Source organism: Haliotis rubra, unplaced genomic scaffold, assembly GCF_003918875.1.
Source record: "Haliotis rubra isolate DU_JTF1 unplaced genomic scaffold, ASM391887v1 Scf455, whole genome shotgun sequence".
Lineage (NCBI taxonomy): Eukaryota > Metazoa > Mollusca > Gastropoda > Lepetellida > Haliotidae > Haliotis > Haliotis rubra.
In genome coordinates, this window is record NW_025767141.1 from 132,724 (window position 1) to 193,668 (window position 60,945).

The window sequence follows — 60,945 nt, forward strand, 5'->3', positions numbered from 1 at the left end:
CATTCGTTTGTCGCTTTGCGCTTCATCGCTGCTGAGACCACCCTGGATGTTTTTGTTTCGTTTCGTGGGACAGTGTGACATATTCAACATTGCTATCATCTACCGCAAATTCAAAGGATGTGGGCGTAAGCTGCTGGTGAAATTCAAGACCACGACTTACAAAATGGATGGCCAAGTCGTACCATACTTTGTACCGGAGGATAACAGGATTGGATGCCGAATGCAGATAAGTGCTAATTTTCATCAGATCACTTGTTTCAATGATTGATTTATGTTGTGTGGGACGTGACAAGCCATGTTGTACATTGTACTTTAATTTAGCATCAAGCATATCATTTGCAGACTTAAACTGCTTAGTCTTAAAATGTCAATATCTCTCCCGATATCATTTAAGTGTCTTTTCAGGGCAGAACGAACATTTTTTAAAGTGTTCTTGTGATACTCGGCAGCATGTGCAGCCGGCATATTTTCACATCTTGTTTCCTGGTTTTTAGGCTGTGCCTCAGTGTAGAAAAATCTCAACTTTGTGTTAAGTTCCTCTGGTGTAATTGTTGAAAAATCCAGATCTCCCCTCGCTGTCGAACGACCAATCTAAATAAACAGAACGAAAACAATATCTAGAAACCTGACTATGACAGACCCAACTATGTAAACTTTGAACTAGGTAACTTTATAGCAAATCATTTTTCTCGGTTAGATCTACATAATTTAATCTCATTCTGATAATTGTTCCATTTTTAAAAATACAACTTTGTGCTGATGAACTGTCTTTCGTTTTGAGAAAATATACGTAGGATGGAATTTGAAAATAATATTTATATGAATTGTGTATATTTACCTTGGAATAGTTTAACACCCCATTTTGTGTTTCTTTTTGTGGATGTAGATTGTCTGTAGTCGTCCATTCGAAGTAAATCATTATTTGATAAACGTTTGAAACGATGTGTTTGGGATGGCTTATCATCGACTTGCATTGCACACGTCATCTCGTGATTTGCCGATGTTTTTGTAGATCTGGTTGATGCTGTTATCTCTAACAAACTTTCAATTTCTTCCAGGTCTAAATCATCCGGAAAATCAATGTTATCCGTGCTAAGAGTTGCAACGTTTCCGGTAGATTGATCTTCGAAAATCGACTCAAAGTTCCCCAGATCAAAACTTCCGTACTTGGAATCGGCCATCTTGTTGGAATGTAAACAAGACAAGTTGCAGACGACCGTTCGCTGACTGCACGTGGTAACCACAGTAACCAGTCAAATAATGTATTATGACAAACACTTTTTTATTAAATAAACACTTTATTAACGTTCACGGATAATTTTGAGTTGTTTGTTTATATTAACCACAATCTATCACTTCAATGTTTATCCAAAGTTCATTAAGGTACCCGAGTGCAAGGGAATTCCCTCGCTGTGTAAAGGTATTCCCCGACATTCCTCAGGTCCGAAAGTAGTCCGGTTCGGTGGGCGTGGCTTATTTTTTTAGATTCATTGGGAAATGAAATCAAAAGAAATGTTCCCAGTTAACCAATCAGATTGCCAGAATTTTAATGAACACAATAAAAATTTAATTATATTAAAATATATTGAGAGCATCTAAAATGATTTGAAACATTAACAATATAACTGAAGTAATAAAACCGATTATTCGACAGTTGTTTATATGACGAACTAACCAGTCTGTGTTCCCGAGTCTTCCGATGTTGACACCTAGTGGTCAAGATGTTAAAACTGTAATCTATTATAGCTACCTCGTTGTTCTGTTCTCATCATCATTGAATTGGTCAAAAGCATGTCAAACTATCTCCCTGAAAGATAGTAAAGTAATTTTCTCCAAGTATACATTATTTCGTAAGAATAAGCATAATTCCTTCGCAGTTGCTTGTACATATTTTCATAGTAAAGTCATGCCTGTATTACTTACTATATGGTTCAGAAATTTTGGGGGCTAGGTATTATGGATGCATAGAAATGGTACAAACTACATACTTCAAATTATTTCTAAATGTTGGCAAGTATGCATCTAGAATTACTCGACTTTAAAATCATTATTACAGCCTGAACTATACCTTACAGCACTAAGTGACAAGACCTTGATTCGTGCATTCTGTAAATTACGTATTGCATCATAGTTGCATTCGTTTAAAGTTCATATATTGTGACAAAAACAGACTAATGAAAACATTCCGGTATGCACAAGTTGTAACCAAGGAGTTTCGAAGATCAGTGCCGTGTATTTTTGTATGTGAAAGGTATGCGGATCTCCCATCCGCGAACAATTAAAATATTTACATCGTATCAGTTACAAAAGTCTATCTGTTCTCAATACAAAATATATCCATAACTTCTGTCGCAATTTTCATGAAACTGTGTTTTCCTCATGATGAAGATGTGCATATATTTATGTTCTTCCTGTCAAGTGGTACGGCTATGTCGCCACAATCAATTTTACTTTGGGCCACATGGCCAAAATACCGAATTAATGAATTGAATCCAATCAAGTAGTGTGCCTCCGTTTCGAGTGATTCATCTTTTTCATCTTCACTGGAAGTTTGTCTTGCATGATGTAAATTCGGCTCGTATTGGTACGGTCTACAGGTAAAAAATGACATCGGGAACATGTTTTATTGCCTCAGAATCCATGGTCACAGTCAAGATGTCAAATATAACGAAGAGGAAGCCATCGTCAATGGGCACATTTGACGTCATGTCACGTGATATCCTCCTCTGCTCATTAACTGTCGGGTGATTCCGTAATAGGCGGAATATCGAGGGCGTTTTTCGTTTTTATTGCGATTTTACAAACTTTTTGTGAAATTTTAATAACGGAAGATGACTTTTAGGATGCTTTTTTCCATATATTAAAAACGAAATTACGTTAGTATTCTCCTTAAATCGCAATTGTAGCATAATGCTCCGAATCGACAGTCCTCTGGAAGAAACAATTTAGCTGACAAACAATAGGCAAATAGGTTAAATAGATTAGTAGAACACTATGTATAGTGAACTAGACTATGCCCTTTGTTTGCAATACAAGTATACGCTCTATACGGATCAGCCTTTGATCTACCATTGACAATATGTATTCCATAACTGCAACAAAGATTAAAAAGTTCCTTGCCATAATCTCGGAGTCTCTTGAAGAATGTAGACTATCGAATGTATCAATTATGTCATCTAACTCTGGAATATTGTCTGCTTTATCAGGAATGATATAATCTGCTAGGCAACCTGTCCTGGCACTGAGGTCGCCACAAATGATGATATGTGTGTCATTATAATGACCTTTGAGATCTAAGATAGCCCTATCGAGGTATTCAACACCCTTCTTATCTCTAGTATCAGTCACAACAGAGGAGGCCTCAGAATGAATGTAAACAATGTCTTGCATCCAAAGTAAGAAAAATGCAGTCACTGTATGTTGTTATAACCTTCTTCACACCATCATGCAAATCAATCTTAATCATAACACGGACTCCACCTCTATTATTGTAATCTCTCAAGTTTGGAAAATTTGGAAAATTGTTCTGTACGAACTCCTGTTTACATTGCCTCAAACCTCTCGAAATCCAATAATATAACATTGTGGACAGTATTCAACAAGACCAGGCTTGGACAGTTTTGTCTGTAGTACCCGTGTGTTCCATGTGAAAAGGGAAATAACTTCAGCATGGTGAGCCCGGCCCCTATCCTAGGTCAGTGTGGAGACTTCATCGTGACGACTGCTACCTCTCCTAGAGAAAACAGCTTTATCCTCCTGACTGTTCCAGCTCACAACCTCTCCGTCATCAAAGATTAGTTTATCAAATCTAAGTTTTGATCTTCGACCCTTTTCTCTTTCAGAATCCATTATAGTTTTCAGGGTTTATTTCGTATGAGTCGAACTCTAAGGGAAAAGTCCTCTGAGATGTAAATACCTGTATCCTTGAGTGATCGTGCATTTCACAGAATCTCACGTTTCACTTTGTAATCCAGCAACTTAATGATAAAGGATTTACCACGATTAACTCTGTGCGCTCTCTCAATAGTAATAGAAGAGTCGTCAGTGTCCATCTACCAATGTAGTACCTTCCGCACTGAATCTTCACAGTCACTCCAGGTTTCATTAGATTTAGACTAAGTGATACCTTTGAACAGAAGATTGTTTCTCCTACCTTGGTTGTCCAGGTAGTCTCACTTGCCTGAGAGATCTGAAACGTTAGTTTTCAGAGTACAGCTTTCTTCTTCAGGTTTAGCACATTTTGCAGATAAATCGTTCACTGACTTCTTAATTCTACCAAAAGAATCTGAGAGTTCATCAAATCGTCCCGAGAGATCCTTTTGCACATTATCAACTTTAGTATTTATCTTGTGTAGTTCCTCCATGAGTCTCTCGAACTCAGACTTACTACCGGGATCACTATTGCTTGTGTCCGCTAGTTTAAGTTGTTTCTGACGCGTGTCAAGGCCTGGGTTGGGCTCAACACCAGCACGTAACACTAGCTCAGTAATCAAAGTCATCGGCACTGAGTACTTGAAGCCAGTGTTGTTGTTGTTAACTGTTGACATTGTATGAGCGCTTCTTCCGATTAACCCGAACGTGATCGAGTGACGAATTGAGAAACACAACATGTCATGCTCACTTGTCAAATTATGTAGTTGCGTGGGTGTATATTCACTCAAAATGTTCAGTTAATACGTCATGGAATTCAATACATGAGTTTGCGAGACAGTTACCTAGAGTCCCGACCGTCGACATAACCATGAAGCACGCCATACCTGTCATGGTGGTCCATTTTGAGTACGGGTTATATGGACAGACTTTTTCGACTTGTTTTAGGCCTTTAGAGTGGGGGAATACCCCTGTCCTGGCCCTCAACTGTTCTAGGATGTCTCCCATCTTCTTTGAACACAATGAATGATTTATTTTCAGAAGGTAATGGCCAAGTGTCTGAAGCTTTCCAGGGTTTCATGGCCGTGCAGCAAAATATGGAAGAAAAGGCCTATATGCAAGATGTATTTATGACGTTTTGACAATACTTAACCCAGTTGGGAAACTGTAGGTAGGTACTTCTGTGTAGTGACTATCCCGCATTCATTGATCTCCAAGGATTTGTTCCATACACTGCATGGCAAAGTGTACTCAGAGCACACGGAAATTCTCGGTATGGGCGTCGTATAAACTCAGGTAATGAAAACCAGAATAGTGGATTTTGTAGAACTGACGGGATTGACGTCTGAATAACGTCTTACGGCATTCCGATGCTACATTTCTCCTTCAGTGTGTCATGGAGACGCTTATCGCCTTGTTTCGACAGGTACCTCGCCAAAGAATTATAAAAAAGGTAACTAGACACAAACACAGTTTCATGTTTATTGGTCTTATAGAACACTTCAAAGGATGTGTTGGGTGTAAGGTAGGGTGTGGTGTTGGGTGTAGGGTCTAGGGTCTAGGGTGTAGGGTCTAGGGTCTAGGGTGTGGGGTAGGGTGTGAGGTGTTGAGTGTGCGTCGACCTGGCAGAAGAAAGGTTATTTGAGTCATTTTGTAATATTTAAATCCCATGTAAGATTAGATATTGGCAATGAATTAGAAATCAGGGCCTAGATTTTCGAAGTTCCCTTAGCGCTACGATAGTCGTAAGTGCCATACATTAACATTACCTTACGACTGTCTTAGCGCTAACAGAGCTTCGAAAATCTAGGCTCGGGATTTCAACACATTAATACAATCTTACGGTTTTATTGAGGTTATAATCTGATGCGAGGAAAGGCTGCATTATTTGGAATAAAAACATTCTCTATAATTTCTGGGAATATTATATATTATATATCTTTTCAAATCATTTACATCGTTAACATGCTGGCTTTAGTTTGTTATGCACACTGTATTCTGTACACTCGGAGATCATCTGTATCAGTGTTATAAGTATACCATAAAATTAGAATTACTGGATTTGGTAGAACTGAAAATCCAACCTTTGTCTCTTTTCTCAGGTTGCGTATACGGACATCGCCTTTAGTACAAGGAAACGCTCACCCATATATTTCCGTCGGTCTGACTAAACCACCATGTTTGTCCTGGCAAGACAATTGCAAGGGGCAACGAACACCTGACTGCAAGGACGATAATGCTTTGTTAATAAAGTGGTACATGCTGTTTGGAAGAGTCGAATATCACGTTGATGAGTCGAATATTTAATCGGGTGAACCCATTATCGCCTGGTTTGGTCGATTATCATGAAGCGGCGGGGTGACTATCACGCGAATGAATCGAATACCTAAATCGGGTGAAACGAATATGACGTGTATGGTCTTATATGCTGTTGGATGAATGGAAAATCATGTTCCACTCACAGTTACTTTCATTCTTCTGCTTTGAAGGGATAACATGTGTCAATACTCAACAATGGCCTCTTTCTATTTTGCCAGTGTTTGTAGATCATGACGTTATAAGCACAAACTTCTCCTCCCTCTCTCTTCTTTCTCTTCTCCCCTTTTCTTCTTCTCCACTTTCTACTCATCTTTTCTTTCTCTTCCTCCTTCTACCCCTCCTCTTTTCTCCCTCCTCCTCATCTTCTCCACCGCCCTCTCCTTCTTCTATTGAGCAAGTAACCCCGGCTATTGAAACGAGGAAGTAAGGAGCAGTCCTAAAATATGTCTCCTGGACAATCAAAGTCAAGCGAACATGCCAAACTAAAAGCCCAGTCTCACTGGAAAAAGTCGATTGGATTGAACCAAAAAAATTGTAGACTTGATGAAAAAGAATTACCTATTAACACACTGCTCACTCATGAGGTATTGGTGACCTACTCTTCGCTGGATTTCCTATCAGCATTTTTGCAAGTGCTGTAATAAATACGTGCCATCTGCTGAGTACTATAGAAACACATTTTTAAGCTGATAGTAAGACAGTTGCAATCTGTTGGTGTACAATGACAAGCCTAGGTACTAGCAGTAAGGAAACGCCAGGTTTAAAGCTGGTCCACGTTCCAAGGTTGAGATGACAAGGGCATATTCTGAAAAGTTCCGTTACATATCATTTCTAAGAATAGTACTTACATTTACTAAGAGTGTGCTTACCATTGTTGGGACCAGTGGTGTGATGAAGGGTTTATTTATTTATTCTCAGTCGCACAGAAAAGATCAATACTATTACGGATAAATCCAAATATATTTTTCATATGTGTATGTATGTGTGTACATATGTGTATGTATGTTTGTATGTATGTATGTATGTATGTATGTATGTATGTATGTATGTATGTATGTATGTATGTATGTATGTATGTATGTATGTATGTATGTATGTATGTATGTATGTATGTATGTATGTATGTATGTATGTATGTATGTATGTATGTATGTATGTATGTATGTATGTATGTATGTATGTATGTATGTGTATATGTATGTATGTATGTATGTATATATGTATGTGTCTGTCTGTCTGTCAGTATGTCTGTCTGTCTGAATGTATGTATGTATATATGTATGTGTCTGTCGGTCTGTCTGTATGTCAGTATGTCTGTCTGTCTGTCTGTCTCAATGTGTGTATGTATATGTGTGTTAGTAGGCATGTATGTATGTATGTATGTGTATGTGTGTGTATGTATATGTGTGTATGTATATATATATGTAGGCATGTAAACACACAACACAAACAAGAAGATATAGAGGAGGAGGAGGAAGAAGAAGAAGAAGAACAACAACAACAAAACACCCCAAAATCACTGCCAGGAAACTATGGTACGAAGGTAACCACTTACAGCTTCCCCAATGAGAACAAAACTCTTGCTATTACCAACAGTTTTATTGATGTTTCTACATCACAGGTGAATGCAGATTCTGCTTATGCACACTTGATGTCCGCTGGCATCATTTTGTCCACCTCGTCACACTGGCGTTTGTCCACAGGACTCACCCTGTTCTTAGGGTCACCGCAGTAGGTGTTCTTGAAACGCTGTGGACAGGAGAGTGAGTGAGTGAAATGGATATCCAGTGTTATTTGGGTAGTAATCAAATGTATAATACATACATATTATAATGTTATCAAATCTGAAAGTCACACAGGTTATCAGCGTTTAATAAGAGATTCCAACCCACGACTAAAGGGATAAAGCAGAGTGAGTGGATATTGCTTTACGCCACTTTAAGAACAGTCACGTTCACCCGGGACGGGGTAGACGAACAGATGGCTTTTCACAAAGGAAGTGGACCGATGTGGTGAGTGAGCACTTCAACTTTTGGCCCGTGGGAAAGTTTTCGATATGGACGTTTGTGTTCATAAAATTTGTGACAGTATCAGGCATCATGAAAATACAGCTCTAGTACTGGAGAGGGATGTTGACAGGAAGCGTGAGCATCACTCTGGTTTTAATGGACTACATGTAATGACTTCCGATATCAATTCATAATAACTAGATTTGTAAATTAACTGAACTTTGTTTGAAGTATTCACGATATCGAATAGCAAGACTTGTCTGTTTAGATACTTACAGTGTACTGCATCATTAGGAAGTCGGAATCGCTAATATCTGAAAAGAGATACAAATGTAAGAGAATGCTGTTGTACGTTTTAATCCCAGTAATAATTCCATCCTTCCTTTTCTCTACAGAAATGTTATTGTGATTAGCATCCCATGATTCAAATGTCAATGTCCCCCGCTGGATCATCAACATCGTCACGAGGCAAGGAGGTTGACTGAGTGTTAAAGTGGAAACTAGACATTTATAGTCAGTCATCATCTTGTCTCGGGTACATCAAACCACCAACATCTTCCTGAGGCAAGGAGGTTGACTGAGTGTTAAAGTGGAAACTAGACATTTATAGTCAGTCATCATCTTGTCTCGGGTACATCAAACCACCAACATTTGTCTGAGGCAAGGAGGTTGACTGAGTGTTAAAGTGGAAACTAGACATTTATAGTCAGTCATCATCTTGACTCGGGTACATCAAACCACCAACATCTTCCTGAGGCAAGGAGGTTGACTGAGTGTTAAAGTGGAAACTAGACATTTATAGTCAGTCATCATCTTGTCTCGGGTACATCAAACCACCAACATCTTCCTGAGGCAAGGAGGTTGACTGACTGTTAAAGTGGAAACTAGACATTTATAGTCAGTCATCATCTTGTCTCGGGTACATCAAACCACCAACATCTTCCTGAGGCAAGGAGGTTGACTGAGTGTTAAAGTGGAAACTAGACATTTATAGTCAGTCATCATCTTGTCTCGGGTACATCAAACCACCAACATCTTCCTGAGGCAAGGAGGTTGACTGCTGTGTTTAAAGTGGAAACTAGACATTTATAGTCAGTCATCATCTTGTCTCGGATACATCAAACCACCAACATCTTCTGAGGCAAGGAGGTTGACTGAGTGTTAAAGTGGAAACTAGACATTTATAGTCAGTCATCATCTTGTCTCGGATACATCAAACCACCAACATCTGTCTGAGGCAAGGAGGTTGACTGAGTGTTAAAGTGGAAACTAGACATTTATAGTCAGTCATCATCTTGTCTCGGGTACATCAAACCACCAACATCTTCCTGAGGCAAGGAGGTTGACTGAGTGTTAAAGTGGAAACTAGACATTTATAGTCAGTCATCATCTTGTCTCGGGTACATCAAACCACCAACATCTTCCTGAGGCAAGGAGGTTGACTGAGTGTTAAAGTGGAAACTAGACATTTATAGTCAGTCATCATCTTGTCTCGGGTACATCAAACCACCAACATCTGTCTGAGGCAAGGAGGTTGACTGAGTGTTAAAGTGGAAACTAGACATTTATAGTCAGTCATCATCTTGTCTCGGGTACATCAAACCACCAACATCTTCCTGAGGCAAGGAGGTTGACTGAGTGTTAAAGTGGAAACTAGACATTTATAGTCAGTCATCATCTTGTCTCGGGTACATCAAACCACCAACATCTTCCTGAGGCAAGGAGGTTGACTGAGTGTTAAAGTGGAAACTAGACATTTATAGTCAGTCATCATCTTGTCTCGGATACATCAAACCACCAACATCTTCTGAGGCAAGGAGGTTGACTGAGTGTTAAAGTGGAAACTAGACATTTATAGTCAGTCATCATCTTGTCTCGGGTACATCAAACCACCAACATCTTCCTGAGGCAAGGAGGTTGACTGAGTGTTAAAGTGGAAACTAGACATTTATAGTCAGTCATCATCTTGTCTCGGATACATCAAACCACCAACATCTTCCTGAGGCAAGGAGGTTGACTGAGTGTTAAAGTGGAAACTAGACATTTATAGTCAGTCATCATCTTGTCTCGGGTACATCAAACCACCAACATCTTCCTGAGGCAAGGAGGTTGACTGAGTGTTAAAGTGGAAACTAGACATTTATAGTCAGTCATCATCTTGTCTCGGATACATCAAACCACCAACATCTGTCTGAGGCAAGGAGGTTGACTGAGTGTTAAAGTGGAAACTAGACATTTATAGTCAGTCATCATCTTGTCTCGGATACATCAAACCACCAACATCTTCCTGAGGCAAGGAGGTTGACTGAGTGTTAAAGTGGAAACTAGACATTTATAGTCAGTCATCATCTTGTCTCGGGTACATCAAACCACCAACATCTTCTGAGGCAAGGAGGTTGACTGAGTGTTAAAGTGGAAACTAGACATTTATAGTCAGTCATCATCTTGTCTCGGGTACATCAAACCACCAACATCTTCCTGAGGCAAGGAGGTTGACTGAGTGTTAAAGTGGAAACTAGACATTTATAGTCAGTCATCATCTTGTCTCGGGTACATCAAACCACCAACATCTGTCTGAGGCAAGGAGGTTGACTGAGTGTTAAAGTGGAAACTAGACATTTATAGTCAGTCATCATCTTGTCTCGGGTACATCAAACCACCAACATCTTTCTGAGGCAAGGAGGTTGACTGAGTGTTAAAGTGGAAACTAGACATTTATAGTCAGTCATCATCTTGTCTCGGATACATCAAACCACCAACATCTGTCTGAGGCAAGGAGGTTGACTGAGTGTTAAAGTGGAAACTAGACATTTATAGCCAGTCATCATCTTGTCTCGGGTACATCAAACCACCAACATCTGTCTGAGGCAAGGAGGTTGACTGAGTGTTAAAGTGGAAACTAGACATTTATAGTCAGTCATCATCTTGTCTCGGGTACATCAAACCACCAACATCTGTCTGAGGCAAGGAGGTTGACTGAGTGTTAAAGTGGAAACTAGACATTTATAGTCAGTCATCATCTTGTCTCGGATACATCAAACCACCAACATCTTCCTGAGGCAAGGAGGTTGACTGACTGTTAAAGTGGAAACTAGACATTTATAGCCAGTCATCATCTTGTCTCGGGTACATCAAACCACCAACATCTTTCTGAGGCAAGGAGGTTGACTGACTGTTAAAGTGGAAACTAGACATTTATCGTCAGTTATCTCGGGAAGTGAACTACAAACGGAAGGATACACATTTTGAAAATATATCTTACTGAATGAAGTCGCCTGCCACACGCCTTTTGGCTGCCGCCAAAAGATGTGGCCATGTATCTGCCGTACTCTTCGGAGTAGCCGTACCGACACGAGAACCTGGTCACGAACTCCCATTGTTTACTGACACAAAGGTCATCTGTAGGTTAAAACGAAAAATATAATGTTTTTCACAAAAACGTATGCCACAGTTGTTTGGTTCTTCAAGTTCTCTTATCACCATCAAGATCACCGCTGCCATCAGCATTAGCATCAAACCTTACATTCTTAAGATTATCAAATATGAAATAAAGACATGTTATAATAGATACATGAAATACTGATATTAAATCTGTTCTTGAGCTATCAAGATGCGCTAAAAGGTTAATCTTTACAACGCAAGATCTTATGAAAATGAAATGAAACGCAAAATCGAACTCAGTATATTTTGAAAACAGATTCGCAAACGGTACATTATCAAATCGTTTGTTGTATTTGGTCATAGATGAAATACAAATCTTGTCATACCCCTTTTCAGGATGTTATTTTATGTTATGTTATCTTTGAAAATCTCTGGACTGGTCTGATTATTTTCATTTTCTTTGTACAACCTGTTGAGAACCTGAGGAATATGATATTTAAGATGTGACAATATTTTTAGCCGAACTATATAATGAAATACTATGAAAATGCACGTTGTCTGTCTCAACGAAAGACTATATATTGACCAGTAAATCATGTCTTCCTCTAAAGGCGGGATTCATTCACAAGGTCTGTACAATTTGAGAAAGTATAGCGATATCTTTACCAAACACAAAATGTAGAAGTAACGGTAAACATGTTATCAGACTTATTTCAGACGTTTCGAGGAATGTTTTCCTGATTATTTGACATGAGTGAGTGAGTGAGTGAATGAAGTTTTACTCCAGAAATGAACTTCACACATTGTACCCATGTGGGGAGTCGAATCGGACGAGCGACAGCTTTGACTTTGGCTATCCCTGCCTCTATTTAACACGAGCTTTCATAATATATTAGACGGTACAAAGTAAATGTCAACACATCAACATGGTTAGATATCAGCCTCAAATGACTTCACCATTGTTTCATATTTTTGCCATCTTTGGTTCTTGATCACGTCATAAGTCACGTCATATCCGGTAACATTCTCACTTTCCGGAGGGCTAAAAGATACACTGATATACAGTTATTTTACGGAGTGATTTTATTCAAAGGGGTCCCCTTCCCCCCATCCTTTCCCTTTCGGTTTCCGTCGGTGGCTAAACGAAACTTACCGTCGTAGTTGTAATTCAGAAGATCTTTGCCGATGTCACTGCCGTCCACTCTGCCGTCATCGTTGACGTCGTTGTCTTTCACAGCAGCACAGAATTTCCCCAACAGCATATCAGGGGGGTTGCAGGGCACGCTTCAAGAAACGACAGTTAGTGAAAGAATGAATGAGTCAAACTAGGTTTCTGGGGTTCTAACTTGGGGATGTTTAGTACACTCTTCAAAAAAAGAAACGGATATGTGTTTCCAGCAGTTCATTTCGATATATTTTGACAGCAATCCTCATTAAGACAATTCCTGTGTTTGAATCCCGTTACTCATGTCGTGGGTGTATTTCGCGCATGCGTATCCCAAAACGTGTTTGTAAGTGTTGGCCATAAAAAAGGAAAACGATACATGAAAATGCATGCAGAAAACGTTTTCCACGTAATGCACGTGCAACGTGTTGAACAGTAAAGACATCGACTATAAAAGGCCAAACCAAATTCATTATTTCGTCACGAAATTTACGACGTAAACGATGATAACAAATGCCGAGATTGAATGCTACTGACCGAAATATCGCCATTGGACGTTTGGAAGAAGGGAGTCTTAGTCTGCACTTGCAAGATGCTTCAACATCAACAACAGCACCATATCTCGATTATGACATCGGTTTACCCGCTTCAATTTGCCCCAAGATCGTCCATAAAGTGGAAGATCAAGAGTGACCACTCCTGCTCAGGACGCATTCACCCGGGTGTTTCACCTACGTCACCGATTTGAATTTCCGACCAAACCATCAGAAATCGTCTGAGAGAAGTGGGAATTCGAGCCAAATCAAAAGCTGGACCTGTCCTGACACGTCTATGCTGACAACGACGTGTCTAATAACTGGGCATCACATGGAACGCGTTTGGTTCAGCGATGAATTGCGTTTCCATCTGCAATGACGGGATGGGGGACCATGTGTCTATCGACGTCAACACGAACGTTTTGCCCCGAACTGCGTTCGACAGGTGGACAGCTTTGGTGGAGAAAGCGTCCTGGTGTAAGGAGCCATGTCCTACACGGGTAAATCAGAGCTAGTGGTAGTTCATGGCAATCTTACAGCAAATCGCTACATCGACCAAATCCTGCCACCTCATCTCCTCCCTCTTTTTAACAACAAGAGGGGGCTGTTTCAACACAACAACGCTCGACCCCACACAGTTCGTGTGCAAACGTCATTGTCCTTCCCTGGCCTTCCAAATCGCCTGACCTGAACCCGAACGAGCATCTATCAGACGAACTTGACCGACGCGTCCGTAAACGTCACTATCGTCCTCAGACACATGACGAGCGGATACTTTAACCATTAGACTACCCCACCGCTCCCAATAGTGAGTGAGTGAGTGAGTGAGTGAATGAGTGAGTTTTAAGCCGCTTTTAGCAATATTCCAGCAATATCACGGCTTCACTCATTGTACCCATGTGGGTAATCGAACCCGGATCATCGGCGTGACGAGCGAACGCCTTAACCACTAGGCAACCCTACCCCCCTCCCCTACACCTACCCCTACAACCACCACCACCACCACCACCCCATCCATCCCCACCACCCCACCCTACCCCGTAGTAGAGGTAGTAGTAGTAATAGTAGTATAGTTACAACGTATTTACAACAGTTTGCAAATCAGAATTACGGTCCTGGTGAAAGTCTTAATATACCTGGCGGCATCAAAGGTCCCACAGAAGAGAATGGCGAACGCGGCAAGTCGAAGCATTCTGAAAAAGAAAAACAGACTCAGGTGATGACGGTTGAATTTGCCAACAGAATTTCAAAATATCAAATTGTCACTGAGCATGCGATACACGACAAAGTAGTGGATGATGACACGAACACCAGTCAAATCAGTACACACTACATCTATCTGGAAGCTTAATTAGCAGGCAATAGTGAGGGTGGCCCTAAACTTTATATACCCTAAGTCTGAAAACGAAAAGAGTCATTACTCAGCACTGATGAATAAAGACCAAGTTGAATAGTGTAGTAAAATTCGGAAAAGTACGAACCTGTCTCAGTGCACTGGAAAACGACTCTAAATGTGGCCAGATCTGTCCCCGACTATTCAGCAGCAGTGTGTGTCTTAGCTCCGCCCCATGGGGAGGCTGACGCAAGGAGCTTTGGCAAGTGAGGGTGTCGACGAGGGGTACCCATGCTTCGTAAACTGAATTTTATAATCGTCTTCGTTTGTGGATACTGCAAGTGAATGGTACACTATTATCAATCTTAAGTAATTTTTTTCTGATTTGAAATGGAACATTCAAGATGCTCAAGGTAACTGAACAGGTAAAGTGAGTGCACGTGCGTGCATGTGTGTGTGCGTGTGTGTGCGCGTGCGTGCGTGTGCGTGTGTGTGTGTGTGATATCGTCTAAATCCAAAGTTACCAACCAGCAAGACCTTATGAAGCAAGTTCACTTTGAAACAACATTTATCTGTATTGCTGCAGGATTTCCTCTATGACTGTATGGTTGTCTGAATGTGACTGAGTGGTCGTCTGTAGGAGTACACACGTGACTGCATGGTTGTCTTTAGTACTACACATTCAACTGAAACGTTATCTGTGGGAATACACATGTGACTGAATAGTTTTCTGTAGGAGTACACAACTGAATGGTTGTCTGTAGGAGTCTGTAACTGAACGGATACACATGTAACTGACTGAATGTCTTTAGGAGTACACACGTTTGAATGGTTGTCAGTAGGAGTACACATGTGACAGAATGGTTGTCTGAAGGAGTACACATGTGACTGAATGGTTGTGTGTAGGAGTACACATGTGACTGAATGGTTGTCTGTAGGAGTACACATGTGACTGAATGGTTGTCTGTAGGAGTACACTTGTAACTGAATGGTTGTCTGTAGGAATACAGGTGTGACTGAAGGGTCTCTGTAGGAGTACACATGTGACTGAATAGGTCTCTGTAGGAGTACACATGTGACTGTATGATTGTCTATAGGAATACACAGGACACTGTATGGTTGTCTGTAGGAGTACACATGTGACTGAGTGGTTGTGTGTAGGAGTACACATGTGAATGAGTGGTTGTCAGAAGGAGTACACATGTGACTAAATGGTTGTCTGTAGGAGTACACATGTAACTGAGTGGTTGTCTGTAGAAGTACAAATGTCACTGAATGGTTGTCTGTAGGAGTACACATATGACTGAATGGTTGTCTGTAGGAGTACACATGTAACTGAATGGTTGTCTGTAGGAGTACACATGTCACTGAATGGTTGTCTGTAGGAGTACACATGTGACTGAATGGTTGTCTCTAGGAGTACACATGTAACTGAATGGTTGTCTGTAGGAGTACACATGTGACTGAATGGTTGTCTGTAGGAGTACACATGTGACTGAATGGTTGTCTGTAGGAGTACACATGTGACTGAATGGTTGTCTGTAGGAGTACACATGTGACTGAATGGTTGTCTGTAGGAGTACACATGTAACTGAATGGTTGTCTGTAGGAGTACACGTGTAACTGAATGGTTGTCTGTATGAGTACACATGTGACTGAATGGTTGTCTGTAGGAGTACACATGTGACTGAATGGTTGTCTGTAGGAGTACACATGTAACTGAGTAGTTGTCTGTAGAAGTACATATGTGACAAAATGGGAGTCTGTAGGAAGTACACATGTGACAGAATGGTTGTCTGTAGGAGTACACATGTGACTGAATGGTTGTCTGTAGGAGTACACATGTGACTGAATGGTTGTCTGTAGGAGTACACTTGTGACTGAATGGTTGTCTGTAGGAGTACACATGTGACTGAATGGTTGTCTGTAGGAGTACACATGTGACTGAATGGTTGTCTGTAGGAGTACACATGTGACTGAATGGTTATCTCTAGGAGTACACGTGTCACTGAGTGGTTGTCTGTAGGAGTACACATGTGACTGAATGGTTGTCTGTAGGAGTACACATGTGACTGAATGGTTGTCTGTAGGAGTACAATGTAACTGAATGGTTGTCTGTAGAAGTACATATGTGACAAAATGGGAGTCTGTAGGAATACACATGTGACAGAATGGTTGTCTGTAGGAGTACATATGTGACAAAATGGGAGTCTGTAGGAGTACGAGTGTGACTGAATGGTTGTCTGTAGGAGTACACATGTAACTGAGTGGTTGTCTTTAGAAATACAAATGTCACTGAATGGTTGTCTGTAGGAGTACACATGTAACTGAATGGTTGTCTGTAGGAGTACACATGTGACTGAATGGTTGTCTGTAGGAGTACACATGTGACTGAATGGTTGTCTGTAGGAGTACACATGTGACTGAATGGTTGTCTGTAGGAGTACACATGTGACTGAATGGTTGTCTGTAGGAGTACACATGTGACTGAATGGTTGTCTGTAGGAGTACACATGTGACTGAATGGTTGTCTGTAGGAGTACACATGTGACTGAATGGTTGTCTGTAGGAGTACACATGTGACTGAATGGTTGTCTGTAGGAGTACACATGTGACTGAATGGTTGTCTGTAGGAGTACACATGTGACTGAATGGTTGTCTGTAGGAGTACACATGTGACTGAATGGTTTTCTGTAGGAGTACACATGTGACTGAATGGTTGTCTGTAGGAGTACACATGTGACTGAATGGTTGTCTGTAGGAATACACATGTGACTGAATGGTTGTCTGTAGGAGTACACATGTGACTGAATGGTTGTCTGTAGGAGTACACATGTGACTGAATGGTTGTCTGTAGGAGTACACATGTGACTGAATGGTTGTCTGTAGGAGTACACATGTGACTGAATGGTTGTCTGTAGGAGTACACATGTGACTGAATGGTTGTCTGTAGGAGTACACATGTGACTGAATGGTTGTCTGTAGGAGTACACATGTGACTGAATGGTTGTCTGTAGGAGTACACATGTGACTGAATGGTTGTCTGTAGGAGTACACATGTGACTGAATGGTTGTCTGTAGGAGTACACATGTGACTGAATGGTTGTCTGTAGGAGTACACATGTGACTGAATGGTTGTCTGTAGGACTACACATGTGACTGAATGGTTGTCTGTAGGAGTACACATGTGACTGAATGGTTGTCTGTAGGAGTACACATGTGACTGAATGGTTGTCTGTAGGAGTACACATGTGACTGAATGGTTGTCTGTAGGAGTACACATGTGACTGAATGGTTGTCTGTAGGAGTACACATGTGACTGAATGGTTGTCTGTAGGAGTACACATGTGACTGAATGGTTGTCTGTAGGAGTACACATGTGACTGAATGGTTGTCTGTAGGAGTACACATGTGACTGAATGGTTGTCTGTAGGAGTACACATGTGACTGAATGGTTGTCTGTAGGAGTACACATGTGACTGAATGGTTGTCTGTAGGAGTACACATGTGACTGAATGGTTGTCTGTAGGAGTACACATGTGACTGAATGGTTGTCTGTAGGAGTACACATGTGACTGAATGGTTGTCTGTAGGAGTACACATGTGACTGAATGGTTGTCTGTAGGAGTACACATGTGACTGAATGGTTGTCTGTAGGAGTACACATGTGACTGAATGGGTCACTGTAGGTTGTCTGTAGGAGTACACATGTGACTGAATGGTTGTCTGTAGGAGTACACATGACTGACTGAATGGTTGTCTGTAGGAGTACACATGTGACTGAATGGTTGTCTGTAGGAGTACACATGTGACTGAATGGTTGTCTGTAGGAGTACACATGTGACTGAATGGTTGTCTGTAGGAGTACACATGTGACTGAATGGTTGTCTGTAGGAGTACACATGTGACTGAATGGTTGTCTGTAGGAGTACACATGTGACTGAATGGTTGTCTGTAGGAGTACACATGTGACTGAATGGTTGTCTGTAGGAGTACACATGTGACTGAATGGTTGTCTGTAGGAGTACACATGTGACTGAATGGTTGTCTGTAGGAATTACACATGTGACTGAATGGTTGTCTGTAGGAGTACACATGTGACTGAATGGTTGTCTGTAGGAGTACACATGTGACTGAATGGTTGTCTGTAGGAGTACACACATGTGACTGAATGGTTGTCTGTAGGAGTACACATGTGACTGAATGGTTGTCTGTAGGAGTACACATGTGACTGAATGGTTGTCTGTAGGAGTACACATGTGACTGAATGGTTGTCTGTAGGAGTACACATGTGACTGAATGGTTGTCTGTAGGAGTACACATGTGACTGAATGGTTGTCTGTAGGAATACACATGTGACTGAATGGTTGTCTGTAGGAGTACACATGTGACTGAATGGTTGTCTGTAGGAGTACACATGTGACATGTCTTTAGGAATACACATGTGACTGAATGGTTGTCTGTAGGAGTACACATGTGACTGAATGGTTGTCTGTAGGAGTACACATGTGACTGAATGGTTGTCTGTAGGAGTACACATGTGACTGAATGGTTGTCTGTAGGAGTACACATGTGACTGAATGGTTGTCTGTAGGAGTACACATGTGACTGAATGGTTGTCTGTAGGAGTACACATGTGACTGAATGGTTGTCTGTAGGAGTACACATGTGACTGAATGGTTGTCTGTAGGAGTACACATGTGACTGAATGGTTGTCTGTAGGAGTACACATGTGACTGAATGGTTGTCTGTAGGAGTACACATGTGACTGAATGGTTGTCTGTAGGAGTACACATGTGACTGAATGGTTGTCTGTAGGAGTAGTACACATGTGACTGAATGGTTGTCTGTAGGAGTACACATGTGACTGAATGGTTGTCTGTAGGAGTACACATGTGACTGACTGAATGGTTGTCTGTAGGAGTACACATGTGACTGAATGGTTGTCTGTAGGAGTGTGACTGAATGGTTGTCTGTAGGAAGTACACACATGTGACTGAATGGTTGTCTGTAGGAGTACACATGTGACTGAATGGTTGTCTGTAGGAGTACACTGTGACTGAATGGTTGTCTGTAGGAGTACACATGTGACTGAATGGTTGTCTGTAGGAGTACACATGTGACTGAATGGTTGTCTGTAGGAGTACACATGTGACTGAATGGTTGTCTGTAGGAGTACACATGTGACTGAATGGTTGTCTGTAGGAGTACACATGTGACTGAATGGTTGTCTGTAGGAGTACACATGTGACTGAATGGTTGTCTGTAGGAGTACACATGTGACTGAATGGTTGTCTGTAGGAGTACACATGTGACTGAATGGTTGTCTGTAGGAGTACACATGTGACTGAATGGTTGTCTGTAGGAGTACACATGTGACTGAATGGTTGTCTGTAGGAGTACACATGTGACTGAATGGTTGTCTGTAGGAGTACACATGTGACTGAATGGTTGTCTGTAGGAGTACACATGTGACTGAATGGTTGTCTGTAGGAGTACACATGTGACTGAATGGTTGTCTGTGTAGGAGTACACATGTGACTGAATGGTTGTCTGTAGGAGTACACATGTGACTGAATGGTTGTCTGTAGGAGTACACAATGTGACTGAATGGTTGTCTGTAGGAGTACACATGTGACTGAATGGTTGTCTGTAGGAGTACACATGTGACTGAATGGTTGTCTGTAGGAGTACACATGTGACTGAATGGTTGTCTGTAGGAGTACACATGTGACTGAATGGTTGTCTGTAGGAGTACACATGTGACTGAATGGTTGTCTGTAGGAGTACACATGTGACTGAATGGTTGTCTGTAGGAGTACACATGTGACTGAATGGTTGTCTGTAGGAGTACACATGTGACTGAATGGTTGTCTGTAGGAGTACACATGTGACTGAATGGTTGTCTGTAGGAGTACACATGTGACTGAATGGTTGTCTGTAGGAGTACACATGTGACTGAATGGTTGTCTGTAGGAGTACACATGTGACTGAATGGTTGTCTGTAGGAGTACACATGTGACTGAATGGTTGTCTGTAGGAGTACACATGTGACTGAATGGTTGTCTGTAGGAGTACACATGTGACTGAATGGTTGTCTGTAGGAGTACACATGTGACTGAATGGTTGTCTGTAGGAGTACACATGTGACTGAATGGTTGTCTGTAGGAGTACACATGTGACTGAATGGTTGTCTGTAGGAGTACACATGTGACTGAATGGTTGTCTGTAGGAGTACACATGTGACTGAATGGTTGTCTGTAGGAGTACACATGTGACTGAATGGTTGTCTGTAGGAGTACACATGTGACTGAATGGTTGTCTGTAGGAGTACACATGTGACTGAATGGTTGTCTGTAGGAGTACACATGTGACTGAATGGTTGTCTGTAGGAGTACACATGTGACTGAATGGTTGTCTGTAGGACACATGTACACATGTGACTGAATGGTTGTCTGTAGGAGGACACACATGTGACTGAATGGTTGTCTGTAGGAGTACATGTGACTGAATGGTTGTCTGTAGGATACACATTGTGGTTGTCTGTAGGAGTACACATGTGACTGAATGGTTGTCTGTAGGAGTACACATGTGACTGAATGGTTGTCTGTAGGAGTACACATGTGACTGAATGGTTGTCTGTAGGAGTACACATGTGACTGAATGGTTGTCTGTAGGAGTACATGTGACTGACTGAATGGTTGAATGGTTGTCTGTAGGAGTACACATGTGACTGAATGTGGTTGAATGGTTGTCTGTAGGAGTACACATGTGACTGAATGGTTGTCTGTAGGAGTACACATGTGACTGAATGGTTGTCTGTAGGAGTACACATGTGACTGAATGGTTGTCTGTAGGAGTACACATGTGACTGAATGGTTGTCTGTAGGAGTACACATGTGACTGAATGGTTGTCTGTAGGAGTACACATGTGACTGAATGGTTGTCTGTAGGAGTACACATGTGACTGAATGGTTGTCTGTAGGAGTACACATGTGACTGAATGGTTGTCTGTAGGAGTACACATCTGACAATGGTTGTCTCTGTAGGAGTACACATGTGACTGAATGGTTGTCTGTAGGAGTACACATGTGACTGAATGGTTGTCTGTAGGAGTACACATGTGACTGAATGGTTGTCTGTAGGAGTACACATGTGACTGAATGGTTGTTTCTGTAGGAGTACACATGTGACTGAATGGTTGTCTGTAGGAGTACACATGTGACTGAATGGTTGTCTGTAGGAGTACACATGTGACTGAATGGTTGTCTGTAGGAGTACACATGTGACTGAATGGTTGTCTGTAGGAGTACACATGTGACTGAATGGTTGTCTGTAGGAGTACACATGTGACTGAATGGTTGTCTGTAGTAGGAGTACACATGTGACTGAATGGTTGTCTGTAGGAGTACACATGTGACTGAATGGTTGTCTGTAGGAGTACACATGTGACTGAATGGTTGTCTGTAGGAGTACACATGTGACTGAATGGTTGTAGGAGTACACATGTGACTGAATGGTTGTCTGTAGGAGTACTGACATGTGACTGAATGGTTGTCTGTAGGAGTACACATGTGACTGAATGGTTGTCTGTAGGAGTACACATGTGACTGAATGGTTGTCTGTAGGAGTACACATGTGACTGAATGGTTGTCTGTAGGAGTACACATGTGACTGAATGGTTGTCTGTAGGAGTACACATGTGACTGAATGGTTGTCTGTAGGAGTACACATGTGACTGAATGGTTGTCTGTAGGAGTACACATGTGACTGAATGGTTGTCTGTAGGAGTACACATGTGACTGAATGGTTGTCTGTAGGAGTACACATGTGACTGAATGGTTGTCTGTAGGAGTACACATGTGACTGAATGGTTGTCTGTAGGAGTACACATGTGACTGAATGGTTGTCTGTAGGAGTACACATGTGACTGAATGGTTGTCTGTAGGAGTACACATGTGACTGAATGGTTGTCTGTAGGAGTACACATGTGACTGAATGGTTGTCTGTAGGAGTACACATGTGACTGAATGGTTGTCTGTAGGAGTACACATGTGACTGAATGGTTGTCTGTAGGAGTACACATGTGACTGACTCTGAACACATGGAATTTGTCTGTAGGAGTACACATGTGACTGAATGGTTGTCTGTAGGAGTACACATGTGACTGAATGGTTGTCTGTTGTGAATGGTTGTCTGTAGGGTTGTACACATGTGACTGAATGGTTGTCTGTAGGAGTACACATGTGACTGAATGGTTGTCTGTAGGAGTACACATGTGACTGAATGGTTGTCTGTAGGAGTACACATGTGACTGAATGGTTGTCTGTAGGAGTACACATGTGACTGAATGGTTGTCTGTAGGAGTACACATGTGACTGAATGGTTGTCTGTAGGAGTACACATGTGACTGAATGGTTGTCTGTAGGAGTCTGTGACTGAATGGTTGTCTGTAGGAGTACACATGTGACTGAATGGTTGTCTGTAGGAGTACACATGTGACTGAATGGTTGTCTGAATGGTTGGTTGTCTGTAGGAGTACACATGTGACTGAATGGTTGTCTGTAGGAGTACACATGTGACTGAATGGTTGTCTGTAGGAGTACACATGTGACTGAATGGTTGTCTGTAGGAGTACACATGTGACTGAATGGTTGTCTGTAGGAGTACACATGTGACTGAATGGTTGTCTGTAGGAGTACACATGTGACTGAATGGTTGTCTGTAGGAGTACACATGTGACTGAATGGTTGTCTGTAGGAGTACACATGTGACTGAATGGTTGTCTGTAGGAGTACACATGTGACTGAATGGTTGTCTGTAGGAGTACACATGTGACTGAATGGTTGTCTGTAGGAGTACACATGTGACTGAATGGTTGTCTGTAGGAGTACACATGTGACTGAATGGTTGTCTGTAGGAGTACACATGTGACTGAATGGTTGTCTGTAGGAGTACACACACATGTGACTGAATGGAATGGTTGTCTGTAGGAGTACACATGTGACTGAATGGTTGTCTGTAGGAGTACACATGTGACTGAATGGTTGTCTGTAGGAGTACACATGTGACTGAATGGTTGTCTGTAGGAGTACACATGTGACTGAATGGTTGTCTGTAGGAGTACACATGTGACTGAATGGTTGTCTGTAGGAATACACATGTGACTGAATGGTTGTCTGTAGGAGTACACATGTGACTGAATGGTTGTCTGTAGGAGTACACATGTGACTGAATGGTTGTCTGTAGGAGTACACATGTGACTGAATGGTTGTCTGTGTAGGAGTACATGTGACTGAATGGTTGTCTGTAGGAGTACACATGTGACTGAATGGTTGTCTGTAGGAGTACACATGTGACTGAATGGTTGTCTGTAGGAGTACACATGTGACTGAATGGTTGTCTGTAGGAGTACACATGTGACTGAATGGTTGTCTGTAGGAGTACACATGTGACTGAATGGTTGTCTGTAGGAGTACACATGTGACTGAATGGTTGTCTGTAGGAGTACACATGTGACTGAATGGTTGTCTGTAGGAGTACACATGTGACTGAATGGTTGTCTGTAGGAGTACACATGTGACTGAATGGTTGTCTGTAGGAGTACACATGTGACTGAATGGTTGTCTGTAGGAGTACACATGTGACTGAATGGTTGTCTGTAGGAGTACACATGTGACTGAATGGTTGTCTGTAGGAGTACACATGTGACTGAATGGTTGTCTGTAGGAGTACACATGTGACTGAATGGTTGTCTGTAGGAGTACACATGTGACTGAATGGTTGTCTGTAGGAGTACACATGTGACTGAATGGTTGTCTGTAGGAGTACACATGTGACTGAATGGTTGTCTGTAGGAGTACACATGAGTGATTGTCTTTAGGAGTACACATGTGACTGAATGGTTGTCTGTAGGAGTACACATGTGACTGAATGGTTGTCTGTAGGAGTACACATGTGACTGAATGGTTGTCTGTAGGAGTACACATGTGACTGAATGGTTGTCTGTAGGAGTACACATGTGACTGAATGGTTGTCTGTAGGAGTACACATGTGACTGAATGGTTGTCTGTAGGAGTACACATGTGACTGAATGGTTGTCTGTAGGAGTACACATGTGACTGAATGGTTGTCTGTATGGAGTAGGAGTACATGTGACTGAATGGTTGTCTGTAGGAGTACATGTGACTGAATGGTTGTCTGTAGGAGTACACATGTGACTGAATGGTTGTCTGTAGGAGTACACATGTGACTGAATGGTTGTCTGTAGGAGTACACATGTGACTGAATGGTTGTCTGTAGGAGTACACATGTGACTGAATGGTTGTCTGTGTAGGAGTACACATGTGACTGAATGGTTGTCTGTAGGAGCACACATGTAGACTGAATGGTTGTCTGTAGGAGTACACATGTGACTGAATGGTTGTCTGTAGGAGTACACATGTGACTGAATGGTTGTCTGTAGGAGTACACATGTGACTGAATGGTTGTCTGTAGGAGTACACATGTGACTGAATGGTTGTCTGTAGGAGTACACATGTGACTGAATGGTTGTCTGTAGGAGTACACATGTGACTGAATGGTTGTCTGTAGGAGTACACATGTGACTGAATGGTTGTCTGTAGGAGTACACATGTGACTGAATGGTTGTCTGTAGGAGTACACATGTGACTGAATGGTTGTCTGTAGGAGTACACATGTGACTGAATGGTTGTCTGTAGGAGTACACATGTGACTGAATGGTTGTCTGTAGGAGTACACATGTGACTGAATGGTTGTCTCTGTAGGAGCACACATGTGACTGAATGGTTGTCTGTAGGAGTACACATGTGACTGAATGGTTGTCTGTAGGAGTACACATGTGACTGAATGGTTGTCTGTAGGAGTACACATGTGACTGAATGGTTGTCTGTAGGAGTACACATGTGACTGAATGGTTGTCTGTAGGAGTACACATGTGACTGAATGGTTGTCTGTAGGAGTACACATGTGACTGAATGGTTGTCTGTAGGAGTACACACATGTAACTGAATGGTTGTCTGTAGGAGTACACATGTGACTGAATGGTTGTCTGTAGGAGTACACATGTGACTGAATGGTTGTCTGTAGGAGTACACATGTGACTGAATGGTTGTCTGTAGGAGTACACATGTGACTGAATGGTTGTCTGTAGGAGTACACATGTGACTGAATGGTTGTCTGTAGGAGTACACATGTGACTGAATGGTTGTCTGTAGGAGTACACATGTGACTGAATGGTTGTCTGTAGGAGTACACATGTGACTGAATGGTTGTCTGTAGGAGTACACATGTGACTGAATGGTTGTCTGTAGGAGTACACATGTGACTGAATGGTTGTCTGTAGGAGTACACATGTGACTGAATGGTTGTCTGTAGGAGTACACATGTGACTGAATGGTTGTCTGTAGGAGTACACATGTGACTGAATGGTTGTCTGTAGGAGTACACATGTGACTGAATGGTTGTCTGTAGGAGTACACATGTGACTGAATGGTTGTCTGTAGGAGTACACATGTGACTGAATGGTTGTCTGTAGGAGTACACATGTGACTGAATGGTTGTCTGTAGGAGTACACATGTGACTGAATGGTTGTCTGTAGGAGTACACATGTGACTGAATGGTTGTCTGTAGGAGTACACATGTGACTGAATGGTTGTCTGTAGGAGTACACATGTGACTGAATGGTTGTCTGTAGGAGTACACATGTGACTGAATGGTTGTCTGTAGGAGTACACATGTGACTGAATGGTTGTCTGTAGGAGTACACATGTGACTGAATGGTTGTCTGTAGAAGTACACATGTGACTGAATGGTTGTCTGTAGGAGTACACATGTGACTGAATGGTTGTCTGTAGGAGTACACATGTGACTGAATGGTTGTCTGTAGGAGTACACATGTGACTGAATGGTTGTCTGTAGGAGTACACATGTGACTGAATGGTTGTCTGTAGGAGTACACATGTGACTGAATGGTTGTCTGTAGGAGTACACATGTGACTGAATGGTTGTCTGTAGGAGTACACATGTGACTGAATGGTTGTCTGTAGAAGTACACATGTGACTGAATGGTTGTCTGTAGGAGTACACATGTGACTGAATGGTTGTCTGTAGGAGTACACATGTGACTGAATGGTTGTCTGTAGGAGTACACATGTGACTGAATGGTTGTATGTAGGATTACACATGTGACTGAATGGTTGTCTGTAGGAGTACACATGTGACTGAATGGTTGTCTGTAGGAGTACACATGTGACTGAATGGTTGTCTGTAGGAGTACACATGTCACTGAATGGTTGTCTGTAGGAGTACACATGTGACTGAATGGTTGTCTGTAGGAGTGCACATGTGACTGAATGGTTGTCTGTAGGAGTACACATGTGACTGAATGGTTGTCTGTAGGAGTACACATGTGACTGAATGGTTGTCTGTAGGAGTACACATGTGACTGAATGGTTGTCTGTAGGAGTACACATGTGACTGAATGGTTGTCTGTAGGAGTACACATGTGACTGAATGGTTGTCTGTAGAAGTACACATGTAACTGAATGGTTGTCTGTAGGAGAACACATGTGACTGAATGGTTGTCTGTAGGAGTACACATGTGACTGAATGGTTGTCTGTAGGAGTACACATGTGACTGAATGGTTGTCTGTAGGAGTACACATGTGACTGAATGGTTGTTTGTAGGAGTACACATGTGACTGAATGGTTGTCTGTAGGAGTACACATGTGACTGAATGGTTGTCTGTAGGAGTACACATGTGACTGAATGGTTGTCTGTAGGAGTACACATGTGACTGAATGGTTGTCTGTAGGAGTACACATGTGACTGAATGGTTGTCTGTAGGAGTACACATGTGACTGAATGGTTGTCTGTAGAAGTACATATGCATCTGAATAATTCTATGTAGGAATACACATGTGACTGAATGGTTGTCTGTAGGAGTACACATGTAACTGAATGGTTGTCTGTAGGAGTACACATGTGACTGAATGGTTGTCTGTAGGAGTACACATGTGACTGAATGGTTGTCTGTAGGAGTACACATGTATCTGAATGGTTGTATGTAGGAGTACACATGTGACTGAATGGTTGTCTGTAGGAGTACACATGTAACTGAATGGTTGTCTGTAGGAGTACACATGTGACTGAATGGGTCTCTGTAGGAGTACACATGTGACTGAAATGGACTCTGTAGGAGTACACATGTAGGTCAATGGGTCTCTGTAGAAGTACACATGTGACTGAATGGTTGTCTGTAGGAGTACACATGTAACTGAATGGTTGTCTGTAGGAGTACACATGTGACTGAATGGTTGTCTGTATGAGTACACATGTGACTGAATGGTTGTTTGTAGGAGTACACTTGTGACTGAATGGTTGTCTGTAGGAGTACACATGTGACTGAATGGTTGTCTGTAGGAGTACACATGTGACTGAATGGTTGTCTGTAGGAGTACACATGTGACTGAATGGTTGTCTGTAGGAGTACACATGTGACTGAATGGTTGTCTGTAGGAGTACACATGTGACTGAATGGTTGTCTGTAGGAGTACACATGTAGCTGAATGGTTGTCTGTAGGAGTACACATGTGACTGAATGGTTGTCTGTAGGAGTACACATGTGACTGAATGGTTGTCTGTAGGAGTACACAAGTAACTGAATGGTTGTCTGTAGGAGTACACATGTGACTGAATGGGTCTCTGTATGAGTACACATGTAGCTCAATGGGTATCTGTAGGAGTACACATGTGACTGAGTGGTTCTCTGTAGGAGTACACATGTAACTGAATGGTTGTGTGTAGAAGTACATATGTAACTGAATGGTTGTCTGTAGAAGTACATATGTAACTGACTGGTTGTCTGTAGGAGTACACATGTGACTGAATGGGTCTCTGTAGGAGTACACATGTAACTGAATGGTTGTCTGTAGGAATACACATGTGACTGAATGGTTGTCTGTAGGAGTACACATATGGCTGAATGGTTATCTGTATGAATACACGTGTGACTGAATGGGTCTCTGTAGGAGTACACATGTGACTGAAATGGACTCTGTAGGAGTACACATGTAGCTCAATGGGTCTCTGTAGAAGTATACATGTGACTGCATGGTTGTCTGTAGGAGTAAAATGTAACTGAATGGTTGTATGTAGGAGTACACATGTTACTGAATGGTTGTCTGTAGAAATACACATGTAACTGAATAGTTGTCTGTAGGAATACACGTGTGACTGACTGGTTGTCTGTAGGAGTGCACATGTGACTGAATGGTTGTCTGTAGGAGTACACATGTAACTGAATGGTTGTTTGTAGGAGTACACATGTAACTGAATGGTTGTCTGTATGTAGGAGTACACATGTAACTGACTGAATGGTTGTCTGTAGGAGTACACATGTAACTGAATGGTTGTCTGTAGGAGTACACATGTGACTGAATGGTTGTCTGTAGGAGTACACATGTAACTGAATGGTTGTCTGTAGGAGTACACATGTAACTGAATGGTTGTCTGTAGAAGTACACATGTGACTGAATGGTTGTCTGTAGGAGTACACATGTGACTGAATGGTTGTCTGTAGGAGTACACATGTGACTGAATGGTTGTCTGTAGGAGTACACATGTGACTGAATGGTTGTCTGTAGGAGTACACATGTGACTGAATGGTTGTCTGTAGGAGTACACATGTGACTGAATGGTTGTCTGTAGGAGTACACATGTGACTGAATGGTTGTCTGTAGGAGTACACATGTGACTGAATGGTTGTCTGTAGGAGTACACATGTGACTGAATGGTTGTCTGTAGGAGTACACATGTGACTGAATGGTTGTCTGTAGGAGTACACATGTGACTGAATGGTTGTCTGTAGGAGTACACATGTGACTGAATGGTTGTCTGTAGAAGGGTCTCTGTAGGAGTACACATGTGAACTGAATGGTTGTCTGTAGGAGTACACATGTAACTGAATGGTTGTCTGTAGGAGTACACATGTGACTGAATGGTTGTCTGTAGGAGTACACATGTAACTGAATGGTTGTCTGTAGGAGTACACATGTGACTGAATGGTTGTCTGTAGGAGTACACATGTGACTGAATGGTTGTCTGTAGGAATACACATGTGACTGAATGGGTCTCTGTATGAGTACACATGTACCTCAATGGGTGTCTGTAGGAGTACACATGTCTCTGCATGGTTGTCTTTAGGAGTAAATGTAACTCAATGGTTGTCTGTAGGAGTGCACATGTGACAGAATGGGTGTCTGTATGAGTACACATGTGACTTAATGGGTCTCTGTAGGAGTACTCAAGTAACTGAATTGTTGTCTGTAGGAGTACACATGTGACTGAATGGATCTCTGTAGGAGTACACATGTGACTGAATGGTTGTCTGTAGGTGTACACAAGTGACTGAATGGTTGTCTGAAGAAGTACATATGTAACTGAATGGTTGTCTGTAGAAGAACATATGTAACTGAATGGTTGTCTGTAGGAGTACACATGTGACTGAATGGGTCTCTGTAGGAGTACACATGTAAGTGAATGGTTGTCTGTAGAAGTACATATGTATCTGAATGGTTGTCTGTAGGAGTACACATGTGACTGAATGGTTGTCTGTAGGAGTACATGTGACTGAATGGTTGTCTGTAGGAGTACACATGTGACTGAATGGTTGTCTGTATGAGTACACTTGTGACTGCATGGTTGTCTGTAGGAGTACACACGTGACTGAATGGTTGTTTGTAGGAGTACACGTGTAACTAAGTGGTTGTCGGTATGAGTACACATGTAAATGATTGGGTCTCTGTATGAGTAAACATGTAAATGGTTGGGTCTCTGTATGAGTACACATGTAACTGAATGGTTGTGTATTCGAGCACAGATGTAACTGAATGTTTGGATGCATTTTTGAACAACGGGTTTGTCAGTTTGGATATGTGGGTACTGTTATGTGTGCATGTGTGTAAAAGGTGTGAAACGTATGCGTGAAGACAAGTGATGCAATAATGACTAATATTGCATTACAATCGTCTCACAATAAAGCAGTTCAAAATCTAGCATGACTGTCCCTGACTGTTCCAGATAGTGCATATTAACGTGTGTTGCACATAGTGATACCGACGGAAGGTTCTTGACCAATCTGTCGTGTTTTCCACAGGTGACACACCTGTCGCGTCACGACATTCATTCATGCCGCTAAACACGCCATGTTTCATATTAACTCACAGCACGTTAAGTTTATAAATATACGCTGATAGGGAGATGGTTCCAGTTTTCACGTGCTCTGAATATCTTGTAGATTAAAACTAATCAGCGCGGTAAGATCCAGATTAACATCTGCTCATGTTTTCAAGGTTGAGGTGACTTATTAAAAAAGCGCTATGAATAAGATATGCCTTCACAAAAGAGTACATCGTCATATGAGCGAAATATTCTCAAGTACGACGTAAAACCCAATTTCACCTCACAAAGAGTACAAGTAACTTTGCTTAGTACAGTATGTTAATTGACTTTATGATTATGTTACTACACATGGTACACACACGCGTTATGAAAAGTTGAAAAGAGGAATGGTCAATTAGCATGTAATACAAATAGATACCTTCAAAAACAACGAAAGCTAAAACAAATGTATTTTTTCTTTACCGTTGAATAGATGCATGTTGAATACGTACACACTGCTACTGTTCTGTATCGATTATAAACCTTGGACTTTCAACGTCAATACCCGTGAAGGTCAGGGTTAGAATGTACCTTCAGTGAGTGAGTGAATATTTAACGTCAAATCGGCAATATGAATGTACCTTCAGTAACCCATGCTTGTCGGAAGGGCCGACTAAAGGGATCGGGTGGTAAGGTTCGCTGGCTTGGTTGACACATGTCATCAGTTCCCAATTGCGCAGATCGATGTTCATGATGTTGATCACTGGATTGTCTGGTCCAGACTCGATTATTTTCAGACCGCCGCCATATAGCTGGAATATTGCAGAGTGCGGTGTAAAACTCCACTCACTCACTTCCTTCAACGTCAAAATGACCTGATCAAATTTCGGCTGTCTTTTTGGAAATAGAGCTGACATTTCTTGAAATAATAGCCAAATCATTCAACTCACTTTGAACAGAACATGATTAAATAACGTAGATTTTATTAATGACGTGCATAATTTCTCAGAATCGCGTGTCTCCATGCAATATAACAGAAATGTTGCTAAATAGGACAGAAAATCATTCTCACTAAAGATCACCTCTACAGACGGTACACAAATGAATTTCAAGCTATTGCCTGACTAACACGGCAGATAGTTCAGGCATTAAATATTGCAAATACGTACAGGTGTACGTCCTGTCTAGAGCCCCACTTTGATTGACAGGTTGCGTTTGCTGACTCAGCAAACAATTGAAATTAGTGATTTACTCTAAGACACAAAGCCACCCGACGAAACTGTGCAGTTGAGCGGTAGAAGAGACGAGAGTGAACTACAAGGTAAGCTGCGCGCCATAGTGTAAATGTAAAAGGAACATATCTCTAGTAAAATTATTATTGAATATTATCCAACACAAAATACTAATTAATGTGAGTTGTACAGATTCTGAATTTCATATTGATTGTTCATGTCCTGTATATTTAATGCTGGAGTCGATGGTTGCCCTAGATTTGGATGTTCATGTCCTGTATAATTTAAGCTGGAGTCGATGGTTGCCCTACATTTGGTATGGTTTGTCCTGTATAATTAACTGGAGTCGATGGTTGCCCTACATTTGACATGTTCTTGTTTTGTGCAGAACCCGCAGGAGCCTATCGTTGCGATTACGCAAAGCTGTTGAAGACGCGGTATGACATCAGCAGTGGCGTCGCAGGCCGCCTCTTTAGCACTGTAGACGTCAACACAGACTTCAAGGTCACCGCTGCGGACGAGGACGAGGCTGCATTCAAGTCGCTCGATAAGAATGGTTAGTAGTGGAGGAAGGATATACGGTACCTTGCATAGGTTGACTGTGTTGCACAAGATTATACAACCCAAAAGCATTCAGCCCCTGCTTTTGGCAGTCATGTTGTTTAAAGATTTTTGCACTGGATTGTCTCGTCCTTACTCGTTTATCTACACGAAGCTGTTATATTTTGGATTGTCGCATTAATAAAACAAATAAACAAACACAACGATGAGAAGTCACAACATAATGAATGATTTTTATCTGAAGGTAATGGCAAAGTGTCTGTGTGTGAAGTTTTCGAGGGGTTCATGGATGCGCTGCAAGATGCGGAGGAAAAGGCCTACTTGCAAGCGGTATTTATGACGTTTCAACAATATTTAACCCAGTTGGGAAACAGTAGCTATGTATCAGATGTTTGATATGCATTTAGAAGTTGGTAGGGTAATACAAGACACTTGGTATGGATGTGCAACTTCTTTACTATTTACACATGACGTTTTTGGGCTGATACTTGCCCCTTCATCAGGTGAATGACAGTGAATAGTTACAGAGGTATATATATACATTGTGTTCTGGAAGCCACAGAGTTGTTTCTACAAAGGTATGAGTAGTATGTACATGAAGCCACAGGGTTGTTTTTACAATAGATTAGTGAGGGAATTAAGCTGAATTAAGGTATACATAAAGTTTGTACAACGTGTTTACATAGAGTTAATGACCATAGATTGAAGCCAGTTAAGGGTGTACAGTGACAGAATTGGGATGTACAATGATAGAACAAGGATAGAAATTGGAATGTACAATAGTAGGCGACTGTGATGAACAGCATGTTAGGTAAACACCATTGTTGCAAGGAAATCAGTTAATGCACCAGGCATTGGGAAGGAAGACACCCTGGTCCCTCTTCATCTCAGGTTTAGACCGTTTGATGTGGATAGCTTCCATTAATTTCCGTTTATGCCAATTGCTAATGTGGTCAGGATTCAACGGCTAAGGGTGTTCTATGAGGTGAAATTGGTGGGGGGGGTGATGGGGGGGTAGGGTATAAACATACAGGGTCATTCATTTACAACCTCCAAAACATGGGGGGTGGGGTCTGATCGAAAGGGTAAGTAGGGTATTCTCGCCCATGGGCGAGCGAGTTCTGGTAATGCTCCAAAACATGACTTCTGAGCGAAATTAAACATTCTCGCCCATGGGCCAACATATTTTTCGCCCATGGGCGATTTTTAATATCGCCCTAAAGTTACGAATTAAGTCAAAATGAGTTGAAATTTGCCCATGATGCTTATAAACATGCACTCATTCATTTTACAACCTCCAAAACATGACCTCTGATCGAAATTAAACATTCCGCCCCCTGCCCTTAAATTGCCCTTTTCGAATTGTGCCCTGCCCTGCCCTGCCCTGCCCTGCCCTGCCCTGCCCTGCCCTGCCCTGCCCTGCCCTGCCCTGCCCTGCCCTGCCCTGCCCTGCCCTGCCCTGCCCTGCCATACAAACCTTGTGAAGAAACCTGGAAAAAAATAAAGGAACACTTGTCCTTTCTTGTGATCTCTTATTTTTTTCCCTCAGTATATTTGGGAATGAAACATATCAATATTACATTTATATCTTTCTAAATTGTTTATATCGTTAATTTGTCGATATAAGTTGGTTTTGTACACTGTATTCTGTGCACACGGTATCAGTGTTATTAGTCAGTCAAAAAACAGAATTACTGGATTTTGTAGAACTGAAAGCCCAACCTTTGTCTCTATTTTCAGGTAACGTATGCGGACATCCGCTTCAAGTACAGGAAACGTGGACCCATATTTTTCCCTGGGTCCAACTAAACAACCATGTTTGTCCTGGTAGCAAGACATGGGGCAACGATCACCTGACTGCATGGACGATAATACTTTGTTAATAAAATGGTACATGCTGTTTGGAAGAGTCAAATATCATGTTGATGAGTCAAATAATCATTTTTATTGGGCGCATATCATGAAGAGGTGTGCCGAATATTACGTGGATGAATTGAATATCTAAATCGGGTGAAACGAATATGACGTGGATGGTCTTATATACTGTTGGATGAACCGAAATCATGTTCCTCCATTCTTCTACTTTCTCAATTAAGAAAGCCGCAATTAAGTGAAAACCTGGTGTCAGTGAAAAAAGACTCACTTAGACTGAACAAAGAATTTCAAAAGACTTAACAAAAAAGCTACTTGGCTCGCAAGAAAGAAAAGGAATTACTTGACCTGGTTAGGGAAGTTCTGGTTATTCACCGTTATAAAATCTAAAACCTGAGCCAATATAATTAGCTCAATAACACCACTTAGTCAGTACAAGATCAAAACCGCCCATTTAATGCCTGCTACAAGTAAGAGTACGACCCATAACGGTCCAGCAATGGCTGACGATGATTAGGGTTGAGAAAAAACACCAAGGGGAGCTAGCGGCCAGCGCTGACGAGCAGGGGCCCCTAAATGCCAGCTAGGATTAACCAGAATTGTGTTGGCTAAACTAAGGAAAACAGGATTAGAAAACTAACTATTAAACGATAGGGTAACATAAGCTACCCAAAGGTAACTAGAAACATTTACAACCAAATGTGTACATTAAGGTGTCAAGCCCCTTGATACCGGGTCTGCTAACACACAATAAGTCAGGTGAACGCCCACACATGTGGTATTGATGAACAACTCTTCGTAGGAATTCCTGTCACCACTTTTGCACGTTCTGTAATAAATGCGCGCCATCTGCTGAGTACACACATTTTTAAGTTGATAGTAAGACAGTTGCAGTCCCTTGGTGTCCTAAATGACTTACAGTTTCAAGAAGGTACAAGGACAAGCTTAAGTATTAGCAGCAAGGAAAGGCCATCTTGGATCTAAAATTAATCATTTGAGGGCAGATATAGCAACAAACGTTAAACTGCGAGTGTTTTCGACAATTTCTAGCCCTCAAATATACTTCAAACACCAGTAGGTCAGAAACCAACAGTCCGATTTCGAACAAAATGTGCGTGCATTTCACCTACTCACCATTTGCAAAAATACAGCTTCTTCGACAACAGAGGGACAAGTAAAATTATATTTTTCTCACTATAGCTCTTATCTTCATCGGTTCTCTTCGGTGCACAATGACAATTGACAGTGTGTATATATGTGGTTTGCTGATCATTTGTTACTCTATGGGGCACGTTAAAAGCATTACCGTTTGGTGCTTAGATACAGTCCTTTTTCTTATAGATAAGCATTAATTGAGCTCGCTTAAAGAAGCACCATGAAAATCCTCCAACAACGCCTCCACTCGCCGGCTTTCCAAGAGTAAGAAAACAGTGTAATGAATATTGATACGAACTATAGATATACAGCGCACGAGCGCCTGATGTCAACATTACGACTTATATAGCTGCCGTTGAAATATTAATATAAGCTGAAATGGCTCAGTGTCTACTGACAGGTAAATGTTGACCACGATTTGTCAAGTACCTCTATCAGCAAGCAATGCGACACCTTTCAGTCACGAACCTTCTGATTGTTTTACCATTTCAATCTCACGTGACGGGTAATCGGTCTCAATCTCCATAACAGTTATGGAGGCGGACTGTAGTGATGTGTCATCGGTGTCGACTAAAGCTGTTGACAATGGTGGTTGAGTTCGTGCCATTTGTCAACGGGCAAATAGAATTACCTCCCTTAAATTTATCAAACTGGCATCTTAAATGAAGAAACAATAAATAGTTCCTACATTTTGTTAGGCTGTTATTAGGCATTTGAATTACTTCGTTGAAGGATACTTTCAACCACAATTTCTAACCAGAGTTAATATCTCAAACACCTATTTGCTGATGAAATAGCTAAATATTTCATTGAAACAGAAATAGTTGTTATTAATTTTGTTGGTCAATTTTACGCCACTTGAACCACCAAGGAAAATGCAGTGAATGAATATTATTTGCACTGACGTTCTATATCTGATTGGACTGGGTCGATGTTTCTGCTGGTGGACCATCTAGTTTCCTAGATTCATCAGAAGCTCAGTAGAAATTCAAGTATGCTGAGTCAACAAGGTCCTTGGTAATATTTCTATATGTTCTGGAAATTAGATCACTGGAAACGGTTGTTCTGTTGTTTGAGATCGACTTACGTTTCAATTCGTATGATGTGAAGCATAGTGAACCTTGCACCTTTTTCAGCAAAAGGGTACCACATTTTCTGCTTTCCTGACAGTTGAACAGGTTGTTCTGCCTTGAGATTCCTTTTTCCCCGACACACCAAATGCTATTCTTAGATCCAGATCCAAGAATGTAAGCTTTGCCATAAAATGATCTAAACTCACAGGACGCCCAGTACTTCCATTGGAAAAGTTTTCAGATAGCAGCATTGATTTGTCCAAACTAGCGGTGATGCCATCTATTCAGTTAAAACAAATGAAAGAGTTGCAATTAAACGTACAACCATTATTCTTGTTCCACTAAAGTTCCAATAAAAGCAGCATCTGTTTCTTAAGCCACAAGTGCCATTATCAATACCATACTGCACAATATTTTGTATCTAACCTTGGACCATAAGAATTCAAAGTTAACGAATGAAGCATTTCCCATTACTGGCAGTGATTGATCCATATTAACTGTACACATAACTCCTTTCAACAACCACGTGACAGATACAACTGGCTAGATTGTATTTAAGCCAACGACCGAAATCGTTGCTTGCAACAATATTTTTATGTTACCGTTGTGTCGAACTTAAGATTTGTGTGGACGAGAATGTGCCGTATTCTTTTGTTATTCATATATTTTCTGTTTCTCAAACTCTGGATAACTCGAAGTATTTACATTGTTCTCTTCAACTGCGACACAACTGTGTTTGACTGAATGTACAGATGTGGGCTACGAGAGTGTAAAGAAATGCTTATAAAATGTACTGAGGGGGGAAAAATTAGGGATCGTATGAAAGCACAAGTGTTCCTTTCTTTTTTCCCAGGTTTCTTCACAAGCTTTGTATCGCACAACTTGTGAAGAAACCTGGAAAAAATAAAGGAATACTTGTGCTTTCACGCAATCCCTTATTTTTTTCCTCAATATATATCTCATCAGGAAAAACATGCTAAACATGGTAGTTCCCCTAAACCACCACTTTTCACTCCGCTCTGGTCATACTCATCAGGAGGTTTGTGATTCGATTCCCCTCAAACTGTATGGTTCATTCTTGTATTCGATTTTAGAAACACCCACTCCAAACGACTTACCAGGAAAGCATTGCATTAGGGATGAGGTCTTGGTATGAACGACTGTATCTTAGGTCTGAAGTCTATGCAAAGAATCGTGCTGTTCGATGCCCCAGAGGTCATGGAGCGTCAGCGTATTCAATGTAAACAACTACTGAGGTGTTTGCTGTAACCTGTAAACATACTGAGCAGTGGAACACGCCCTAGGTGTATGTCAACCAAACGCTTTAAATAGACTGCATTCTCAATCCTCTAAACGACCTATATTAACTATGGTACAAAATCAATAACTATCTGGCTGAATGTAAAGTCAGTTTACCCTGTCCTAATTTGATTGCGACACTCTTTGAAGATAAAGTTTTCGTGTTTCGTATAGAGGTTTCCCATTACTTGTTTCAAGAATGGTGAGTGAATGTATGTCTGTGTGTCTGTATGTATGTATGTGTGTGTTTGTGTGCATGGATGCATGTGTGTGTCTTTGTGAAAGTTCAATGTGTGTGTGTGTATGTGTGTGTGTGTGCGCGCGCGTGCGTGTGGTGCAACAACCAAGAGAACGTGTTTATCTCTTTCCCCCTTCCTTCTTGACCGCGCATCCGACATTTACATATTTTGTGATGCATGCGCTCGGTCCTGCTTAGCCTTTAAGCACATGTCTACGCTTAAATTGCGAATAACATGAAAACAACTAACTGCTATGTTGTTGCGAATTGTCACAAGAAGCTAATTGCACATTAATTGTTCTTTCGGTTATTCATAATGTCAAGATCAAAGTGTCTTCATACACTCAACAAAATGTCAGTGTGGTTTTTTTTTTTTTTTTTTTTTTTTAGGTGTGTGTGTGTGTTGTTTTTGTAATAAACAGAAATAGCGACACTTCCTTATAAGCCTATATCGCTGCTTGGTATCACACAATTATATGTTACACGATACCGACAAATAACAAATAATGTGTCTTGGAAAATTTTCGCTACTGAATCTCCATTATGTTTAAGCGATACTTTCACGTTCAGTGTGTATGGATGTCAGCATTGTACATCTCTGTACGCCTACTGGTATGTTGTATAAGTGTGACTATCTGATTGACCTTTATTGGAGGAATTATGATCAACCAGGGCGGTCGGGTAGCCTAGTGGTTAATAGGGCTGCGCAATATAACCGGTTTACCGGTATTTACCGGTTCAGACATGAAAACGATACGTATTGCGATACGCTGATCGAAAACCGGTATTTTGACATGCATTCGGAAAACTTCGTAACACTCGGAAATCTTCGGATATTTCCGTTTTTTTAATTGTTCTTTTCCCTGTTTCATTAGTGCCAAATGTTACTTACATTTTTATTTTGTCATGATTAAAAGCTTTTATGAAAGGTTAATCAATCATAGTGAGTTTGTTGTGTTTTTGCTTTATAATCAAGCATTAACTCGATTATAAGTAGTTTTTGTTAAAAAAATAATCCTTGCAATATATTGCAATACATATCGCAATATATGCTTCCGCATCGCAATATATCGCAATATGAAAATTCTCTGCAATACCCACCCCTAGTGGTTAAGGAGTTCGCTTGTCACGCCGAAGACCCGGGTTTGATTCTCCATTTGGCCACAATGTGTCCCCCCGCCGTGACTTTGCGGGAATATTGCTAGAAGCGGTGTAAAACTAAACTCACTTACCAGTGACTATCGTTTTATCCCGGTTTGGGGAATACTGGAATAACCCTACCTCCTGGCTGCCTTATCGCCCGTCAGTCATCACCATACAAAAAGTACCTAAACAAAACAAAAACCAAACAAGAAGAGGAAGAAGAAGAACAACAACAAAACACCCAAAGATCACAGCTGGGAGTCCAGGGTACGATGTTAACCATTTACAGTTTCCCCAATGACAACAAAACTCTTGCTATTACCAACAGTTGTATTGCCGTTTCTACATCACAGGCGAATGTAATTAGGACACTTGATGTCCTCTGGCTTCAGTTTGTCCACCTCGTCACACTGGCGTTTGTCAAGGGGACTCACCCTGTTCTTCGTGTCACCGCAGTAGGGGTTCTTGAAACGCTGTGGACAGGAGAGTGAGTGAAATGGACATCCAGTGTTGTTTGGGTAGCATACACTAAACGCCAAAAGAAACGGACGGGGGTACCTATCTTAAGCTGGCGTTGTGATGCGTGGACGTCCACTGCTTCGTCTGTCTACGGTGATCCCAGTCTGTCTGAAGCCCTGAATAATATGTCTTATAACCGTGATACGGTGGCATCCGTAGGCGTTGGCAACAGCATTGTATGTCGACCCCATCTGCACCATCCCAATGGCTCTTTCTCTCCATTCAGCTGTTAATCGTGGCATATTTCTCGTCATTGTGTATCAGATCATGTCTTCTAGGCTCTCTTTATAATCTATAGAATCATTCTGCATGTGAAATGGATGTAAATACTCTTTGAATATTGCTGCGTTTGGGCGACTGATATTGCTATGTGTAAAATGGAAATGGAAAAATGTTACTTTGCAAGCAAAAATGTTAACAAAGATAATTTTAGATATTCCTAAACATATTTTCACAATATCAAAGACAGGGTTTTTTTTGTTTTCACTAATGCAAATCAGCAAAAAATTGAACTCTTTTGAAAAAGATGCATTTCACCCAAACATGAATACATTTGAGAAATTTTTTTTCGTGATTTGCATAAAGCTGTGTTGTTAAGCTTTCTTGTGAACTAAAACCTTCTAAAATATCTTTGATAGTTTTTCAGTAATTCATAAAGGTAGGAGGGTAACGTTTCTTTTGGCGTCTAGTGTATTGTGTGATATCACTTCGTTCAGTGTTTATTATGTAATTAAATCTGAAAGTTAGAACTCAGGTTTAACGGACCACATGTAATGACTTCCAATATCAGTTCATTATAACTATTCCTGGATTTGTAACTTAACTTGGTTTGTTCGAGATGTATTTACGATATCGACCTTCGTTATGTCAAGACTGTTTTTTTACTTACCGTGTATTGCATCATTAAAAAGTCGGCATTGGTCATATCTGAAAAGAAAGAAAATGTAAGAGAATGTTGGTATACGTTTTTACTCATTTACAATTCCATTCAGCCTTTTCACTATAGAAATGTCATTGTGAGAAGAATTGATTCCATGATTAAGTAATTCTTTAAACGGTACACCAAGTGTCCCCCGCTGGATCCACCAACATCTTCTTGAGGCAAGAAGGTTAACTGACTGTTAAAGTGGAAACTGGACTTTTATGGCCAGTTATCTCCCTTGCCTCGGGAAAGTGAACCATTAACGGGAGGACACAAATTTTGAAAGTTTCTCTTACTGAATGCACCGAAGTCGTCTGCCGTCGCACGGCCATCTCCGTTGACGTCAAAAAATCTGTACATGTATCTGCCGTACTCTTCGGAAAAGCCGTACCGACACGACCACCTTGTCACGACCTCCCACAAGTCCGTGACACAAAGGTCTTCTGTGGGTTAAAATGAAAAATATTATGTTTTTCACAAAAACGTATGTCACAGTTGTGTGGTTCTTCGGCTTTTCTTTATCAGCACCAATATCACCTCCGCGATCATCATGAGCATCAATCTGAGGATTATCAAGTATAAAATGCACACAAATATGTTATAATGGATGGATTATAACCCCTACATTTAATTTACATTTGAAGCATTTCTTGACACGTCTTTCACCGCGAACCGGAAAAGCGAAGAAATCAACCACTTTCCACGTCTTTACAACATTATCAATTGAATTCATTTTACTTATTGTGCATTTTTAGGCTAAATGAGGTTTTGTAGACGTTGTGTCAAGACTGTAGCTTCTGTCAATATATACAAACTGCAAATAAAATATTATGTGTCATAACCAAATGATAAAGGGGTTATAAGCCATGACTATTCAGCTTATAAGACAAATCGATTTCATGAACATTTACGTCTTCATATATCAAAATCTTACAAAGTTTCAGACTCAACCGAGATCTACTGTCTATTACATTTTTACACTAAGTCTTATTTTATGGAGTGATTTCAATCAAAGGAGTTCCCCTACCCCTATATTATCCCTTTTTTCCATATGGGTCGGTGGCTAAATTTACCGTCATAGTTGTAAGGCAGGGTATCGATGGCGACGTCATTGCCGTCTACTATGCCGTCATCGTTGACGTCGTTGTCCAGTAGAGTAGCACAGAATTTCCCCACCAGCTCCTCTGGAGGATTGCAGTGGTTAAACAGGTAAAAAAAGGACCTTCAAGAAGAGACAGATAGTGAATGAATGAGAGAGCCAAAATGGTTTTCTGGGGTTCTAATTTTGGGGATGTTTATTATGAAATAAAATTGTTGAGATTTGTTTTGGTTTTTTGCTTATTTAACACTGCACTCGCAAATATTCCAGCTATATTTCGGTGGTCTGTAAACAATCCAGCACCGATCTACGCACTTGGGATGCGATGACATATGTCTACCATGTCAGCGAGCCTGACCACCCGATGCTGAAGACCAATTCTAACCCAGAGCTACACTGGTGAGTAGTAGTAGTAGTAGTAGTAGTAGTAGTAGTAGTAGTAGTAGTAGTAGTAGTAGTAGTATGGTTGCAAAATACAGATAGTTTACAAATCAGATTTACGGTTTTAGTGAAAGTTTTGATATACCTGGAGAAACCACAGGTCCCATAGAAGAGGAGGATAAACACGGTAAGTTGGAGGGCAAGCATTCTGCAAATGAAAACCAGACTCAGGTGAAGGTTGAATTTGCCTTCAGTATTTCAAAATCTCTCTGGTGTTATTGCGCATGCGATAAACAACAAAGTAGTGGTTTATGACACGAACACCAGTCAAATCCCTCCAACTTCCATTCAAACTCTTAAATGTAGAACGCAAAGATATTCTCAATAATTTTACCGAACGCGATTATGTTGTGGAATTTATTGCACGATGGATCTGTTAATGCTATTTCCCTGAATCAATTTAAAACCATGATAAACCCAACAGAAACTCGCAATTACTTTGATTTAAATTTTGGAACTTAGATTTTGTCAAACCATCCATTGTCGCCTCAAGCTCGGCTTTGGTGATCTAAACGCAGACAGATATAATCGACATATATCGGAAACATCTAAGTGTTCATGTGGTCATTATAATGAAGACGTTATTCACAACCTTTTTACGGAACTATCAAAATTTAAGAACAATTGTGTAACGAAATAAAATATTATACAGCACAATAACTTCTTAATTCACTTACTATGTAGTGTATATGATATATCGTGTAACTCGGTATATGTGCATACTTGAACTCTTCCACAAGAATGAATTATGTAATTAGCTGAATAAATATTGTATGAACCTGGTACAGCTATAATTGTTTATAAGTGTTGGTGGAACAGTCTACCTGCTGGAGGGGAGAGAGCTAGTAATTAAAAAAACACTCGACAGGAACAGGTTGGGTATTGGACGGGTAGCCAAACTGGGAGTAGTCATAATTGGAATGAACCAAATCAGTACACACTACATCTATCAGGAAGCATATTCAGCGGACAGTAAGGGTGGCAACTTTATATGCCCTACGACTGAAGAAGAAAACAGTAATTAATCAGCACTGATGAATAAAGACCTAGTTAAATGTTGTTGTAAAATTCAGAAAAGTACGAACCTGTCTGAATGTGCTGGATAACGACTCGAGATGTGGCCAGATCTGTCTCCGACTGTTCAGTATGTGCTATAGCTCCGCCCCATGGGGAGGCGGACGCAAGGAGCTTTGGCAAGTGAGGGTGCCGACGAGGGGTGTCCAACTGAATTTTATAATCGTCTCCATTTGTGGATACTACAAGGGAATGGTACAGGTAACAATATAATCAATCTATTGTAAGATATTTTTGTGTGACTTGAAATGGAATACGGAAGATGCTCACAAGCGCTCACAATATTAATCCCTGTATGACCTGACCAAACACCCGCTGCACAGCTGGAATATTGCTTAGGGCGACATAAATCCACAATGCAATATAAAACATGAACGGGCTCTTGTCCAGTGAACGTTTGTGGAATCGATTGCAGATGTAGAACTTTTAACCCTTGACAATACATCATAAAACAGAAGTTGACCCGTTGCGCGTAAGTTGAGTTTAATTACTTGTACATCGGTAAATTTCTGCTCGTCGTGGACACATCTGTATATCTGTGTGTAGTAGGCTTTAAGTACATACATAGTCGGAGGAAACGAGATTGAATTTCCTGTCGCTGCCGTGACAGAAACTGTTAATAGAAAAAAATATAGCACGAGCAGCGACGCGGGCTCCTTGGCTTTAATACAATCTAGCCATTTGTACCTGTCACGTAGATATTGAAAGTAGTAATGGCTACAGTAATATCTGTCAGCTATCACTGTCAGTAATGGGAAATGCGTCATTCATTAGCTTTGAATTCTTATGGTCCTGGGTTAGATACAAGGGATTGTGTCCTATGGTTTGGATAATGACACTTGTGGCTTTGGAAAGTGACTACAACCAAATGATGAGAATTGTTTACTGTGATTTACATTATATGGATTAAAACGTAAGTCTATCTCAAACAACAAAACAAACATTTCCAGTAATGTATTTTCAACAACATATAGAAAGATTACCAAGGGCCTTATTGACTCAGCATGCTTACATTGCTACCGAGTTCATGATGAATCTAGAAAACTTCAGTCCACCAGCAGACACATCGAAACGTGTGTTTATATAGAGTTAACTCAGTCCTGCCTCTCTTATGAGGCGGGGTAGCCACTGACTTGTAGTGCAGTAGCTGACTATGACTTCTTATTATCATATAATATGTGCTGGTGGCACTGGCAATACTCATGCTAAATTGAGATGATCTCATGGATCAGTGTCAAAGTCAATGTCAGTGAATCATAACAAGCACTTAACATGTGATGTCACCAATCTATGAATCCTTTGAAGAAGTAATTAGCAAGTAAATAAATGTCAATCCTATTTCGCCTTGGCAGGCCACCTCTCGCCCATGTGTTCACTGATGCAATCTCTTTGGAAATTACATTGTCGGTTTAGAGAGAGTCAATTTGCATCAAAAACATGTTTTTTGACCGGATTTGAGTGTTGGAATTCAGAATAGAGGGATGTCGGATTAGAGGGAGTTTCTTATATGATATTATGTAGGGACAAATTCAAGACTTGAATATACATGTCGGTTTACAGGGAATGTCGGATTAGAGAGAATCCACTGTAACTCTATTTGCCCGCTTGACAACAGGCGCGAACCCAACCGTCACTATCCACAGCTGTTGTCGGGAGAAGCGATGGTGCGAGACAGTCATGACATAACATTACGTCATTACCGAGAACGCCCACCTTCGATCGCATTCTCTGCCGACAGAGGTGCCTGACAAGTCATGATCAACATTAAGGTGTTAGTAGATACTGCTCTTGAGCCATACTAACGCTTCCATCAGCTATCTCAGTTACATCTGACAATCGTGAACATGACCAAACGGTGATACTTTTAACATGCACCATTGAACAGAAAATGATCAGCAAACATTTGAGATACATACTGCAAATTTCCATTGTGCTGTCTAGAGAACCGATGAAGATAGCAACTACAGTGAGGAAAATAAAATTTCACTTGTTCCTCTGTTGTCTTTGGAGATACGTTACTGAATGGGTAGCTATAATCGGCCTTAGCAGCCAACATGCACAGGTATATTTTTGTCGAAATCGGACGGTTGGTCTCATAGTTACGGGTGTTTGAACTGTATTTAAAGGCTAGAAACTGTTGAAAACGGAGCAAGAACACGTTTTTGACACGCGAGCGGACCTTCCAAATACAGCCGGGGTCGCAGGGGTCATGTACATTTTAAAACGTTCCCGAGAAGAAATAGATCCCTCTTTGACAGGCCGTAGTTCCGTTGTCCTTGGGTCTACAGTCAAAACAATTAGTGTTCTGGAATTGCCAGTGCTTCAACTATCAGATGCACACACACATGGCATACGGACCAGCGGAAATGCCTACCCGTCAAAAACGTGAAATTTCCTTCAATCCAATATGGCGGCAAAACGGTGCCTCTTAGCCCCATGGGTCCTGCAGTTGAAATTGAAGGTAATCCAGACCTGCTCCAGAAATTTGGTAGTCATTGGACTTGTAGTTTCGGAGATTATTGCTTTGGAAATTGAATATTTTAAATTAATTTTGAATTATCTGCCCTTTGTTATTGGGCCTAGAGCCTTGAGATTTTTGCAGAAACAACTTCAGCACTGTCGGCACCTTGGTGAATGTTTTCAAGCGATTCTGTCGAGCGGTGTTTTTTGTACGAGTGGTACAAAATACGGCGGAATAATTAATAATAATAAACACATTAACGATTACAATAGGTCTCCTGTTTGGCATGAAGGAGCCCTAAATATCTGTAAAATATAAAAATCGAAAATAGAGATAAACGTATTTTTTACTGTTTGAATAGATGCAGTGTTTAATAATCTAATGCGTCTTAATTTTTACCAACTACTATCACATGGTTCGAATAATATTAATTGTAATATTAATATTAAACCATTATATTACACTCAAAGCAGTTGAACCAAATTAACTCACTACGTGTTAAATTCACGTAGAATTTATTAATGACATGCACAGTGGGGTAGCCTAGTGGTTAAAGCGTTGGCTCGTCACGCCGAAGACCCGGGTTCGATTCCCCACATGGGCACAATGTGTTAAGCCCATTTCTGGTGTCCCCCGCCGTGATATTGCTGGAATATTGCTAAAAGCGGCGTAAAACTAAACTCAGTCAGACAGTCAGTCACTACATGTTAAATTCACGCATAATTTATTAATGACATGCACATTTTCTTATAATCTCATGTCACCTCCAATATATAGGAATGTTGCTTAATAGGACGCAGGAACCACACAAGATCACCACTACAGACGGTACACTTAACGAATGTCACTAGTTAGTCCAGCTGTACAAGGTATTGCCTGACTACCACGGCATTAAATATTGCAAATACGTACAGGAGTGAGTCCTGTCTAGAGCCCCACTTTAAGTGAAAGGGTGACTCGGCAAGTAATTGCAATTAGTTTTTTGCTCCGAGAAACAAAACCACCCGGCGAAGTTGTGTAGCTAGCGGTAGATGAGTCGAGAGTGAATTTCAAGATAAGCTGTTCGCGATAGTCTTAATGTAGAAGGACCACTTCTCGTGTAAACGCCTTATTGAATGTACGAAAGTGTCCTATGACCGAGGATAGTAATGTACGTAACGCCGGGAGCAGGCAATGTGCCTTGATGCGAGCGCCTTAATTAAGCGGACATTGTGAGTTCTACATAATTTCGTATGTTTTGCTGTTGATGTCTGTTGGTTGACTTTTTCTCTTTTCTGGTAAAAGACCCTCTTTATAAATGGTTTGAGACCCCATTTTGTGCATGTACGGGAAAGTTATGTAAAGATTCGTTAAATTATCCATATCATCAACACTTTAACAGTACGAATTTGCTAGTTGCCGAAAACGGGGGTTCCCGTTTTGCCGGACGCTTTTGTTATAGATAAAAATGAACTGATGCGCGATAATCCTTTAATAAAAGGTCACATGCAACCAAAAAATCATACATAATTAAAACACAATTATCACTTATTCATGACATATAATATACATTGCTGGTTATTAAAAAACATTTAAACAAAATTATAAGCGTACAATCGCAAATCAAAAGTGCAATATTGTGTACTTGGGTTTACTTCCCAAGAAACGAAGCAGCCGGGATACCGAACCCAGTGGTGTCCTCCCATTACGCAGACAGCCAGTTCGCAGACACCTTAAAACAACAACATTTACGGTTCAGTGAACAGATTATCTACTACCTGTTACCTACACATTATAATGGAATAGTCCAAATAAAAACACAGGAACAAACTGAAGCTATATTATTTATTTTGAAAGATGGACGAAAAGACAGTAATTTGAATTTTTATTGCTGCAATATAAAAACAATTTATTTTCATAAACATTTCGGTTTAACCTTCTAGTCTAACGGGAGTCGGCATCATCATATTGAAAACACTAGCTTAGCTATTAGAAATTGCGACATTGTTGTATCATATAAATCAAATAAAGACAAATGTGAACCTAAATATTCATATGGAATAAAGAAGTTATATGTTTTGCACACAATATTATGATATATGACGAGTGCACTTAATTACGATTTATTTAGAATAAATATTCAAAATATGACGCATCATGTGATGTGGCCATGGATGTGAGAATGTTTTTCATTACTTCCTTCAACGTCCATTGTATGATATTCAAAGACATAAACTGTTACAATCTTTAGAAAGTATTGTTAAAATCAGAACACTGATTAGTATTAATCTGATCTTACATGGCAATGCAGGTGTCTCATTTACTGCAAATCAGAAATGTTTTCAAATATGTACATATCTATATCTCTCCAACAAAACGTTTTCTCAGTTAACTTCTGTTGTACATATGCTATTATTGGGAGGTTTTTTTTCTATCAATAAACTCAATCAAACCTCTCAGTGACAAACCTGTTTTTATATTCGATAGTAATTGATAGTAAAATCAATTTTGAGAAGAGAAATCATTTATCATTTAATCACAACAAAGTTCTATTTACCCACAATCAAACTTCGCAGTAACGAACCTGTTTCAGGCTCACCCTGCTCTACTCACTAGACAGTGGACTGTTCCATTATACCCGTAGGTGTTACCCTAATTAACCTTCTAGTTCAGTGTCTGTCAATTGGGTGTCTGTCAAATGGGTGTCTGTCAATTGGGAGATAACCAACCCAGTCAGAGCGGATGGGTGTGCACTCAAGTGTAACGGCTTGTTCATTACCAGATGCCATCACGTGTGTATATAGAAATGTTGGGTTTTGTAAATACATGCTCATTTTTTGTGTATAACATTTCGCAATCAACAGACATCATAACATGTCATGTGTTCAAGTACTAGTGTCACACCTGCCTGTCTATGTAATTACATAATGTGACAGAGACCGAACTCGGGCCATAAATCAATGCGTTTTGTTTATGTGTTTATGGTGTATAGCCTGATTGGTGTTAAGTTCAAATTGCATGTGGTAAGTGATAGCAGCTGTGTATTGAATATTGTCATTAGCAGACAGGCAGGCAGACACACAGGTGTCAATAAAACAAGCCATTGAGTTTTGTCTGTGACAACGACATATCTATATCACAGTTAGAAATTCTGTCAACGCTAAGTAATGACATTGCTTTTAAGTATCGAACTGAGAAAGTGACTCGGTAAGAAGAAAGTGTGGTGAAATAGACAAATGAAATTATATAAACAGTTAATTTACTGTCATAACATATAAAAAGCTCGCGCCTGTGAGATATCAACAAAAGCATTAGAAAAATAGCTCACACCAAAGCCTTCACCGAGTATTCACCGGACAACCCGCTTCCAAGCTGCGCGAACCTATTTCGCTGCGCACGTGCTATGAGCGCAGCCCAGCTGTTGAAACCCGTTTTCCCCAGAAAAGTCGGGGGAAAATTAGTGAATCGTTTGAACTCCGATTTCTCGATATTTCATATTTCACCAATTCAACATTTTTGGTACATTTTATCTTCATGATAAAATTCATAAATACATATTTCGTACATTTTCAGAAAACGAGAAAATGGTAACTGAAGACATAAATAAATATGCATAAATATTTTCTGAACTGAACTTGGTCTTGATGGTGGTTATGTGTGTTCCTGGAACTGCTGAGAACATCACTGACGGTGTTGGCCGTTGGAGGACAACCTGTCTTACAACATTTCAAATTAACTCGATCACTTTTTGTGCTCTTAACCCTAAACTTGTGACCTAGATAGATTAAGTGTCTACCTACCTCCCCTCGAATTTGGAATGTTAACTTGAGCGTTTGCCATTTTGCAATGAACGAATCATGTCTACATTCTTTATATACAGGCACAACTTCAGAAATAATCATTGGAATAAGCTTCACTCATTTCAGCTAATATAATTCGATTTAACTAAAATCAGTTACTAGAAATCGAGTTCACTCAAAACAAATTGGAGCCTTGTAATTAATGAGTTCGAACTCAGTCTGCCAAACGCTAATGTCCCCCACATGCCTATGGGTGACAACTAATCACTGAAAACAGACTATAGCCGGCAAACTAGCGGACCGTTACTCTTTATTCGTTATCATCACATCAGCTGTCCGGCAAAGTGGGGTATGACCAAAATGATGTGTCCAAAGTGTTCAATAAATATCTATGTGTTCTTTGGCCATAGATTTTTTGTTAATATTTGTTTCTGTTATTGTGCTGTCGTTTGAAGTATATAACTAGGTTCGTGTAAATCTATTCACACCTAGCTATTGTGAGACCAACTTAAGAATAATGCCGACCTGTCATTTGAACCCGTGAATCTGAATAGCGGTGCAGTCCATTTTACCATGAAGGGGCCGAGGGTATGTACGTAATGTCTTATAATGAGGTAAATATCCGAGTTACATCGAGGCAGTCCACGCAACCTTCACGCGATCGGTTCACGGACGGCATGTGCAGATTTGCACACGTGGCTTATTGCACCAGTTTGTCTCGCTCACTTTGAACGAAACGTACACCATGTCGGACGATGATCAGTGCTTGTTTTATTATTGGAAGTATCACGAATTTTGTCCCTTAGAATAGAGGTTATTTTCCTTAGAACCTGGGACCAGGTTTTACTTTCAAGTAAAGCCCCCTCGACAGGTTTTACTAAAAGTAAAACCCTTCCAGAGGTTTTACTTGGAAGCCAGTAAAACCTCTCAAAAGGTTTAACTTGAAAGTAAAACCTAGTCCCTTGTTTTCATGCTATAGATAAACCCTTGATTGCAATGGACAAAATCCGTCCTAGGTTTATAAATATTAGATCAACGACTGTCACTGAACTATTTCAACAGGGTATCCCAGGTGAAAACAGTTCAGGTATATTTGTTTGCCTCACCCCAAAACACTTCTCAGCAGGGAAACCCAATCTGGATCCATGTTTACCTAGACGCATGTGTAAGCAAACGCTTAGAATAGACTGCATTCAAGCACCGCCTTGAAAGGGGAGTTCAGTGATACGTTGGCAATATCATGATCATGCCGTCATCGTTCAACTTACGACATCAGCGAGCGAATGTTTTTTGTTTTTATACTTAGGAGATATTTCGTTTCTGTGAAAGGAGAAATGTCATGGTGAAACGGTTTCAAACAGTATAGGACAAAATATATTATGGATGCCAACTTCTTCATTGTATACGGGGTCGGTGGGGTAGTCTAGTGGTTAAAGCGTACGCTCGTCACGCCGAATACCCGGGTTCGATTCCCCACATGGGTACAATGTGTGAAGCCCATTTCTGGTGTCCCCCCGCCGTGATATTGCAGGAAAATTTCTAAAAGCGGCGTAAAACCATACTCACTCACTTTATTGTATACACAACGTTTCGGGGCTTTTCCTAGCCCCTTCGCCAGGTGATTGGGCAAGAAAAGCCCAGAAACGTTGTGTATGCAATAAAGAAGTTGACATCCATAATATTTTGTCTTATACAGTACAACCAGAAATTATTGAGAATTTAAAGATTGTAAATTTTTAATTTTTTTCACTCATTACTCACGTACTAAATGTGAATATTAGCAGAACATAACTCCAGATTCAAAGACAGGTGAACAGTTAGTATTTTGTCAAGTCACCATGGGCAGCAATGCAGGCTTCAATGCGGCGGGGCATACTACTGATCAAAGAAGTTAGAAAGTCGTGGTCCATGCTGTCCCAATATCGGAACACCCCTTCTTTCATTTCAGCAATATTTGTCAGCGTTTTCTTATTGACACTTTCCTTCATAAGTCCCCAAACATTTTCTATTGAATTTAGGTCAGGGCTATAGCTTGGCCAATCTAATAATATCATATTTTGGGTCCGAAACCAGGCCTGTGAATGCTTTGAACGATGTTTTGGGTCGTTGTCCTGCTGGAAAATCCAAATATTTCCATAGAACACGTGAGCAGATGGAAGTAAATGTCCCTCGAGAATATCTGTGTACCGCTCACTGTTCACATTCCCTTCAAATACACAGAGGGGCGTTGCCCCTAACACAGATATGCCACCCCACACGTTAAATTTCGGACTGTACTTTGGGCGCTGATACAAAGGTTTTCAGTGTATTAGGAAACAGCCACACAGAACTTTCATCTCAGAAAATCACATTGTCCCAGTTAAAATTTCTATGCTGTAAGCACCAGTTCAACCTTCGCTTCTTTTGTTCAGGTTTCATGATCGGTGATGGAATTCCTCGACTTTTCTGCCAACCCATTGCATGCAGCTCAGTTCTAATTGTCTCCTTACAGACAGCCACAGTTCCTCTATCAATCATATCCAGCCTTAAGTTTTCTTAACTCCTTCGTTTGTTTTTTAGGGGCGGTGGGGTAGTCTAGTGGTTAAAGCGTTGGCTCGTCACGCCGAAGACCCGGGTTCGAATCCCCATATTGGTACAATGAGTGAAGCCCATTTCTGGTGTCCCCCGCCCTGATATTGCTGGAATATTGCTAAAAGCGGCGTAAGACCAAACTCAGTCAGTCAGTCAGTCGTTTGTTTTTTAGAAACAAGAATATCAAGCCCCCTCCTGTCACCGTCAGTCAATTTTCTGGGCCTACCTGCGCCTCCCTGGTGCTCAATGCCATATCCATTTAAAATATTTTTCAAAACACGATAAACAGTGGACAAAGGGATGCCTGTTCTACTTGAAATCACTTTAGCTGATCTGATGTCCTTGTTATAATACTCTAAAATCAACTTCCTCTTCTCTAAATCATCCATGCTGAGGATCACTGAAAATGTCGTCTGCTAGTAAGTAAACAAAGGGGAAACTCTTCACAAACTAATGAAAAAGGATTAACGGAGTTGTCTCTCTTGAATGAAACCAAGCAATTGATAGCTGGACAAGGTTGTTTATACTAGAAATCCAATTAAACATATTCCTAAAATTCTCAATAATTTCTGGTCATACTATACTTGAATGCCAACTTCCATATGCCTCTCAAGAAATCGGTTCATGTGCCCAACGTCATATTCAACGTAAAACTACAAATAACAGAGTATAATCATTATTAATCATTACATCTTATGTGAAAGCGTCAAGGTATTTTCTTGGCTTTTCAGCGAGCTATAATTATTACCGTCAGATTTCCATGATTACTATATGGTATATCCTACCAATTCCTCTTGTGTATTAGGATACAATAGAGGCAGGATATTCGAAGAAATTATCAAACAGCAATTACCAAAGTGTATTGTTCTAAGGATACCACCACTGTTATATGAGGAAGTGATCCCGCGCAAATATGTGGTATGTTTGCATCTAAATGGTGTTGTAACTGGTAAAATGTGACGACTCCAGCACAGGCCCTCGTGTCTTTGCGAGGATTAAAGATTTAAAATTTTTTATTTTGATATGACCCCCGACTCGAAATGCTTCACAGTACAATAAATCAAGATTTATTATACTCTGAAGCATGTCGAAGCATGTCATCTCAAATGGGTATTTTTAATTTTTAATCCTCGCAAAGACACAAGGGCCTGTGGACTCATGCCGTGTTTCCACAGGCTTTTTTGAACGAGGAGCAATTTACCTAACAACTGGTGACAGTGGTCGTCTGAGGAAGCTGTATTTTCGTTTCAGTCTTTGAAATTCATAAACAGGATTAAACTGAAGATAAGCTGTACTTACGCGCCGCTTTCGACATTTTGAATACGATATTTGCTGCATCTGACCATCTATCCTATTTTGCAAAGTTCAACGTACCCATTAAATTTACGCGCCGCTTTCGACATTTTGAATACGATATTTGCTGCCTCTGACCATCTATCCTATTTTGCAAAGTTCAACGTACCCATTAAATTTGCCCTTAAAGTATGTTTAGGATTAGGTGGTGGTGTGTGATCCTGTGCATAGAGCTCAATTCACAAATCTGTTGAAGTAAATCGACGTTGGGCGTGGTGAGTCTTTGGATGTGTGACCGTGATTGGCAGCTTGGATCCTGAGACTTTCTCGTTGCCCCACAACGAAGAACATGTGATACATGTGGTCTCACCTCAGGGAAGTGGATTTGTTCAAACGTACCTCTGTTAACAACGCAGAAAATGGGTACCCGGTGGGATGACTATTATCCTTCTCGCGCCTCACAGGCAGCTTAGCTTACCCGGGGTAATGATAATCTTGCGCTATGGGCATGCTGTCGGTGTAGATTTAGCGCAATATAAATTGACTAATTATTATTATTATAGGATATGAATATAGCATATGCATATGCGTATGAATTTGCTATTTAATCTAATATTTCTCTTTTGTACAGTTCTAAGTTTCAGAAATTAAGATAAGTGTAGTGGGTGAGAGAGTGAATATCGTTTTACCCGACTTAAAGGAGTATTCCAGCTTTTTCACGTGGTTGACACCACGGTGGTCTTCACACATTGTACTCGTGTGGATACTTCGATGTGACGATCTACCCCTACCCCTATGTTACCCCACCCCCATGTTATCCCACCACTCCTCCATCACTCTAACAATGTCACGTCTAAATTGACAGATTCCCCATAAAGTACAAAACACCTGTTTATACACAATGTTTTATTAACGTTTCACATTAGGGACCGACCATTCGATATTCTGTTGGGGTTTTGTAGGAAGACCAGATGTTTTTTGTAATTAAACCAATGAACCTACATATTGTTTGTACCACCACATGTGGCATCAATGCTTTTTTTATACATACAATGTCTTCAGTTGTTCTTCAAGCGTATTTTTCGGATATTTTTTTATATGTATGATTCACTCCCCCAAGAAAAACAGATGGACGGTCCCATAAAGATCAGTGAGGGTCATCCTTATGGACACTTGATGTCCTCTGGCCTCAGGTTGTCGACCTCGTCACACTGGAGTTTGTCAAGGGGGCTCTCCCTGTTTTTCGGGTCACTGCAGTAGAGGTCCTTGAAACGCTGTGGACAGGGGAGTGAGTGAGTGAAATGGATATCCAGCGTATTGGGTTTGGGTAGTATTTGGTGCAATATGAGTGTTTGTTTGTTTCTTGTGTGCTTGTTTGTTGTTTAACGCAACACTCATCAGTATTCCAGCTCTGTAAATATTCGACTCTGGAGCAGACAATCCAGTGACAGACACCATGAATATCGATCAACGCAATTGGGATACGATGACATGTGTCAACCAAGTCAGCAAGTCTGACCACCCGGCCCCGTAAGTTGCCTCTTACGACAAGCATGGGTTACTGAAGATTAATTCACGGGTGTTTCACATGAGCATGACATGGCACAATATAGCCAAATGGTGATCTAAGGCAGGTCAACTAGCCTTGCCGACTCACTTAGTTTGTTATGAATTGATTTAACCTTTTTCATGAAAACCTTTTATGTGACCTTCAAGGAGGCTGATCAGCCGTACCTGTTAGTTTTCTCCTACAACAAGCAAATCAGTTCGGACCTTTCACAGATGGTGTGATCCCATCTAACCCACAACGTTTTAACAACGTTGTGGGAAGTTTGTAGATTGGTAACATCATGACACAACGGCGTCACAACGTTAGTATTACGTCATTTTATTGCGTTATTTCACAACGTTACATATAGATATTATTAACCTCGTGTGTTTCCGTATCATTAATATTATTAGGAATAAAAATTGTATTATGTATAATACATAATACATCATTTAATTCCAAATATATATTATTAATGATACGGAAACACACGAGGTTAATAATCTCTTTATCATATAATGTCACTCTTAAAATTACTCTAAAAAGAAGCAAATCGTACGTGAATTTATATGAAGAGAATCGAACATTCGCGTAAAAATACTTACACCAAGGTGAAGGTCGTTCATGACGGCAGCATATGGTTGTGACTAGTCGCTAATACAGTGCAAACATAACTCATGCTTAAAATAAGATTTTTCTGTCTAAAAAGAACAACAAAATCAGGCAGTATTTTCCTGGCAGTGTTTCTATTTTCATTGCGGGTAATCACCTCATCAATATCAGTTTCTGATACCTGACGGAATCGATTAGTCGTCTGTATTGTGATCGATAGATCGAAATCCTTGGCTGGTACCTTTCTTAGACGATTGCCTTTCATTCGTGCCTCATTATCCGTACCTCATTATCCGTACCTCATTATCCGTACCTTCAATTTGAACGAAGAACTCCGTTTTATGTTTTCCAAAGTCAATTATTGCAGTAACGACTCCAGAACCTCTGTCATCAATTCTTACAGAATCACCAATTTTGAGAATTGGGCCAGCCATGTTTGTTTACAAACAATGTAAACTCGCGACGACGTCATCAGTGAAATGTTAAACGTTTTAGGATTCGCAAGGCGTGTATGGAGTTTTGTGAAAGTAGTTCGTGGATTGACGTAATTTGCATAGTTATCAGATTTGGATACCAAGTTTATCAGATTGCTTTATTGCACCGACAACACACTCCATTTGATGATAAATACATATTTCCGTTGTCAAAACGTTGTGTATCGACTATTACACAACGTTATGTTTCATCGTTTCTGAAACGTTGATGCGACGTAAACTGTCGAAGAGTGACGTCGAATTACTCGTAATTACTCAGGCCTACCATACAAACGGTGAACAAATCCTCAAAACTGAACTCATATACACCAAAACAGAACATAAATCACCAATATAGGAAAATAGACTTCCAAAACAGCAACAATATCCTCTAAAACGGAAACAAACCCATCTGTAATGGAAAACTAATCGTTTGAAATGGAAACACGACTCGCGTATCAGCTACAAAAGCGCTCGAGAACGGTCGCCGAGCGTACAAAACGACAGTCATTGCATCCCAAAACGGCAGTCATATCATCCCGAAACGGCATAAAAATCGTCAAAGATGGCGGCGCGGGGAGACAAACAGGCTTTGATAAATAATGTTTTTCGTCACTATGGTAGGCCTGTTACTGCAGAAAACAAGACCGTGGTGCATTATTTACCTATTGTATTACACTTTATGATTACCATCCCATAAATATACTGAAGCGACAGTAACGTAATTTCCATTCCTACTGACAACGTTATTATAACGTCACTGTGCAACGTCACGTCACAACGTTGTGACAACGTAAATGGGAATCCACAAACTAACGTTGTACGGACGAAACCATAACGTTGTGACAACGTTGTATATTTATGACATAGACTTTCGTTATATCCGGACTAAACTGTGCATTTACTTACAATGTATTGAAACGATAAGAACTGGACGGTGGTAAAATCTGGAAAAAAGATAAACATGTAAGTGAGTTTTCAATTATTCCCAGGTAAATCATGGTTGCCTGTCTATAATGATATCCGATAAACACGGTATCAAAATATCTAGCAGTGACTCTAGCCTTCGTGGTACACCGACACATGACCAGGCAGTCCCCTGTAGTGTACCCACCAGGTCCCCTTCATAAGGCTCTTATAGCATACATGATGTTTCAAGCACCTGTTCTGATTCCAAACTGGGCAATTATATGAAGAAGGAATGGGTAATTCTATCGGTGAGAGACTGAACTGCATCTCACAAACGATAACTGTTACACAGTGAACTGATATCATCCAAAATTCTTCAGATCAAAGTATTCATATGTACTGTCGAAGGTCGGGCACTTTGTATAGACTTTCCACTGGTCTTTGAGGACATGCGATTCTAGGACACAAGGACAATGTGACGCTTTCATTATGTCCTCTTAGTTCGTCATTCCTGGGACATTGCGATCATCTCAGCCTATTTTCTGTTGAGATGCTACTGAAATGGATATTCCTTGATGAATCAGTTCATTCAACCGTGCACCAAATGCTCCCGCTATACCCATTAGTTGATGGGACCGGTGAAGATCCGGGGTAGAATAGGCCTTCAGCAACCCATGTGCTTGCCATAAAAGGCGACTATGCTTTTCGTAAGAGGCGACTAACGGGATCGGGTGGTCAGTTTCGCTGACTTGGTTGACACATGTCATCGGTTCCCAATTGCGCAAATCGATGCTCATACTGTTGATCACTGGAATGTCTGGTCCAGACTCGATTATTTACAGACCGCCGCCATATAGCTGGGATATTGCTGAGTGCGGCGTAAAACTAAACTCACTCACTCACTCATTAGTTGATGGACACGCATCTTAGAAATGCTTACTGAATGTGCTGAAGTCGTCTGCGTTCACAACGCCATTGTCGTCGCTGTCGTAGAGACCGTACATGAATCGGCCGTACTCCTCGGAGTAGCCGTACCGACACGTCCATCTTGTCACAGCCTCCCACTGTTGCATGGTGCAAGGGTCATCTGTAGGATCATCATCATCATCATCATCATCATCATCATCATCATCATCATCATCATCATCATCATCATCGTCATCATCACGACAACCACCAACAACTTCCTATTCGTCCTGTCCCTTGTATGGTGATCTACCTTCTGTTGTTCGCGATCTATAGCCTGTTTTTATATTGTATTGTCCAAATAGTGTTATTAGTTTTAACTTTCCACGCTAGTTTTAATTCTAATTGTGATATTCTAGTTGTTTTACTGTCCTTCGTCGACAGGTTTTTATAATATACATATATTCCATTTCAATGTCAAATATGTTCTCGTCACGATATGGCTGAAATATTGCCGACGTGACGTTAAATATTAACTCACTTACTCACTCACTCCTATTCCTCCTTCCCCCCCCTCCTCCTCCTCCTCCTCATCATCATCATCATCACAATGATCATCATACTTAATTGTATTACCTTAGTGTTTCTTGAGAGTAAATCTTTACAAAGCCAGATTTTTCGGAAATGAAAAACTATAAAATCGTTCTCTGTCAGTGTTTGCAGCCTTTTAAAAGCTTGAAGAAATATATATTTTTAAGTGTGACAAAGATTTTAGCCGAATAATTTAATTAACAGCTATACAGACACACTAAGGAGCCCTTGTGTGTCTTGAACAGGGTGTTTAGAATGGTCATGCTGCGGAAACTGGTACAATTAATTCGTTTCCTCTTGATCATTATCAAGATTTTTAAAAAGCAGACGACATTTGTCCATTTGTCTTCGAAATCTAAGTAACCATAGCAATAATCGGTACCAGTGACAAAATGTGAGGCTAAAATGTGACAGATAACGTTTTCAGGAATGGGTCGATAGCTAAAAGAACTGACCGTCGTAGTTGAAATCTAGGATTTGTTTGTGGACTTCTCTGAAGTCCACCCTGCCGTCTTCGTCGTAGTCGTTGTCCACCACAGCAGCACAGAACTTCCCCAACAACTTCTCAGGAGGGTTGCAGTTGTTAAACATGTTAAACCAGTACCTTCAGGAGAGAGTAAGTGAGTGAATTAGTGAAATACCAACACTGCGCATATAAGCATCACGTGGCAGTTAATTTCATAGCACTAGTATATAATATTTTGTTCGATTTTGTTAACTTTGTTGATGACGTCGCATTCAGTCGTATTCCGTTTAATTCTTTAACTTAGAAAACATCAAACATTATCCCTGTTCCAAAAAGACATTAGACATATATTAACAATGATTACGGCACTATAGCATTAACCTCCATTGCCATGAGGTGTTTTAAATAATTGTTGAAAAGTTACATTTAAATAATGTTGAACATTTATTAGATCCTTTTCTCTGAATAGAAGTTTTAGTCACCGTTTAAGAATAGGAAATTGTCACTACGCTATGACGAAAAATTAAACATCACATCTCAAGTTCTGAATATTTATTAAAACTTGCTAGACCTGCATCATCAACAAATTTAATAGTAAGACAGTTATCATAAACATACACCCACAGTCATTTGTATTGGAAATAAACAAGTTGGGAGAGCTAATACAACCCTGTGGAACTCCAGTGGATGTAACGATAACTGAATGGATCTGTAGACAATTTCCATTTCCGTGCGGTCGCCGTGCGGCGGCAGGCGGTGGCCGAACGATTATCGCACGACTCTATGGGCGCGGCAGCCTCTACGAATTTGTCAAACAGCGAAGTTTGTCAAATTTGAAAATATCGTAATCCCGTAGCCCGTAGGTGGCATCGCACGGGCACTGCACGGGCACCGCATGGAAGCGTGCGGTAAACGCACGATTTTTTAAAACTAAAGCATCGTGGGATATCCGCACGGCCATCGCCCGGCTACCACACGGTCACCGTGCGGCCTCCGTAAGATCCCGTACGATTTCCGTGCAGCCTCCATGTTGGTTTGCCTTGGCCTGTCCCCAAGGAAATCGCACGATGGCCGGAGACAATGTGAACACAAACGTCGTATCCCGCGGTCACCCACGATGCCTAAAGAATCGTACGGAAAATCGTAGGCTACTTTATCTTACGGCGCCCATGGCAAATGTAGTCCATGTCTTACTGTACCTGGAGAAACCACAGGTCCCGCAGTAGAGAAGGGCGAACACGGTAAGTCGGAGGGCAAGCATCCTGCGAACAAGGCATACTTTTTTAATTATATAAGAGCGTTTAAATATTGTCATCAATATTTCAAAATCTGGCCTTCAGAGTGTTACCGTGCATGTGCTAAGCATTAAGTGAGTGGTCGATAACATGAACATCAATCCAAACATTCGCGTGGTGATTGTATCAGTATTTATATTCCTGTTATGATATTGTCACACTGTAAGGGTGATTGCAACAAGACTAACAGTAGAAATTTGTACAGTACAAACTGACAGTATTCATAGTTGCAGTTTAAACTTACTGTCAAATATTCACAGTCTAAACTACTCTGATAAGGGTTACAGTATAAACTGACTGTCGTAATATATAGTTATAAGCGATGTACTAAAGGTAACAGTATAAACTGACTGTCGTAATATATAGTTATAAGCGATGTACTAAAGGTAACAGTATAAACTGACTGTCGTAAAATATGGTTATAAGCGATGTACTAAAGGTAACAGTATAAACTGACTGTCGTAATATATAGTTATAAGCGATGTACTAAAGGTAACAGTATAAACTGACTGTCGTAATATATAGTTATAAGCGATGAACTAAAAGGTAACAGTATAAACTGACTGTCGTAAACGATGTAAAAGGTAACAGTATATACTGACTGTCGTAATATAT

At 40.7% G+C, this 60,945-nt stretch overlaps 5 protein-coding genes and 1 long non-coding RNA gene across 6 annotated transcripts in view; 2 read left to right on the forward strand and 4 right to left on the reverse strand.

Annotated features, from left to right (window-relative positions):
* The window catches only part of LOC124290053, a 10,165-nt gene extending 4,097 nt beyond the window's left edge, over positions 1 to 6,068 (forward strand). The window contains exon 6 of the mRNA XM_046726740.1: positions 5,970 to 6,068. Coding sequence (XP_046582696.1) covers positions 5,970 to 6,041 — 72 coding nt within the window. The 3' untranslated portion in view covers positions 6,042 to 6,068. The remainder of the gene's footprint in view (positions 1 to 5,969) is intronic.
* Positions 6,069 to 7,773: 1,705 nt separating this feature from the next.
* LOC124290030 lies at positions 7,774 to 8,537 on the reverse strand. Its single transcript, XR_006901812.1, has 2 exons — positions 8,475 to 8,537; positions 7,774 to 7,938 (listed from the first exon to the last, which is right to left on the reverse strand). It is a non-coding gene; the product is annotated as an uncharacterized LOC124290030 (long non-coding RNA).
* Positions 8,538 to 8,622: 85 nt separating this feature from the next.
* LOC124290017 lies at positions 8,623 to 14,756 on the reverse strand. The gene is made up of 5 exons (XM_046726700.1): positions 14,702 to 14,756; positions 14,417 to 14,473; positions 12,733 to 12,863; positions 11,461 to 11,597; positions 8,623 to 8,679 (listed from the first exon to the last, which is right to left on the reverse strand). Exons 2-5 carry the CDS (start codon positions 14,470 to 14,472, stop codon positions 8,623 to 8,625), a joined length of 381 nt encoding a protein of 126 aa, XP_046582656.1. The 5' UTR covers position 14,473; positions 14,702 to 14,756.
* A 92-nt stretch (positions 14,757 to 14,848) lies between these two features.
* LOC124290018 lies at positions 14,849 to 34,492 on the forward strand. Its single transcript, XM_046726701.1, has 4 exons — positions 14,849 to 14,879; positions 32,418 to 32,585; positions 32,835 to 32,920; positions 34,331 to 34,492. Exons 1-4 carry the CDS (start codon positions 14,849 to 14,851, stop codon positions 34,397 to 34,399), a joined length of 354 nt encoding a protein of 117 aa, XP_046582657.1. The 3' UTR covers positions 34,400 to 34,492.
* Positions 34,493 to 39,686: 5,194 nt separating this feature from the next.
* Positions 39,687 to 43,535, reverse strand: LOC124290016. Its single transcript, XM_046726698.1, has 6 exons — positions 43,437 to 43,535; positions 42,437 to 42,499; positions 41,885 to 42,033; positions 41,108 to 41,254; positions 40,779 to 40,816; positions 39,687 to 39,843 (listed from the first exon to the last, which is right to left on the reverse strand). Exons 2-6 carry the CDS (start codon positions 42,496 to 42,498, stop codon positions 39,718 to 39,720), a joined length of 522 nt encoding a protein of 173 aa, XP_046582654.1. The 5' UTR covers position 42,499; positions 43,437 to 43,535; the 3' UTR covers positions 39,687 to 39,717.
* Positions 43,536 to 54,420: 10,885 nt separating this feature from the next.
* Positions 54,421 to 60,945, reverse strand: part of LOC124290057 — an 8,743-nt gene continuing 2,218 nt past the window's right edge. The window contains exons 2-6 of the mRNA XM_046726745.1: positions 60,235 to 60,297; positions 59,025 to 59,173; positions 58,013 to 58,159; positions 57,073 to 57,110; positions 54,421 to 54,803 (exon numbers count right to left, since the gene is read on the reverse strand). Of these exons, the coding sequence (XP_046582701.1) occupies positions 54,693 to 54,803; positions 57,073 to 57,110; positions 58,013 to 58,159; positions 59,025 to 59,173; positions 60,235 to 60,296 (507 nt within the window). The 5' untranslated portion in view covers position 60,297 and the 3' untranslated portion in view covers positions 54,421 to 54,692. The remainder of the gene's footprint in view (positions 54,804 to 57,072; positions 57,111 to 58,012; positions 58,160 to 59,024; positions 59,174 to 60,234; positions 60,298 to 60,945) is intronic.

What these genes read in the sequence shown, in the direction of transcription:
- LOC124290017 (XM_046726700.1), bottom strand. Translation starts at nt 14,472, where the DNA reads ATGCTTCGACTTGCCGCGTTCGCCATTCTCTTCTGTGGGACCTTTGAT. An exon ending in GGGACCTTTGATGCCGCCAG is followed by an intron (nt 12,864 to 14,416) that starts GTATATTAAGAC and finishes CGTTTCTTGAAG; the next exon opens with CGTGCCCTGCAACCCCCCTG. An exon ending in TCTGAATTACAACTACGACG is followed by an intron (nt 11,598 to 12,732) that starts GTAAGTTTCGTT and finishes TTTAACCTACAG; the next exon opens with ATGACCTTTGTGTCAGTAAA.
- LOC124290018 (XM_046726701.1), top strand. Translation starts at nt 14,849, where the DNA reads ATGGGGAGGCTGACGCAAGGAGCTTTGGCAA. An exon ending in CAAGTCGCTCGATAAGAATG is followed by an intron (nt 32,586 to 32,834) that starts GTTAGTAGTGGA and finishes TTTTATCTGAAG; the next exon opens with GTAATGGCAAAGTGTCTGTG. An exon ending in AAAAGGCCTACTTGCAAGCG is followed by an intron (nt 32,921 to 34,330) that starts GTATTTATGACG and finishes CTCTATTTTCAG; the next exon opens with GTAACGTATGCGGACATCCG.
- LOC124290016 (XM_046726698.1), bottom strand. Translation starts at nt 42,498, where the DNA reads ATGCTTGCCCTCCAACTTACCGTGTTTATCCTCCTCTTCTATGGGACC. An exon ending in GGGACCTGTGGTTTCTCCAG is followed by an intron (nt 42,034 to 42,436) that starts GTATATCAAAAC and finishes CTCTTCTTGAAG; the next exon opens with GTCCTTTTTTTACCTGTTTA. An exon ending in TTTTAATGATGCAATACACG is followed by an intron (nt 39,844 to 40,778) that starts GTAAGTAAAAAA and finishes TCCTGTCCACAG; the next exon opens with CGTTTCAAGAACCCCTACTG.